This window comes from Pteropus medius, unplaced genomic scaffold (assembly GCF_902729225.1).
Source record: "Pteropus medius unplaced genomic scaffold, Ma_sr-lr_union100, whole genome shotgun sequence".
In the NCBI taxonomy this organism is placed as follows: domain Eukaryota; kingdom Metazoa; phylum Chordata; class Mammalia; order Chiroptera; family Pteropodidae; genus Pteropus; species Pteropus medius.
This window is the reverse complement of record NW_024356397.1, coordinates 396,788-468,218: the sequence shown is the minus strand read 5'-3', so window position 1 is coordinate 468,218 and position 71,431 is coordinate 396,788. Positions and strand designations below refer to the sequence as shown.

Sequence of the window (71,431 nt, the reverse complement as noted above, 5' to 3'; positions counted from 1 at the left end):
ACCCAATCAAATGAAATCAAAGGATTTTGTGTTTTCCAGTAATAAGAATATTTAAATAAACAAGTTTTTGTGAAGTGCTGATTGATACAAAAACATAAATGACCAAAATTAGGGGCATAAAGGGTGTTTTTTCCCCCTTCTCAATACAGTACCCATTTTCTCCAGAAGAAATGATCTAGTTAGTCACTTAAGATCACACAGCTAAGAAGCAGAAATACTTTTGTACTGGGGCTTATCTTCAACCTGTTTTAAGAGATTGGAACTAAACAAACAGATATCTCTGCTTCATCAGGGGAGAATCCTGTTTTGTGTAAAACTCTTGGAAAAAGGCCTTCCACGAAAGTTCACTCCTCCTTATCTGTTACTCTCAAACAATGCTCGAGAGATCATTTTTGCAACTGTCAGTATGCTTCACTTAAGTTTCTATCTATATCTGATCCCAAATCCCTCCCCAAGCCAGTTTTAAAACCAAACCAAACCAAACTTGAAAACAATCACACAAAAAATAATCCAAACAAAAAAAAAACTGTTTTGGGGAGATTATGAAGTCTCCTTGTAAGGGCCAAAAAGATGCTAGGATAGCAAGAGCTCTGAATGTTTCAAAATCTAACTTATTATACACATGTCTCACAGTAGTCAGCAGTGCTCTCACGCATTTAAGCTTTGAAACTTAAATCATATTTCACACACAGGTAGAAAACCTATCTCTTCTCCAAGTATATTGGTTCTTCCACTCCATGCCAATCTTCACTCCTATATAATCCACATATAGTTTGATAGCTAGTACAATTTCTGGCTGGAATGTAGGTGAGATAAAATAAATAAAAGAAACCTACCCTAGGTTGGAAATATTCAGGGAGCAAGATATCCTTAAGATTCTAAACAAGAATGGGGTATTTTGCTCTATAAAAGCTATCAATATCTTGGCAACTGGATAAATAGATGCACTATTCAGAAAAGGCCCATTCCTACTAATGGTAAAAAGAATTTGGTCCATGTGTGTTAGAGAACACAAATATACAGTTACTTTTTCTAACCCAAATTTCTTGCTTGCTTTAGCTGGATTCTTATTACTTTAAATAATTATGTTTCATTAATGTGGAATGGGATGTGATTTCTGATCTTGGGGCTGCAGGTACTTAACCAAACTATCAAGCTATCTACATCAATGGTTTATTTGAAACAGTTCTTGTAAGTATGAGGGTTCTTTCTTGCATCAAATGAGTGAGGGTTCAAAAGGGGGGAGGAAAAAAAGGTATTTGTCAGTTTGAAAGTCACAGTTTATCTTTCTATAATTAGATTAGGAGAAAAACGAAGAACCCACTAGTAGCAGGAAGAAGCAAGAGTCTTCTAAGGTCAGGCATCTGTAAGGAAATGAGAAAAAAAATTTTTAGTTTCTTTCAATGACAAAAGCACCAACTATGACAATGGCCCACACAACTATAACCCAATTAAAATCTCTTGGGCTGCAGGATTTGCTGCTGTTAATGGCAAAACATCAAGTACCTTCTGACCCTTAGCTCTTCAGTACCACTAAGCACACAGAAACCTGTTAAATGAATTAAAAGCATTCTATACAGAGATCAATGTACACTCCTTGTGTCAACAGTTTCATGAGTGAGGAGAAAATCAGAATTGACTATACAGGCAATTGACTTCTACAGACAATTCTGGATTAATTCCAATTAACTTATATTGATCTTTTTCTCTTCTTATACTCTCTACTACTTATTAATTCAACAATTTTTTTTGAGCTGTTACAGTGTATCTTAGGTGAACATAAAATAAGTATTACCTGCTTTTGAGGCACTTATCTAGTAAAGAGTGAAGGTACTGATAAACACAAATGGGACAAAGCATATTGAGCACAAGGTGAACAAACTCTTTTCACATATGTGCATTCAAAAAATTTTCCACCCACACTTATGTTCCTTAAGGGAATAAGTCATGTCTCATATTTCTTTTGTATCCTTCGAAAGAAGGTAGAGAATTCCCCAACAATAGGCATTAAAAAAATGATGCTTTATTTTTAAAGGTAAGAATCCTTAAACAGCCACAGACCTTCTTATCCTCGTGATAAGAAGGTCTGTGGCTGTTTAAGGATTCTTACCTAACCTAGGATAATTTTTTTTCCCTGATTCTTCAGGGGTTACACAGAAAAATAAATTTTCAGCATATAAGGAGTTTAATAGCAAAGAGTTAAGTTTCAAAAGAGAGGAGTGTCTTAACTGATAGAGTTTTCCTAGCCTTTCACCTTAGAGTAGCCATTTTTATTAGACAGCTATTCATACTGTATGAGCACCAAGTATTTTACATAGTGTGTCAGAGAAGGATTCAAAGTTTACCATTTATCCAGATTTGTGTGTGCTTTCCTGACACACCCCAGTGCTATAGTGTCTCTTTCTTTTCTTGGGGCCAAATGCAATTTTCTGGCTTCCAGATATATTTAACAATTTGACGTCAGAACCTACCAAGATAAATGGCTGGTATCTAGAAGCAATTGATAGATATTACTTTCCATAGCTAAGGGGTGTTTGCTTTTAGAATCTCTTTTCTACTTCTCACCAGAAGAAACATCAGTTTTTGTACAAATGTACCTTAACTCACAGAAGATCCATCACTGTCCAAAGGAAGTGAATGAACTGAAAGGCAAAGGCCAATTACTCATTCATTCAATATTCACTGAGGGCTGACTATCTGCAAGACAGTGGGGATATAATCCCATCCAAGCCTTTATAATATTCTTTTTGCTAGGAGCAGTGTGGCTGGGCAGCCTCAGCCAAGGCAACATTTGAAGCATCAAACCTGGCTCTGCTATGAGTACATAAGGTAACCTCAAGGAAAGGCTTCATCTATGAAGAGTAAAAGATTTTGGTCTCTTCATATAGATTTTGTGAGATTCTGTTAAATCAAATATTCAGATAAGATCAACAGTACAAGACTCCTAGAGACCCAAAACTTTTAAGTGCTCATTAAAAAGAATACGAATTTTTCGATGAGTGTTAAACTGTACTGCACAGGGAAAGAATTGCAGAGCAGTGAAGCACAGCTGTCTGATTAATCTCAGTCCATTAAAGAGGCGTGATAGATCTAGAATGTAACTTTGATAAAAAAAAAAGAAAAAGAAAAAGAAAAAAGGCAATGTGTACTAACATTTGACAAAGCAACTTGGCATGTTAACTGAATTCTAATTTAACCAGTAAATGCCTATTCATTAGTATGTAAAGCCATAATAGAAGCTATATACTTAAAAAACACAGACGCACACAAAGCTTTAATTTGGTACCATAATCTGAAAGGAAATTGGACCCAAACTGCTTTATGTCCAGTTAAATCTTGCTACCATCTGAAGAGATAGTGAAATAAAACTGAAACACTTACTTGATGAGATATTCAGTTACTGTGCATTTCCATCTACAGAGCAGAAATATTTCAAAATAAATACATCATGTCAATTGAAATTGACTCCATTCCCTATTCTTACTAAACACAAATGACTTATTCTGGGGTGTATTGAATTACGATATAAAAGTAGAAGAATTTAAAATTAGTAATTGGATTCCACTCAAGAGCATGAGAAAAGAAAACAGCCCTTTACTTATCAAGCCTTTTGGCATATAATTTGGTGATCTCATGTTTTGGAAAATACAAGTATCCAAAGGGAAATTTTTAAAAGGGAATCCTCTAGCCATTTGAAAATAAACTCTAACAGTAGCAAAGACTGAAACCAAGGGAATCTGAATTTGGGGCAACATTAGGAAAAGAAAGTTTATATTAAATAAAAATGACAATATCTTGGATGTTCCATATGCTGGAATTTCTTTACTAGGCTGGTATGATACAAATTTAGTATCTGTTTGCTCAGCATGGCCTCTGATGTCTAAGGAAGACATCCAAATACTCTTCTTATGCTGGTTCTTATGACTCATAACTTTCATTTCTCTCTTCGTTTTCTTTTAGATCCCTGCAATCTAATTTCTAATCATAATTCCCTACTGACATTATACCTTGAAAGTCAGGGATGACTTTTTCCTAGCTACAATCAATAGCTTTTTTATTGGTCCCCAAATTTACTCATGGTATTTGATGTCAGTTCACCCCATCTTGAAAATGTTCTTTTGGTTTCTGTGATCTTGTACCTTCCTGTTTATAATTTCCTGTTACCCACCAGAGCTGACACTAGGGTGAAGTGAATGAGGTGCTTAGGGTTCAAAACTTGAGGTACCCACTCTAAGGGTTATGGGAGTGGAAGGTATTCAGACTAATCATGTCTCTGAATAATCAAGACTAACTGTGTGTATTAGCACAAAGAAAAGAATAAAAGCATTTTGCCTCATCTCACTTACTGTTTTTCCATGGCAGAACATAAGGCAGAGACTTGGGAACACGCATGCCTGAAGCCAGGTTACTCTTATGTTCCATAACTATGTTGCTTGCAGGGCTGCAAAAAGAAAGATGAATTTGACTATGCCAGCATATCTGTATTCTCCAGGCAGGCACACACTAAACAATCAAAATGTGTGTGTGTGTGTGTGTGTGTGTGTGTGTGAACTTTGGAAGGAAAAAACCCTACATTCTGAAATGTAAACACATTTCCATCAAAACATTCTTGCAATTAGAATGATTATCATTTCTCTGGAAAGCTCACTGTTCTTTTCAGGCATTAAGATTGGTCTAAACATTTTCGTTTTCCAGAAATTGAGATAAACAGCAATGCCATCTACTATTCAGTTGCATGACAGGCTCATCAACTCACTCAATAAACATAAGAGATAAAATACCAAGGAAATCAAACCAAAGGCAACAAATCTCATAAAGCTAAGGGAAGATTAAAATTGTATCAATGGAATTCATCTTTAAGTTTTTCTATCTTAGTGCACGCATAAAATATGGTAAATCTACGATTACTGACCTCAGAAATTAAGAAATAAAAATTGATACGCATTCTATTTGGGGAAAAAAATGAAGTCTAGCATCTCATTCCTTCATTTTATAATCCAGAAATATTCTCATTTGGGTTTGAAACTTGATCTTCCAAAGTTTGAAAATCAAATAATAATGAGAAATCTTATAGATTTAAAAATCAGATACGAAACCAGTGGGAAGAAGAGATGCATTTTCTTCTCTACACATTGGCATTCTGGATTCCCCAATCTCAAATCAAAAACTTTTCAGATTACTTTTTGCCTTAGACACTAGTTACTGAGTAAACATTTTTACATCCATGTGGTGTATAGCTGGAGATTTTGTTCAAAGCGTTAAAATATGAACCTAGCAAAAAAACAACAAAGACATAAGAATGTCTAGCACCACTGCCTCCTTTGCTAGACTATAAGCCAGTATTTTTGTGTTCACACAGTAATTAACATAAAGCATGTGACCTTTTTATAAATCAAGGAAGAAATGATAAAAAAAAATCCGTCCAAACAGTATCTAGACTAAGTTACCACAAGTAACATCATCAAGGAAAGAGTCAATTATGCTTCGGTGGCTTCTTTTGGTAACAAAGCACTCTGATTTTAGGAGGCAGGGCTGAGAATAAGATATTTCATTTACCTGTTTTTGCCACAGTAGTTGGCAGTGCCCCAGACAAATGGAGTGCTGGTCTGTTCCCACAAATCTGCCAAAGGAAACGAAACATAGTTTGTGGTACAAAACACCAATTCATGCTAGTTGAATTTGTAAGATAGGAGATAATACACCTATGTTTAGAGAAGCAAGTAAAAATTGATCAAGTACCCTGCCTAAGTGACACAGTAGCAGGAATTTAATTGAAAGATATAAACACGAGCGACATAAATAATAATAAACGTGCCTAGTAACAGCCAAACACAGATGGTACAACACAATTTATGGAAAGAAACAGATGTAAAGAAGTGCTTTTTCCAATCAAGAGGGATAGGCTGTTCCACATGTCTGCACAGCGATACAAATGTGCTCATTTTGGGGCCCAATAAAAATAATAAAGCATTCTGAACAACATGGTATGTTCATAAAAAAGGAAAATCTTCCTTCTGTCTAAAGCAAATGACTTGAGATTTAGACATTGTAAAGAAAAAGATGTAGAGGCATTTCACCTTTATCCCAGTCTTCATCGCAAGGAGGGCACTGCCATGTGCTCTCAGCCAGAGTCTCTTGTCCAAGGTTCCTAGTTTGGTTGACTGCAAGACAACAGAGATTCTACCACTAGAACAGGACATTGCCATGTTATTAAGTTTAAAGGGATTAATGGCTAAGGGGGTTGCAGAGTAGCCTAATGGGTCTTTGTTTCGAAAAACAGAAGGTATAAAAGATAAGCAGAGTAGTTTTATCCCCTTGTTGACAGAGGACAAGAAAGAAAAGCAGAAACAAAGATGTTTACCATATTTATGGTAATAAAATAAATTTTATATTTAGATGATTAATAAAATAAGGTGGTTCAGAAGAGAAAGCAGTCTGACAAACACAACCGGACTACCCTTTGTTGCTGAAAAGTATTGTACTTCATAAATGATGAAAGCCAAAACTCAAAGTGACAATGTAGTATAATACAAATTTAAAGTGGTTAACGCTAGCTCTGAAACATTTCAGCTAGTCAGTCTTACCAACATCTTGCTCTATACAACTTTTGTCATCACAACTTGAGATATGATGACTGATTTCGGCCCGAGGAACCTGGTGGCGAGCATTGAAGGGACAAGTAGCCAATTTGTTTGCGACATCAGGATGATTCTGTTGAACAAAAGTTAAGGGGTCTATCAATTCTTTGGATCTCTTAAAAGTCCAAGGGTAGTGGCTCAGCTTCACTCTATAAATGGCTCCCCTAAAATCTCTCAATAAACCTGTGCCTTCGCTATGATAGGTGAACTCACAGTAGAAAATTAAGAGGGGATTATTTATCACTCATAAAGACCATGTAGTACCTAAAAATCATCAAAACATAAGCTTCTTTGTTATGATTAGAGACAGACAACACAGATATTGGGGTTAAAGCTGCATAAATTGAGGTAAACAGCAAATTTAGGATTGGGTATTTGAATCATATTTTCCCCCTTTGCTCTTCAGGGTCACAAGATTCAGGTGGCACAGCCTGTAATGGTAGAGCTCTCTGGATATCTTTGAAAGCTGATATTTAGGATGAACAGTAACACTAAAAGATACTCTTAGTCTGCACTGCAGTAGTGCCCCTGCTATTGCAATATAATAGGGTTGGAAAATAGCTGCTGGAAGGAAGCTGCAGAAGAGGCAAACTAGCGATTTTTCAGATTAACACAGGAACACTTATTTAAGTTAATGATGCCTGAAATGAGGCTCTGAACATTTTGACCTTTATTTCAGCTATTTCTCTAAGGAAAAGCCCAAATGATAGAGTCTACTCTGCTGACAAAGTTCCTTATTTTAAAACAAAACGAAGTGTTCAATACCACCCAAATCTTATGGTAAAATACCAGTAATTACGAAATTTAATAGGGGAAGCAAAAGATACATCACAAATGATACTCAAAAAAGTAAAAATAATGTGAAGTGGGGAGAAGGCTGGAAAAAATAGAGGATGGAGAAAATTGTGAGGGCATTTATCTCCACGATTTTCATAAGGGAAACAGACATTCCAATGCAAAAGGTATGTGACCAAAGATTAAGAGCACTAGAAAAGGGGAGCTATGACAATGTCTTTAATTCTGCTTGGCTCCCTCTCCCAACCTTTATCTTTGACATATTTGAGAGCCTAGGGGAGGAAGTTAAGGTGGTATCTTCTGATTCATATTGTGTAGGTTCAACCCTAAGAGATTTTTGCTAAAAAGATTATTAAAAAAAAAAAAAAACCCTGGAGAAATAATAAAAAAAATGGCATTATAATCATATCTCCAGGATTGCAAGAGAAATGCCCTTTAAAGGATGTTAATGCATAAACGAACTGTACACAGTTTGGATTAAATACCACAATTGTTTCCCAAGCATAGATCCTGGTAGAAGTTTGGCTTCTGTATTTGACATGTGCATTCTAACAATCTTTTCCAAGTGCCTCAGTTAATATACCAACATGAATGCAGTTTATATCAGCTAAGTCTATAAAAGACTGACCAGAGAAAAAAATTCTGATGTTATTTCTGCCCCTAATGATGCTTACTATTGAAATTTGGTGAAAATTATTTTTAGAAATAATCTTTTTTGGGGCTAAACTCTGGGTGTTCGACTTTTCTAAAATTTCTAAACAAACAAACAAACAAACAAACAAACAAACGAAAATCAGAAATCAATGCATTATAGCACTTAATCCTTATCAGGACAATGAACACATCAAGTTCACAAGGAAAGAGGGATTTCTCATTGCTAGCAAAAATTAATATTTCCTGTTTTACAAAGGGAAGAAGACTCCAGAGAAGTTGTTTATAAAGGGTGCTTTGTCACTAGTTGGGGTGGAAAAAATCAAAACAAAAAAACCTTATGTATCCTCAAAATAAGCAAACTCCTTTCTACAAACGTTGGTACAGTCAAAGGTACATACTCAAAACAATTCCAGCATTCAATTAAAACATTTATGCTAAAATCATTTGATATTTATAAAAATTGTTTAAGAGAACTCAGGAGGGCATTGTGTGGCAAATTATGAAAATCATATCCTACCTTTCTGCACTTGATAAGATGATAAGGAAACCTGCAGGCCCTGATCTGGTGGTTTTTATCATAGGGGCATTGTAATAGCTTTTCAGGGTCCAGGGAATCGACTGAAAGAGAGAGAAACAGGATTAGTATAAAACTTAATAGGTCCTTGTAAAACTATAGTGTTCCAAGCACACTGTGTTTTCCAACAGAATCTGTAAGAATAGAACAAGACAGTCTGACAACAACTTGAAATTAAAAAAAAAAAGGGTGACTAAACATTTGAAAATGAAAATGTAACCCCGAGAAGATAAAACTGTATTATCACTAAATCTTAATAAGTCCAGCAAAACTAGCAATCATGGGATGAGGTCTAAGTTCTTACTTGGTTGTACTTAAACACAGTTGTTTTTCATTGTCGGTTATCTTTACTATAAAACAAAAAGTTAAATAAAATGACATACTCTTTTCCCTTCCTAAAACTGCTAATTTAGGGTCATTCCTATTCTAGCTAACCCAACCAGAGCTTCCCAACAAGTATGTTGAAGACTGAAACGGGTGGTAGGCCAATATATTAATGCAGGGGTCCACTGCATGTGTGTCCGTATCCTCGATTAGTCCTAGGGCAAGTTGAGGGTAGTTAATCCCATTTCCAGCATTCCTAATTTACTAGTAGGCCATGACATGAAAAAGGTTGGTAAGCACTGCTCTGTATCAGTTACATGTTGTATGGAAGCTTGAGAAATATTAGTTGATAATCTCTTTTTCATCTGTTTGCTTTAACTTACTACTATAAGTAGTTACTGATTTTGGTTACTCTATTTACCTCTCAAATGAAATCAATACTTTTATCGGATAGGTAGTTTTACTTTTCATATTTTCACACAGATGAGAATTCTTTAATCTGGTGATTATCAAATTGGCCAGATTAAAAAATAAAATAATCTGCAAAAACAGAACCACTGCGGATATATAAAGCTTCTGTGTGAAAGAAAGCCTCTAACCTATATCGTACTATTTAAAACTACCCTTAGAAGACTATAGTTTCAGGGATCATTTCCATAGTTTGGAACTATGAAAATTTCTTTGAATATGTCTCTCAGAGAAGTTTCTCTGAATGTGTAAAACTACTCTTAGGCATTACAAGATGCTCAGGATGAACTCCAAATTTTAACAAGCCTGGTTAAAGAAAGGAAATTAAATGGTTAAGCACATTCGGAGTACATTATGGGGACAAGAGGCAACCTAATAAAATGCTGTTGCCCCACTGAAGGCAATGATAAAAGTGAAATAAGATAAACAATTCACACTCGATAAGAAGCTTATAAACCAGGAGACTGCTATGAAAATCAGAAGCCAGTGGGGAATTGAAACAGACAGTTTCACTGGAAGGGTGGTAAACATGGAATAAATTGCAAACCATGATCGCAATGCAAATGAGCCAGAAAGGTGACTTGAAGGAAGAAATGAATAGGGAGGAAAAGTCTTAGAGGACAGGCATGCTTATTATTCCAACCAGGCTCATCTTGACCAGCAATCTTTTCATATTTCTGAAGCTTCAGGACAACCAGGGAGAGTTTATAGATGAAATTCTTATTTCCTTTCATTTAATCCATTCCATCACTAGCAAAATGTTAGGCCATGTCAGCAGCTGACAGACTGGACATACCTTATGATTCATATACATTGTACTGCCCATACAGTGGCATACATCGGGGCTGATAATGATAGCTTCCTACCATAATGCTTTTCTTTTGGTCTCTGGTAACTTAGGTCAGCTCTAACCTGTTTTTTTAGATTTAAAAATTTATTAAATTTTTAATTAAGAAATTTAAATGGTGATAAAATATATACAACATAAAATTTACCATCTTAACCATTTTTAAGTATACAGTTCAGTAATGTTAAGAATATTCACAATGTTATACAGCCAATCTCCAGAACTTTTTCATCTTGAAAAAAATGAAACTCTATACCCAACAAACAATTCCCCATTTCCCTCTTCCACTCAACCATGGCAACCACTTTGTTTTTGAGTTTGACTAGTCTAGATACGACAGAGTGAAATCACACAGTATGTCTTTTTGTGACTGACTTATTTTACTTAGCATAATGTCCTCAAGATGCCTCCATACTGTACCATGCAATAGGATTTCCAGTACTTATTTTGTATGTTTTTTTTAAATTTTTTTACTTAATATATCCTAGAGCGCCTTCTATGTCAGTATGTATAAGAAATATTTCATTGCTGCAAATGGATGTACCATAGATTCTTAATCATTTACCTTACTGATGGACATTTAGGTTGTTTCTAGTTTTTTACTGTTATATACAATGTCATAACTAACAATCTAGTATATACTTCTTTGTGTATTATATGAGTACTTGTCTCTGGCAGATATCTAAGAGTGCTACACTGAAGTATCTCTGCACTTAAGGTTATAATTAATAATAAAACTGCTCGGCAAAAATTTTGTTTGGCTTTCAGGGAATATAACTTAATTTGGAAAACAAAGTAGGCCCTGTGGACAAGCTTTCTCCTAAAGCGCAGACTCAGATGTCCCTCACACTTGTGTAGGGCCTAGAACCCATGATGAGAAATGGAGGAAACTTCCTGAAAATAAGGAACTAGACAAAAGTACCATCAACTAAGAGGTACAGCCCAAAACAGAAGTTGGAGATCTTTAGGAATTTCCAGCTTAGAGTTTTAGGTGAAGTGGGAAAAAGATCAACTATATTCTAAAGCAGTGTTTCTTAAACTTTAACATAATTCCCAGGTGTTAAATCACTGGAGGATTGTGCTAAAATGCAGATTCTGATTCACTAGGTTCGGGATGGGGCCTGAGATTGTGCATTTCTAACATACTTCCAGGTGGTATTTTTCTAAGAAAAAAATTATGGCTGAAGAAAGTAACTAAGAATGACAGACAGAGGGGAGAAGTCGCTTTCTAATTTAATAGACAGTAGTAAGCTTCTACGAATGAATGAATAAAATAAATGAAATCTATCTCACATGGGAATTTCAAATTTTATTATTTATTTTATTATTTTTCAAAGGTTTATTGGGGTAACATTGGTTAATTATATAATTTTCAGCTGCACCTTATAATTTGACATCTATATATTCTATTGTGTGATTACCACCCAGAGTCCAGTTTCCTTCAGCAACCATATATTTAAAAATATGGAAAGCTTCATGAATTTGCGTGTCATCCTTGCGCAGGGGGCATGCTAATCTTCTCTGTATCGTTCCAATTTTAGTACATATGCTGCCAAAGCAAGCACGGGAATTTCAAATTTTAATTAAAATATTTTAATAAAAAATTAAAGGGGTGGAGAAAGATCTAAGGAAGCTGAAGGACCATCAACCTTCTACAGCAATGCTTCTCAAAATATGGTCCTCAGACCAGCAGCATTACCTGAAAACATGTTTGAAATCCCAATTTTTGGGTCCCAGACCTTCTGAATCAAAAATTTTCAGGGTAGGGTCCAGCAATCTGTGTTTTAAAAACCCCCTTAGGTGATTTTGCTGCATGCTAAAGTTTGAGAACCTTTGTAGTTTTTATATGTTGGTGATAAAAATTCTGTCAGACTCTTCTTTGAAGGTAGAATGGAACTAAAATATCCTTTAGTTGGAACTTATTAATTATAAAGAGATTCTGAACAAGACAGCAAAGTAGGAAACAAAGTAGGCCCTGTTGACAAGTTTTGTCCACTCACTGGCTCAGATGTTCCTCAAACTTGGGTCAGGGCCTAGAAATCATAGTGCTTTGTGGTATCAAGTACAGCATGGCATACAAACGACATGTAAGACTCTGGTTCTCACTCTGTCCCAACTATGGAACATTGGGCAAATCAATTAATCTAGGTTCTGTTTTCTCAGTTGTAAAATTTGAGTATTAAGTGAAATGATTTTTCAGGTTTCTTTTGGTTCTACACTTGTATAATGTTGGCTCCTTTTTGACTTCTTGGGCCATCTAAGGTTCCTGGATCACTTGAGAAATACCCTCCTTAGGATTTTTTTAATCGTAAAAACTCAATGTACATCAACAGTACTATATTATCCCTCAAAACAGCTTACTATACCTATGTCACTAACAGGAGAAACTGAAGTCCTGAGGAATTAAAATGCTTCATTTAATAAAAATATATTTTAACACAGGTGTCTCAACTACAGCCTTTTCAAAGCTCGACAACTTCTCATAACTCTTTAACTATTTAAATTTCAAGTGTCTTATTTCAAATTTGGGAACTTCTCTATATTACTACCACACAGACCTTTTCTCCTCAGCAGTTTAAGAGAAATGTGACTCTTTCCCACACATTAAAGTCCTGTCAGACATAAAACTATATATAAGTAATTTATTTTCTAAAAGCAGTAAGGAGTACATACTGTAAGTTTCTTCCATGTTGGAAATGAAGGAGCTGAATCCAAGTGCTGGGGGGGAAAAAAAAAGAGTGATTCAGGGAATTGGAAATGAAATGTATCAAAAGGTGGCCCTAAGAGGTAAAGTCAAATTGGAATTCAAACTACTTAAGTTCAATATAAGAAACCCTTAGTACCCCATCCCCCAAATATTTTCTCCTTTAAAGCATTCCTTACTACTTTGAAACATTTCAACATCATTGCCTAATTCACACACTTGGAATAAATTCTAGGGCTCATAAATAGTTAAGAAAAACTAAATATGACTACTAATTTAAACTGTATTGAGGTAATAAGATGTTAAGATGTTAGCCTACTTTAAATGCCATTACAATGGCTGGTCACTCTTTACCATATATTACGGTTTGATGCTATTTTAATATTAGAGAACGCAAGTTAAGACCAAAAGATACTGTTACTTAAACTTCAAAATAAACATAGAAATAGGGTACAATTTTAAAGCTCTCCTCCCAAGTTCTTAGAAATATAGCATGGACAGGCTGCCAGTCTTGCTCCTCCCTGGGACCTGGGAATGCTGGAAGCCTATGTCAGAAATTATATACACTAAATTCATCCAATATGCCCAGAGACAGCCTAGTTTACTATTTCTACAACTTTTCTTAAATATGATTAAGAAGTGCCACATTTTTTCCAGTGATGCCTCACCTCCCCTCTGACCCCCAATCTCCTATGCTAAAATGGATAGCATATAAATCTCTCTAGTTAATACTCATTCCCTCTATACACTGACGGAAAACTTCTAAATCTTAGGACTTAAGAACAGCTCATTTTATGGATAACACAATCATGAGAACAAGTCTGTTAACAGAAATGTGGATAAGACAAGAAATGGTTTTGTAGTCTGAATCCTGAGATCCCCACTATCGAGCACTATGATTAAATAAACTTATCGTTATAGGAAAAATCTAAATTTATATATAGCCATCTCCATTAGAAACTTCTGAAAAGTTTGGCCTGATTTACAGTTATTGTCTCTAGAGCAACCTCTCCTTTGGCCTCTCGTACAATTCCACACCCCTTCCCCCCATTCTATGACATAAGCAGCCTTGGAATCTATGATAGGAAATACAAGTTATCATCTGGAACTCTAGTTTAGTAATTTGCTGCAGAGCCCATTTGTTAATTACAGTCATTAGTGAAACTGTCGTAAAAAATATTTTTCATGTCTGGAGTAAGAAATTCTGATCTTCCTTTTGACATGTTTTACTTATACATCATTACTCTATACTTATTCAATAAAAGTAAAAGAAATTTAGAAGGAAGAACTAAGTATTATGTTCCTTGATTTTAAGGCATTTAAAGGACTGATCACTAAATTCAGCAACTTGTAAGATGTCACTCTATCCTCTAGGGGAAAAAGGACTAATTACAGTAAATAAAGGGCAATGAAATTGATAGCCTCATCATTCAGCCTTGTCTATTTAAATATCTTCCACATCAAACTGTTAACAGGTGATCTTTACCTTTTCCCTAGTACTAGACGTGGTGAAACGGGAAATTACAGTCTAGATTAGGGCCTGATGTAGCCTGAAGCAATTGGTTAAACTCTTAACAGAACTAGGGGCTCAGTAAAATAGTTTTTCTTCCTTTAAACGAAACATTCAGAGTAGATTTAAGCAATAAGACCAAATAGGAGAAGGCGGGAAGGTGGTTATCTCGAAAGGAGCTAGGGAGGCCCTCGAAGGGACGAAGCAGTGGCAAAACTGCCGGTAACCAAAACAGCTACGTTGAGAACCCACCACGCCAAAGGCTACAGGCAGAAAACGGAAGATATTAGATGGTGAAGGGATCCTACCACACAAAGCGGAGTTGTTTGCTGGCCTCAAGCCAGGGCTGGACGCCTTTCCTACCTCGGTCAAGACACGCTCTCCCCACAGTCGCCTCCGCCCCACATCCGCGCCAGAGCAACGCTCACTTCCGGCCCTTGACGTTAGGGGTGGGGCCCCGGGTGGGGCCCCCACTTCCTGTGACGGAGGTCTCAATTCTTACTTGCGCAGGGGGCTGAGCAGTGACCCTCCTTTGGCCCTTCCCATTCTTTAGGCCACACCCCGCCTCAGGCCCGTCCTCTTTTAGCGCATCCTCCTGGGGCCCCCAGAACGATAGTGGTCTTGCGTGGGTGGAACAGGCACTGCTTTCCCTGCGCTTTGTGGCGGCCATCTTAGAAAAGAGAACGGGTACTTAGAAATGGGCACCGGAGGAAGGAATGTGATGGGTTAGAAGTTGGGGGCAGGTTGGGAAGAAGCTTTATGAAAGTTGTCAATATACGAAAGTGGTTGAAATTTTGAGGGAGTGGAAGAGGAAAATTGTAAAGGAGATAAGCAGGTAGAACAGTCGAAAAAACAACAAAACAAAACAAAATCAACCCAGTTACCAGGAAAGGGAATCTAGTTGTTTTCGTTTAGCACGTGTTGTGGAATCTCAAAATTCAAAAGTCAATAATAGTATCTGAGAATGCTTGGTAGGACGGATACTGTAGTTGGATTAAAAGTGAGTTTTAGAGTTAAGGAGAGAGCTTACAGAAGAGAGTTGGCGAGGTAAAGAGGGCCAGAAAGTTATAACTTGATAGTGGAAACCCAAACTTGTATTATGAGAGCCTTTGTACTGGAAACTGATACACAGAACAAAACAAAATAAAACAAACGTTTAAGCAGTAGCTCCTGTCCCTAAGGTGGTTAGATAGGCCCCAAAGTGGATGAAAGGTTAAATGGCAGTATAACAGATGCCAAAGTGGTCGAGACTAAATTCATATTAGGAAGAAATCAGTGAGGCCCAAAGTGACCTGGGAAGACTTTGTGGAAAGAAGGGACTTGCAGCCTTTGAAGATTAGGGGGAAAAAAAAAGGAAGGTGTTGACATTCTAGGTAGATCCGGTGATGCTATTTTTCAAAACCAAGAGGTGAAAATGTGATATGACAAAATTTTTGTACTGTCCAAGGTTGAGGAGGCAGTCTGGGAGATCAGCCTGGCTATTGAAATATTTGGATTTTTGGAATGTTTCCATGATTTATAGAGCCTAGATGTGACTTAGGAGAATCTATCCTGACAGCAAGAACTGAATGTGGGTTTAGTGAGAAGGATCATAGGAGGAAGACATTTTATTTTTACATGAATAAATCGTAAACATAACTTTTTTTTTTTTTAATTATCAGCCCTTGGCCTGAAGAGAGTGTGCTTCTTAGCTTTTGGTCCATATTAGGATCCTAAAAAGAAATGTGTTGATGGAACCTGGGCCCAAGCCATTTTTGTAGGCTAATGGTTCTTAACCTGTTTGCACATTAGAGTCACCTGGGGAGCTTTTAAGATATACTATGCCAATTTCTCATCCTGGACCAATTAATCAGAAAGAGCTGGGCATAGCAATTTTTAAAAAGCTACCCAGATGATTCTAATGTGCAGTCAAGGTTGAGAACCACTGACCTAGGCACTGTTTTTAATTTACAAAAGCTATTCTTTTGCACAGGATGATTCCTGTGAAAAGGAGCAAGCTGTTAAAGTGTTTCTTGAAAGATAATTGCTAAGAATAAAAGCTTCATTGCAAACTAGGTGCAAAACATTTTAGAAAAGCTGATGTTTTGGCAAATCAGTTTCAAATTGTTATGAACATCTTAATCTTTATGAAATCCTAAACCTCTGAATTTATCACAACATCACTCATGCCAGTTGGTGGGGTCACTATGATTTGAAGCAAAATGTGTGTGTTTTTTAGGCTTTAAATTGCAGTAATCTGGTGAAATGATTGACACTTACTGTGACCCATATTTCTTTTTATTCAGATACCTGGAGATTGAAATTTCTGAAGAAGAAAGAGCCAAGGGCTTGAGAGGGTGGGGAGGGTGCCAAACTAGAATCCAAAGTCAGGTTTTACTGCATGCAGTAATGCCTTGTCAAGGTGACAGGATCCTCAACTGATAAAGCTGTTTCATTTAGCATCAGCAAACAAGCCCACCAGCTTTTAAATAAACAACAACAATAAGAAAACAAAAACTAAAAACCCAAACTGTCTTTCAGTGGAGTTTTAAAAATAAAAATGCACCACATATTTATTCTTTGTATTCTTAAATCCTTTGTTCATATCTTTCCAACCCAGAAATTTTCTGCTTTATCTGAGATCCCTGCTGAGCTTTCTTTTAGACTGGTTTTTCAGCCAGGCTGAATATATTTGAAAAGGAAAAAAAAAACAATAAGAAACCAAGGCATTTACACAGGGTTATTCTAGAAGCTGGCTGGGATCAATATCCTAAACTGAATCTAATCCTTGCTGGTTCTATTTGGTGATATGCTAGCATTTATCCCTAAATTATAGATTATATTTTGGAATAAATAATCGTTAGTTAAAAACAAAGACTGCCCTAATGAGTAAACAAACAGTTCTGTACTCTAGTGATTGTGAAAAATCTTTATTACAAAATCAGTTTCCTCAGCTTTTAGGATTGAAGGAATTTCAGTAGTCATTGAGATTCTTTAGAGATTTTCAATGTTTTGGAAAGCCCAGCCTATCAGAAGGTTAAATATTAAATTTGTTTCTGGTTTGAATCCTGTCAACTAAGGCCTGGTTTTCTCATCTAATTATGGTTTCTGATTTGGTAGTTGAGTGTATAATTAAACAGAAAAATTATTCAATAAATGCAGTTGCAAAATATTTCAAAATGAGAGATCTCTGGGGGAATATAGTAGATGTCCTGATTGATAAGGATAAATTGGGAAGTATTGCTTTAGAGTAGGGTGAAATGTTGAGTTGGTTACAAATTTTTAGGCAAAGTAGCAGGGAGAGGCACTCTCACTATAGAGCAAATGAAAATCAATTTATGTTTAAAAAAGAGTTGCTAATGAGAGTTTGCCAATAATAGCCAACATCCAGCTCTACAAATACAAGATGATACAGGATGAATGAAAAAACCAGTATTGATTTTTTTTTTTTGGTTTATACTTTAAATTCATTGTCTTAGTATGTAAATGTTCTATATCTTTGTGATTCACATTGCTTGTAATAGTTACTGGGGTACCTGAGAAATCAGTTTTCTATGTTTTTCTTTGACTTCTAGGGAGTTCCTTTCCCATGGACTCAGAAACAAGTAACTCTTCACACTATTTTTGGTGCTGGCATCTAATATGTAAATTCTAAGTCAAAATTTGTAAACCGTTGTTGGTTATCACTTTGGCAAGGCTTAATGAACAGATAAGTAAGGAAATGGGAACTTCTTAAAAATTAAGTGTTGAAAAGATGGTATAATGGCAGAATTGTGCTAAAGACATTTTACCTAACAAAAATTGTGTAAAGGACTAGTCTTACATTTTCTTGTGGCCTCTTCTTGCTCTCCTTCCTTCTCAGCTCTTAAACTTTGTGTCATACCAGTGGTTCTCAAAGTGTGGTCCCCAGACCAGCAGCATCTCCATTACTTGGGAACTTGAGAAAAAGCAAATTCCTGGACCTCACTACAGACCTTCTGAATCCAAAACTCAGGGGTGACATGCCATACGTTCGTGTTTTAACAAGCCATCTAAGTGATTTTGATACCTACTAAAGTTTGAGAACCATTACCTTATACGCTAGTTGTCAACATTGTTCCCTCATAATGAACCATGGCCACTGCACTTCTTAACCTAGTGCTGCAAACATAGTAGATATTTGATTATTTGACTTGAGAGCATAGGTATATAATGTCAGGAGCTGCAGCAACTGTAAGACAGTATCTGTCTTGTAAGAGAATATATGGGAAGAAGAGACTAAAATATTTGAATTTTCTCTTTCCTTGTTTTATACCATGGCTGCTTAGAATGCCTGCACAAAAAGGCCTATAAAATATGGACCAACAATAGGATAAAGATGTGGAACTGATGAGATATGTCTTGGTATCTATCAAGGACATGAGTAATGGGCCTTAACAAATTTTCCTCCCACAATTCATACTGTGAATATAAGGGCAGAAACTAAAATCTGATTTAGGGAAGAAACTTTATAGCTGGAGAGTCTTTTCTGCTACATAAATATAATTTAAATTGCCTTCATAGGACTTTTTGGTGAAGATGTGTGAACCTGGTTACTAAGGTTTTTTGAGAGGTTGATTTATTCAGTATAAATATTTATCCCAGAGCACTGAGTCTCTTTTTACCCCATCATCATGTCTATAAAGTATAGTTACTCCACATTCAGCAACTTTGATTTTTTTGTGTGTGTGTGTACATGGGTCTAGTGCTTAAGATCACTCCTTTCTTAAAGCACCTTATAGTTTAATAATAAAAATTAAGAATGAAAGGAGACTAAATGGAGACATAAGCCACCTGTTATGGGAGCATGGGGGGATAGTTAGGATTTGGAAAATCCAGGCAGGCTTTGAGATAATTATTTTTAAACTTTCTTTTCTTTTTTTAAAGTATTTCTCCATAAGTTTGTTTAGTCTTTTCTTTTCTCTTTCCTTTCCTTTCTTTTCCTTTCTTTTCCTCTCCTCTCCTCTCCTCTCCTCTCTCTTCTCTTCTCTTCTCTTCTCTTCTCTTCTCTTCTCTTCTCTTCTCTTCTCTTCTCTTCTCTTTCTTTTTTCTTTTCTTTCTTCTCTTTCTTCGAGGCAATCCTTGGTTGACCTCACAGATTGCAAGGACTTTGTCAGCTTACATTCCCTTATTTATTTATTTTTTTTATTTTTTACACTTACAGCACCTGGTCTTCCTAGGAGGTCTCCCATCCAAGAAATAACTAGGCCCGACCCTGTGTTTAGTCTTTCTTGAAGCTTTGACAAAATGTTATGTTAGAAACCAAAAAAACGATGTTTTAGTTTCTATTGTGTCTTCCTTGAAGGCCTCAAAAGTTCTTGAAGCAAGATTTGAGTAGATCTAGCTCCTGTGTTTTGAATGATGCAACTGCCTAATAAGGAATGTTTTATCCCTTGTGAGTAGGGTGGCTGACTTGGTTTGTCTGGTTATCCCAGGATAATTATTATTGCCTCTTTCATGCTCTGGAGTATTCTGGTTTGGAAGAAAACTTATGTAGTCTCCCAATTGAGGCTGCATGATGTTTTTTAGGAGAAGATTCCATATATCTAAAATATGATAAAGGAAGATATCTTTATATTTTTTAGGCCATTTTTTCATACATTCTTTTGTTTTCATATAGTCTGGTGTTAATATACCAAAGTATAATTTTAAAAAATTAAAAATATGTTTAAGGCCTTAGTCCAGAGATAAAAGTAAATCTTGTTTATATTATGTAAATTAAGGGAGAAAGTCAGTAGTCCTCCTTCGTACAAAGTATATTAGAATGTGCTAGATGCTATAAGTGTCTCGTTTTAATCCGTTCTATTTTCTGCTTTAACTGAAGAAAAAGATCATTTGAAAAGGATCTAGAAAATACTTAGGTAAAGATATGACTCCTAAGGGAAGAAAATATTCACTTGACTACAACTTTTGCTTTTAACTCTAAGTCTAAATATACCTGAACTAATCAGTAAACTAGTAAAAACTAAGTCATTATTTTAAAATTAGCTAGCTGCAATTAAAAAATTTACAGGTTAAGAGGAACTAATTTTTGTCCTGTTGTAAATTGTGTCTTGGTTCAGTTTAAGCATCAAGTATTTGAATATCTACCAGATGCACAGCACCAGGCTAGGGGTGTAGCAAATATACAGCAGCATATGATTCTGACTTCCCTCATGAAGGTTTATGCTATGGAATTTTTTGGAGAGATTGGAGACAGGAAAGGTTTAAATAAGATTGGAGACAGGAAAGGTTTAAATGAGGTGAGGATTAAGAACTGGCCTTTAAAAAAAGCTAGATTAGGAATTTGAGTGGTTGAAGGGCAAAGGGGTGACATTTTATAATGAACAGAGTGAGAAAGAATAAGGCATATTTAAGATGGAAGTAAACTGATTTCTACAGAGTTACGTAGATATGGAGCCATGTTCCAAACTCGGCTTGTTATAAAAACTATATCCTTTAAGTACAGAAGGTTTGTACAGATACTACACTTGATCTTAGCAAAAAGGCCAAGAAGCGATGGAAGGTTTGTGCAGAAAATTGATTGAAGAAGCTTGATCTCATGATCATATATATAGTAAATGAGTTGGAGGTAGGAGAAAATATTGGAGGATAAAGAACCTAATTAAGGAATAGCATTATAGCTCACACAGTGACTATATTTCTCTTACTAAGGGAAATAAGCAAATAAACTCTCTAGCCTTTTGGTTGACAAATGAGGGTATGAAAAACAGAATAAAAAACCAAATGAAGGTTGTCATAGGACAAATATTCTTTATTTAAATAAATAAAAACATGTTAAGATGGCAATAATGACAGTAGTTGTTACCTAAAACCTGAGTTAGGATTTTCCCAAAGTTTTAAAAAAGGTTTAATAGTACATCTTCTGTCTGCTGTCTTTTCATCCACAACCTCTCCATCAGTTTTTCTGACCTATGGGTAGAAAGAGAACATTGAGGTAGTACCATTTTGATAGCAAGTGTTTTTATGGAGGACCTAAGCTTGATATGTGTTAGTAGCATTTCAAATAGAGTTTTAGACAGCTCTTTCTCCAAATTCTGATTTAAAACTATCAGGACATTTCCTGAATTCTATTGTGGGGGGAAGAAGATTTTAGAATAGAATATATGATTTATTTTTTAAAGAAGAAAAATTGTCTAAGAATCTCTGAAGATTTAGAATACAGTATTTGTGTTATTGGTAAAAACTACATTAATATATTAAGTACTCTGTTAATATATGTTAAAACTAGGGTATTAGTTTTAATCTACCTTTTCTCCGGGACTTATAATTGTTAAGATGTTTAAAATCCATAGTCTCTTTTTTTATGTCTCTTGAGTCACTGTAAGGGATGACTGAAAGAAGAAAGTTGGTTGGAAACCAGAACTACAGAATTAGTCTAGTTAACCAGTTCCAGGAGATTAAAGTAACTATCAAAAATAGTTGACATTACTAAATATCAGAGTAGGACTTATTGATTTTGTGTTAGCTTCTGTTTTATATAGTTCCTCTGTACCTTCCCTTCTTCTTGTGTATGTCATGGGTAACTCCATTGTTGGCTCCTCTAACTGCTGGATGTTCCCTTCAGGCTTGTTTGGTGGGGATCCTGACCTGGTTCATGTTCAGTATACTAATTCTTTCCCTTTCATCATTTTAAGAATTGGTTTTTCATTCCTTAAAATTCTTACACAGAATCAAGAACCTAGTGTAATCAAGTCCTTGATGGATTAAAGTCCTAAGTGGAGTCTTAGAAGGAGAAATGGGAGTACTCAGAGCTCACGAATACAACTCTTTTAAAATTTATAATTGAAGCTTAGGTATCTGCTATGCCTATACTTAGTGGCCATCTCACTTTGAGTGTCCAACTTAAAGGTATTTTGTTCTCTCTTCTAATAACTTCTATAATATGATTTATCTTACCTTTCACAAACCAGCATTTTGGGAGCAAATGTCTTCAGAACAAATGAAGGAGAATGATGTGTGTTATCTAGAATGGAGGAAAGGAGGAAGAAGTAAAACATGTACTAAGCATTTTTATATTGTTGCAGAGGCTAGCTGGCAGCAGAGATTTGAGTCTCCTTTTCACAGTTGTTACTGGGAAGTAGCTGCTCTGCCCAGAGGCTACGTTCCCACATCCTTTACATTTAGGTATGGTCATGTGACTAGTTTTGTCAATGGAATGTGAGTCAAGTTTTCTCTTTTGGGCTGACAGGGTTAAGAGGCAACTACACCTTCTCCATTCTCTCTTTTTGACAGTTTGAGAAGCTAAGTGTGAAAGGTGACAGTTGCAAGATGAAAAGAGCCTGTGTTCTCAAATCACCACCCCCACCAAATACTTGCACTGGGATTGTATATGAGGAAATTTCTGTTGTATTAAACCATGATATTAATACAGTCTGGACTTTATCTGTTAAAGGAGCTTGCATTCCTCTAACATACAAAATCTTAATTTATTATTAATCTACATGATGAAGCAGATATTTTTCCTTTTATAGATGAGGAAGATGTGTTTGCGAAGTAACTTTCCTTTAGGCCAGAGCAGGTATTGAACCTAGATCTGATTGAAATCTCGTGAGTTCTCTATTATAACATGTTGCATCTTAGAGAAAGGGTATTACTTGAGATAGGATAAATCCCAGTCTTCCAGATTACAAGTTTCGGTTTAAAACCATTAATTTTGTTTATGAACAAGTGATCAGGTATAGGTAAGATAAGAAGACTCTTTTAATTGTCATAAGTGAATTTAGATTTTAATTAGATTCCTTTTTACTGGGTTGCCCCTCCAGAGACAGATGAATTCTCAGATTTACTATTTTGATTGTTTTGGTGAAAGATTTTGTGGGAGGAATAGCAAGATAATTATTCAGAGCTGCAGTACTTATTAGCTATGAAGGACTTAGGATCCAAGCCTTCATTTATGACTGTGTTCACCATTTCGCCCTTGCTCACCTATGTTCCAGATGTCAGAGTCAGGAATCTGATTGGGAATGCTAGGAAGTTTTTCATTTGGCTTCAAATTTGGAGAAATAACCTTTGGAAGATTAAATGGCTCTGAAATAAAGCAGACCAGAAGTTATAGAAGCAGAGTAGAAATGTGCTTTTGTTTTTCATTCCTCTCATTTGGGTAAGACTTCCATGACTATGAAATATGGAGATTATGGAGCAATAGATCTTGATGCCCCCCAAATAAAAAAAAAAAACAACTTACCTTCATTGATGGCAGGTCTACTGAGACAGTTAGCCTCATGTTCCTTGAGCTTTTTCATTGGGACTACATGACAAGCATTATATTTGCAGTTAGCCATCTTTTTAGCTATTTTTGGATTTTTCTAAAAGGAAAAGTTCTCATTAAATGGCTATTAAGTTTGCCTGTATTCCACCCTCCATTCCTTTCTAGAAATGCTGAAGACTTACCATGTTCCAACATTAAGAACTGCTAGGTGCTATGGTCAGAAACTTGTTCTTTTTTTTAAAAAAAGTCTTTAACTTTTTGTATTCTGAGCTAATTTTTCTCCCTCCAGTGACTTAATGGTTCTTATGAGGAAAACTTACCTTTCTACATGAGGCCAGGTGGTACTGTAACCTGCTAGCTGGCATCCTGTGGTTTGGGTCATAAGGACATATTTCTAAGGCTTCTTGCTCCATGAGGCCTAAACAGCAGAAACCATGGGTTGGCAGAGAAAATATTGCCATTTAAGATCAGATGGTCTTGACACAGACCTATTTTCTGTTCTCAAAAGAAGAGTGGTATGAAAGATATGATAACAAAAGCAATAGCTTAGCCAGTAGATAATAGAAGAAATTAACTGCTTATGTACCTTGGAAGACCGAAAACTAACATTTGTACATATTTTCAGTTTTATAGGTTGTTTTAAATAGAGTGTTTTACCCCCAAGCAGAGTAATAAACAGGGAGGACTCCTTAGTAAACTCACAGTACTGAGGTAAGATGAAATTTTAACACCATAAGCTTGAGTGCTGGAGAAAGCAGGGTTGGGGCAGCTGATTCTTTTACTGTTCAGCATTGCTCCCTTCCATCTCTTCTCCAAACCTGTCTAAATTAAGCTCTTTGCCAGACAAAGATGCTACTTGTCAGATAGATCAGCATAGCTACTTTTGGGGAGAGCAGATCAAAGAGTGAACAGTAAGTAGCATGTTCAAGTTCAGACTACTTTATAATTATCTGAGAATGCTAGTCTGAAGTCACTAAAGTTGTAGGTATTAACATATGAAGGCTCCCAGAAGTGAACTAAGAATATATCATATCAAATCTGCTGCATTTTACTGCCAATAGGAGGCCTACTTTCCCTTATGGCTAGCTGTCTTTAGATATCCTAGCAAACATTCACTTCGATGACTCCCAAGTTTCCAGGCAACAGCTACAGCTGAGATTTCTGCAAAGCAGGGGCAGCATAGTCTGATAAGGGTGAAAAAGAAGATCCAGGCAGACTGGCATAAGCAGCAAGGATAGAAAAGTGCATAGAACCGTTCATTTCAATTATGCTTTGCATCATGCCTAGGGCATGGAGGAAGGGCCCAGAACTAGACTGTTAAATGCCAGATTTTCCTGAGGGCATTTAGGTGATTAAGTCCAGGGATTTAGACTTAGGTACCTTTCAAGAACACAAGCCAGGGTGGTTCTTTAAAGCTTACACTGCATATTAATGATTATATTAGAGCCATGAACACTAAAAGCTGCCATATAATCCAATATTGTACGCAGTTATCTTTAGATTCTTCAACATAATGGGAAAAGAACTTTAATACCTAAATGTGGTCCTCAGATAACCCCAAACCCTTATTTTAGTCAGCAGCCTAGAAAAGTATCAAGTTTGACCAGGTTGGTAAGGGCTGGTCTTAATAAACAAAAATGTTTCAGAATAGATAGGGAGAATTGACAACTCTGGATTATTCACCTAACTATTGATAGCTGAATATCCAAGTAGGGAGGCCAAGACTATAATGAAGTCCATTTGGTTTAATACATGTTAGCTTTGGCGAGATCTTGATGCTACCTTGACACTAAGGGATCTTGAGACCTACCTTATTCTTGAAGCATTTCTCTCAAGAGTCCAAAGGAAAGTGTCACTTGAAGATGGAAACAATTCTTCTGTAAGGCAAATAGCTGAAATTTAAGGAGAGAGAAAGCACAATACCTTTCAGTCAAGTGATATGAATCAACTTTCTGCTCAGGCTACTCAATTCCTCTTCTCCCACCGTATGTTCTATGGTTTTTCAGAGGTTGGAAGTTTTTGATGTTACAGTTAAGTTTTGGAGAAGTGGTTCTCTTGTGTATGAGAAACAGTGAGTGCTTTTCAAGTGACAGATCCTTTGACCCCACTCCAGAACTACTGGGTTAGAATCTTCACGAATGGAGTCTGGCTAACTGTGGCTGTAAAAGAGTTCCACAGAGGACTCTGATTTGTAGCTAGGGTTACTAGGTCCTGTTCTGGGGTAATTAAACTACCTTTAGATGGGCTCCTTCTGTTTCCAGGAGGAACTGCCACGTGATCTCTTTGATGCATTTTCTCTAAAAACTACCAGTTGGCATGATTAATCGCATTTTTAAACCTGGCCTTTTTCTTTACGGAGTGCCAAATAGAATTCCACAGAAAGCAACAAGCTCATATACACTCGAAAAATAAAAAAAAGTACTTTATTGTTGGCATTCCTAATTCAATGCACAGGTCTTGAGCCAAATGTTCATGCATGCCACATAATTTAATCATTTCCATAGTTGTATGAGGAATGACCACCATTTCATAGATTAGGAAACCAACTCGGTGGTGATAGCCTAAAGTTACAAAGCTAGTACGTGTTTGAGTACCATTATTATTTGAAGTAATACATGTAAAACACCTATAAAAGTACCTGGTATATAGTAAATAGCTAGGTCATCACTTTATATGCAGTGACTTATTTAATACTTAAGATAGCCTTATGAGATAGGAATATTAACAATTTCATCTTCATTTTACAGACAGGGAAACTGGTTTGTAAAACTGAGCTGGTAAGTGATCAAGTTGGGATGTGAATTCAAGCTATCTGGCTCTAGAACCTGGGCTCTTAGAATTTAAATTATAAATTTAAATTATATTTTCAAACATACCTGAGTACAGTGGCTGTTTGAACCCAAAGTTCTGTCTGATGCCAAAATTTAGGCTTTTCTCATATACCAAGTACAGGTAAACAAGTGTTTTCAGGCTCCAGCAATCTTACAGTTCAGTGGGGGTGGCAGTATAATATGAAATGGGAAATTAAAGGTGGACCCTAATTTTGATGTAAAGTATTGGTATAGACAAGTGTGTAGGAGTTCAGCAAAGCCTGGACTTGGGACTACATTTGAGCTAGATCTAGAAGATTGACTAGATTTGAATCAGCAAGATGGAAAGCATGTATAGGTGAGAAAGGCAGAAATGAATATAGCATATATACAGAAGACTGAGAACATAGTCCCTACTGGGTAGGAAAGTACATATTGGGAGACAGTAGAAAATAAGATTGTCTTGGTATGGAGAGTCTTCAGCACAATTTTCAGGATGAGGATAAGAAATGCAAGTGAGGAAGATTCAATAGAACTATGCTAACCTGTAAGAAGGCTGCTCAGCTTCCTAGATGTTGGTATCTTACTGCCTACTCTTTATTTTCTCCCAACAAGATGAAAGACCAGTAGAAATCCCACAAATCTCTTTAGTAGAGCCTGGGTTTTTTTGATAACAGCAGGTGATTCAGATCTTCAGGACCAGTATCATCTAATGCCAGGCGCATAGCTTTCTAAGGACACAACACACAAAATAAACTGGAAGGCAGATTCTGTTTTCCAGAAATGCAAATTTTCCCTTAGGGATGTTTGAAATTTCATATGTTAAGCATTGACATCTTGTTTTGTTAAAAAAATACTTTATCTTGGGAGCAAACATATTAAGTTTCTTAAATAGTAATACTAGTCAGCTCCCTGCTCCCTATGTCCCAGGATATACTGGGACATTGTTAGAGCCCTGGAAATGGAAAGTGGCAATGTTTGAAAAGTGGGGAAAAAGCATTGGAAAGGAGGTAGCTATGAAGACAACTCTGTTTATTTTAGAATTTTTCTGAGGACTGTCTGCCTTGGAAGACAATTGAAAGTGAGTTGGTTTTCTCGAGTTAGGGAGTTACAGCTTGGTTGGAATGGCAAGAATATTTTAGTGCTAAAATTCACCCAGTCTTCTAAGATTAAAGTCTATTAATTTCCCTTTGTTAATTTTCAGTTAATTTTGTTCTCTTCATGGGGCCTATTTCCCAATTTAGTCTTAATGATTCAACAAATAAACTAGCATATTTATTGAGTGGCTACTGTGTCCAGGAAGTGGTGTTCTAGATCAGCATTTCTTAATACATGTCTGATGGAACACTTGCACCAAAACCCCCTAGGGTTCTTATAAATGCAGACTTCTAGAACCCAATGCAGACCTACCAACCCAAATCTCAGGAGATAGGGATTGATCTCAGTTTCATAAACACCTTATAGAATCAATTTACTAGAGCAGTGATTCTCAAACTTGAGAGTGCTTTGGAAACACTTCAAGACTTGTTAAAATGGAGTGCTGGATCCTACTCCAGAGTTTTGGATTCATTAGGTCTGCGGTGAGTCTGATAATTTGTATGTCTAAAAAGTTTCCAGGTAATGCTTGTGACTACACTTTGAGAATCACTGTACTAGAGCATTGAGAGGGATATAAAGAAGTAGTAGATACAATTCTTATCATTAAGGAGCTTATGATGTAGTTGGGGGAGATAAGACATATATTTAAAAATATGACAAGGAGTACATTGACATTGGATGGGGTAATTAGGAGGAGCTGGGACTTAATCTGGACCCTAAAAGATGGATGGGCCTAAGGTTCAGGAGACAATAACATAGGCATTCTTGATGGGGATATAAAAGAGAGATAGTATAAAGGTGTATGGGGGTGGGGTGGCCACTAGAACTTTATATAGGACACTAGCGGAGGGGTAAGGCCGAAAGGGTTGGTGCCAGACTGTGAAGAGCCTTGAAAGCCTATCTCTCTCACCTGCCTCCGCCCATTTCAGTTTTAGTCCACCCATTTTACAGTCTTAGCTGCACAGCTAGAAAGAGGAAGTCTCCCCTGCTGAGTGTGCAGCACAAGAGGAAGCACAAGAGGATTCTGAGGGCCTCAAAGCTGTAATGACTGCATTTACCCATGAGCCAATTGTAAAGGCAACAGGAAGACCAGCGCACCAACCAGGCTGAGTCCCTCCACCCAGAGGGTGTCACCACCCAAGCTGAAAGTGTTTGGGGAGATCAGGCATTGCTATCTGGATGCTCGGCTCTCTCGGTGGCCATCATGTCTTTGACCTCTGCCTACCAGCATAAATTAGCAGAAAAGCTCACTATCCTGAATGATCGAGGTCAGGGGGTTCTCATCCGTATGTATAACATCAAGAAGGTAAGCATGAGTAACTGGACTAGCACTAATTATTCTGGCAATACAGATAGGGAACCCTGAGGCTGGCAGGTCCAGCAGTTAGACTTTCTCCTCTTTCCTACTGGCTTAACTGGCCTTCAGTCACTTGGATTTCATAGGCAAAGCAAAAAACGAGGCTTTTTTTTAGGGCTTCCCCTTTCTATGTATGATTCTCACCCCAATGAGGAAATCTGCTTTCTGCTGGGATCGGGGTAAGGATGGGTGGTAAATAATTGTGTTCCGAGTCACTTGGATAGTGGTCTGGAGTCTAGAATTCTGGGTCTTACTGTTTATTGCTGACTGCCCACACTGTGAATCAGATATTCAAAACTGAGTCTCAGCAAAAACTTCCATACAAGTACTTCCCAAAAAAGGAAAAAATAGGTTTAATATTTACATTTAAAAAAAAGGGTAGATGCCTTGCGAAGTACTTAGAGTCTGAGACGGTTCATGTTGTATTTGTGTGTTTAGGATAGGAACTGTGGAATTGAGAGGAGCTGGTGGTAGGGGGAGTAAAGAGATAAAGACGGGTGCGAGTGGGGAGCTTCTGGAAGAGAAAATAGTGGACTTGGGGAGGGAATTTTGTGCATTTTTTAATAAAACAAATCACCAGGAACATGGTTTCTCTGTCCCCATGTCTCCTGTAAATGCTCTTTGGATTGATTTACTTATATAATGGACTTATTATGACACTGAGTCTCCCACAAAGTCTTACTGCTGAGCAGCTGCTTTTCTTACTCCTTCCGGCTTCAGCTGAGGGGTGGGGAAAGCTTCCTCTTTGTGCTGGGGCCAAGCAGACATTAAGCTTTACATGGCAAGACAAGATACCTGGGTTATTTAGCTGTTTCGATAGTTGGCTTAATGTCCTTGAACTTGTTCCTGGCCCACTCTTATACTTTTATGATGAATTCCCAGATTTCCTTTCCTTAAGAGAGATTGTGTGAGAATGAATGATGCAGGAAGAGGTATGTTTCTGAGGGGCAAGAGAAAAGATTGAAATATAGTGTGGTTTATCTGTGCAGACATGTTCAGACTCCAAAGCCAAGCCACCTTTTTTACTGGAAAAGTCCATGGAATCATCTCTCAAGTACATCAACAAGAAATTTCCTAACATAGATGTCCGGAACAGTACGGTGAGAATGAGGTCCCTTTTCTCTCCTTCTCTGAAATAACTCTATGCTTAAATGGCTCACACTCTCCTCTTTCGACTGCTTTTCTTTGAACTTGGCAGAGAATGAATGCCTTCTTTAGTTTTCCTAGGCTCGATCACAGGGCTTTAGGTTGTTGGAGGCTTGAAAATTCTGAGATAAAATGGGAAGCTGGAGCAAGCATTGCCCCTTTTTCCATTACAAGATTCATAAGCTGTCTTTGAAGAGAGAGAGCTCTATCAACCCAGCAGGGTGCATATAATTGTTGTTGTTCCTGCTTCCCACTCAGTGTTTTTCCTTGCTAATTGTCTTAGAATTATGTGTCTGATGGGATATCCCTTACTTCTCCCTTATGAAATGTTAGCACTAGATTTCTTACTATTTTACCTGTAACATCTCATTCTGCTTCTTTTGACTTTGGTAAACCTCTAAGGAACTTGAAATCCCCTCTCTTTTAGAATTCTGTATCTAGTCAGAATCACATGCAACAATCCTACCTCCTAGATAATTTCCTCTGTTTAAAGATCTTTAGAGCATTGAAGATTTTCCAGCTTCCTCTGTCAGTGTATTTCAATGGTCTTTAAGAATGTTTTAGGCATAACTCCTATTCTTCTTGGGTTATTTTGATGACTTGTCTTCTTATTTTTAAAAATTTGTTTTATGTTTCTCTCAGCAACAGTTAGGACCAGTACATCGGGAAAAAACTGAGATAATTAGATTCCTCACCAACTACTACCAGTCATTTGTGGATGTCATGGAATTTCGGGTAAGCTCTCTCTAGCCAATGTCCCCAGTGTAGGCATTGTCCTTCTGAGGCTATTCCATCTTTGATAAATGTTCGTTTATGTTGCTTAATATTGTTTCTTGAAAAAACAAATGTACTAATATAAGGATATCTAAGTTGTATTGTTAAATGAAAATAAGTTGTAGAATAGTATATGATACAATTATATATATATATTTTAAAAGATCCATAAACTTATATACTACACATAGTGTTAGTGTATACATAGGAAAGATTTGAAATATTATACATTAAACTGAAAAATAACTACCTTTAAGAATGTATTATGATTGGCTGTACTTTCTTAAACTATATATTTTTATATTATTTGAGTTAAAATTTTAAATATTATTCCCCAATACTTTATTACAAATTTACTGAAAACTTCCAAGAGTATTATATTGAATATTGTTCTACTCTTCTACTGGATTTTTTAATTGTTAGTATTTTGTCACATTTGTTTATCTTTATTTTTGTGCCTGAACCATTTGAGTTAGTTGCAGACATCATGATGTTTCCCTTCCTCAATACTTTAGCAACAATCTGCTAAGAACATTTTCTTACATAATCCTAATACAATTATCATATTCAGGAAATGTAAAATTGCTACAATATTATTAGTTAATATGTAGTCCATATTCATATTCCTCTAGTTGTCTCAAAGATCATACATTGAATTTGTCATGTCTCTTTAGTCTTTAGTCTAGAATAGTTTCCAGCCTTTTTTTGTTTTTCACAACACTGACCTTTTTGAAGAGTCCAGACTATTATTTTTTTTTCAGACTATTATTTTTGAGCATATCCCTCAATTTGGATTTGTCTGACTGTTAACTGTATTTGGTAGCAACACTACATGAATAATATTTTATTTCAGTTCTATTTTTTATTTTTATTTTTTTATTATTTATTATTATTTACGCCTACAGCACCTGGTCTTCCTAGGTGGTCTCCCATCCAAATGCTAACCAGGCCTGATCCTGCTTAGCTTCCGAGATCAGACATTGGGCTTGTTCAGGGTGTCATGGCCATAGACCATGGACCATGGCTCCACTGGGGTGCGAACCCAGGACCTTCTGCGTGTAAAGCAGATGTGCTAACCGCTACACTATGGAACCATGTCCATATTTGAGTTTTAAACAATGAGCATGTATTATTTTTGTAAATGTAAACAACCTAAAATTATTTAGTACAATATTTTTGCAGTGACAGACTGATAATGTGTTTCAAAAATCTTAAAAGTACATACTTTTTAATGTGCAATTTGACTTCTAGAAGTTTGTCTTAAGGAAACGATAAAATAAAAGCACAAAGGTATATGTATAAGAATATACTTTGTTGCATTATTTTTGATGTGACAACTTGATAATTGATATATCCAGTTTGGTTAAATGGTCAGTATATGTCTATAAATGAATCCAGCTGTTAAAACAGCTGTTAAAAATAATATATATCTATATTAATTGGCATGGAAAAATGTTCTTCACATGTTCTTTAGTGTAAAAGCAAATTACATACAGCTTAATTTAAGACATAAAATGTCCCTAAAATGTATATTTATATAGATAAACATGCATATACAGACGATTAGAACTTCTGGTTGGTGGGATTATAAGTGGTTTTAAAAACTAATTAAAATTATGCTGGTCTGTATTTTTTTTTTGGCAATGAACATGTATTATTAAAGCATTCATGAAATAACACAAATTTTAGCTATCTGAGCAATCCAAGTTTGTGTTGGTATTACAATATTTCTTCAGATGATGCAGGAGCATGGGATCCTGCCTTGGGTGCCCTGCATCTACCCTAGAGAGCTAATTCAGGCCATTCATCAGATCACACAATGAAGGGAGAAGTGGGAAAAGGAAGACTGTAAGGTCTGTAGAATGGTCAGGACAAAGGTTAATAATCTTGGAATTGAGAGTAGTGATTAGGAAGAAGGTAGGCAATAGCGGAGGTAGTAGAAAGAATGCTAAAAGCATATAAAAAAAGGCCTCTTACTAGGAAAGTTGGGGTCCAACAGAGATTTTAGGACACTTTCTGGTTGCTGCAGTGGTAAAGTCTGAGCCCAAGGTGTTTGGTGCAGCTCATTTAGGGCAGGAAGGGACATAGAGACACTGGAGGTGTATTGTGCGTTGTAAAGTAGGTAGGCTCTGAATCCAACAGACCTGGTTTCAGATCTCAGCTTTACCACTTACAAGATGTATGACTTTAGACAAGAAACTCTTAGAATCTCAGTTTCTTTATCTATAAAATGGGGAAATAAGATTTACTATATGGGATATTTGTGGGAATTAAATGAAATAATGCATGTAAAACATCTAGCTCAGTGTTTAGCATATAGTAAAGTAATAGGACATCAAATGTTAATTCCATTTCCTTCTGATTTTTGTCTTTAGAGTAAAAGACAAAAATAGTGATATTGGCTGTGTAAGTGGCTAAAAGTGAACCTCAGCTATATTTCATGAGAACTGGGTTGCATGAAGGAATTGTTGAAGGACCTTCTCAGCAAATGAGGCAGCACAGACCTAGACAGAGGACTAGAAGTCATGCAGTATAGAGGAAAGGTCATGGGCTCTGGGTTCTAATTCTGATACTATTTATGCCTTACCAGCTTTGTGATCTTGGTCAAGTTTCTTAACCGCTCTTAGCCTCAGTTTCCCTATATGTGTATTTAGATAAAGCCTTTTTGGGAAGATAATTTGGGAACATTTCTTCCCATACATTTTAAATAAGTTTGACAAATGCATACACCTGTATAACGACTACCACCGCATTCAAAGTATGGAAAATTTCCATCACCCCAAATGATCCCTGTACCTTTTTTTTTTCCTGTCAATCTCTACCTCCTCAACTCCTGGCCCCAGGCAACCTCTCATCTGCTTTCCAGATTAGATTTTTTTTTTTTCTTAGAGGTTCATATAATTAGAATTTATATAGCATGTATTCTTTTGTGTCTGGCTTCTTTCACTCAGCATAAAGATTTTGAAATTTATTTATGTGGTTTCATGTATCTGTGATTCATTTCCTATTTTTGCTGAGTACTATTCCATCGTATGGGTACAATTTGTTTATCTGTTTACCTGCTAATGGACATCTGGGTTCTATACAGTTTTTGGCCTTTACGTGAGTTGCTATAAACATTTGAGTATAAATCATTGTGGGGGCATATTTTTTATTTCACTTAGGTAAGTAATCTAGAAGTTGAATTATAAATCATATGGTATGTGTATGTTTAATTTTATAAGAAACCGCCAAACTTTTTCCCAATGTGATTGTTCCATTTTTCCCTCCCATCAGTAATATATTAGTGTTCCATTTGCTCTACATACCAGGTTGTTAAACTGGTTTACATGAAGGTTGGGGCAGGCTGGAGGGTGGCTGCTGATGGGAGAAGGAGGTGTCCACAATAAAACTGCATATTTATATAGGTAAAATTATGTGGAATGAGTGTTAAATAAAGTATGTGCAAGTTACTTAGTAAGAACTTAGCACATAACAGGTGGTCAGTAAATAGGAACACATAGAAAGTTGGGTTGTTTTCCCATTTGTAATTTCTGAGAACAGCACCTGGAATCCAAGAACAGACTGACTTTGGGACTCATCAATAAACATGGGTCAGATTTTTGTCATTTTAGAAACAGCCTATCAAATGACCTTTATTTTGTAGCTTTTTTTTTTTTGTGTGTGGAGAATGGGGGCACCAGCATGATAAGATCAGGGAGAGTGTGCGTAATATAGTAGTGACATGTACCTGTGGAAACAAGGGCATTTGGCAAGGTAAGCACATAGGGGCTTACTGATGGCTTATGGAGGAGGAAGGTCCTCTATTCAGCAATGCCTCCCTTACGTTACTCAGTGGCTTCATAGGACTGATAAGGGAGAAGACCATTCCCTTCAAATTCTGGTAGTACAAGTCATCTTCTCTTTATTCTTTATTCACTCTCATCTCCAATTCTGCCCCTAGGATCATGTATATGAACTTCTCAACACCATTGATGCCTGCCAGTGCCATTTTGATATTGTAAGATTCTTTGCGATTCTCTTCCATCCATAGAAAATGTCTCAGTTGGAACTGTGTGGGGTGGGGTGGGATTGGAGGAATAGCTATTCCTCCAGGACTATATAATATATAATAATATATGTAATATACTACAGAATAAATGAATGGCTATTCATTCAAGGACTATAATTCTTTTGTTAAAAAGTCCTAAAATTAAAGTGTGTTTACACATGAAGCAGATCAGTAATGTGATTTAATTAATACAAAAATTACATAAAAATGTTATTTTACTTCCTCCAACCCCTAAATGCTACCTTATTTTCCTGGCCTCCTTGTAACTTGAGCTCACTTTTGGCCCCTAATTTTTATTCCAATTTTCTCCTAAATTTGCAATCCTGTGAGTTCCTTCTTCTAAATAGATCCTTTTCAGAGTCTATTTAGCACTGCCTGGAATTGTTGGGATAGTAAAGCTTAATTTGGCCTCGTTGCTCTTGGGTTCCTATGTATTTTCCTTGTAGAGTCTCAACTTTGACTTCACTCGGAGTTACCTGGACTTGATTGTAACTTACACCTCAGTTATTTTACTTCTGTCACGGATTGAGGATCGACGGGTACTAATTGGCGTGTACAACTGTGCCCATGAGATGATGCACGGACATACGTGAGTTAAGGGGAATAAGAGATGAAGAATCTCATACATAGTGCTATGAGTAGGGGGTGGACACAAAGGAAATAGATACCATACTTTCTCATATGAGAACTTATAATCTACATGATGACCCAGGCAGGCAAAATAAAATGACTTAGAATATTTGTGAGGGCATACACAACAAGTGTATCTTTATATATAGTTAACTCTTAAATATCTGCTAGTGAGGTATCACCTAGTTTGCATTGTTTCTGATCAGTTTTTAATCTTAGATTGGCTTTCTCTCTGCCTTTCAGGTTATTGCAAAAGGCAAAAATTTTTTTTTTTTTTTTTTTTTTTTTTAGTATTGGTAGGAATGATGTTAGCAAGGTAAAACCATTAGAGGTAAGCAATGTATGATAATACATTTGAAGTCAAATATAAATGGATTTTGGATTATCTGCAATTCTGTGCTCTTCCATTAGTGAAAATAAAAGTAAGGGCTGAAAAAAATGAAGTCCAGAGGGATAAGAGTAGGCTGTGGCACATTGTTCTATGCATGATGTGTACTTCAGTGTGTCTACGTGAATGCCTAGGCACATACATATATATCCTTTTGGGTTGTATACCTTTTGGGTTGTATACAGATTTGGGTCCAGGCATATGACTTGATTTACCACTAATCAACATGAATTTATAGAATACCTATCATGTGTCCAATTCTATTTTGGGTGCTAATGAGGAAGAAACTTTCATGGACCTGCTCAAAATTATGTGGTTCTATCTAACCATAGCTTAATATACCTGGGCCTGGAATGCATTATCTATATATGTAATTCATAGTTTAGTATGTATACTTTTGTAGATGATAAAGAATGCCAGCCTATGCACACATCTTTATCCTATGTGCAAACAAGAGCATTTACATCATGATTAAAGGAAGCCTGTAATTCCTCTTTCCTATGCTTTCTTCCAGTGACTCCAGTTTTGCCCGTCTGGCTCAGATGATCTTGGAGTATGACCATCCTCTGAAGAAGCTGACAGAGGAATTTGGGCCTCACACTAAGGCAAGTTCCCTGACAGAGTAGGGAATTCATCAGGCCGAAGTATATTTTCATCATCATTGACATTAAGGATTCATTTGTTTTCCCCACAGGCTGTGAGTGGAGCCCTTCTCTCTTTGTATTTTCTCTTCCTCAGAAGGAACCACGGCGCTGATCAGTGGCGCAATGCCCAACTTCTAAGTCTCATCAGCACACCCCCTGCCATGATTAACCCTGTTAATTCAGACACAGTGAGTTCCCTTTTTCTACTTTCATTGGAGCCTTCTCTTTGTCAAGGTTATCTCTGGGAAGGATGCTTCTTTCAGGAAAAATCAATTCTAAGAATGTTTTAGCTCTCAGCCTCTAAATTGATCATCTCTTGTAGCTAAAAAAAAAAAAAAAAAAAATCCTGGTTGGGTTGGATCTATTTGGACCAGGTTTAGTGTGTGCCTGCCCATAGAAGGAATTTAGTAAATGGATGAAAGTGAGTTGTTAGGCACCTATTCAGCCCTGTGGGAACCTGAGCATAGGCATCGATTAATTCGTAAATGTTTTTATTTAACTACTGTGGGTCCAATGTCCTCCTTCAAAGAACTTACAGTTTAGTAGGGAAGATATGCCATGTAGTCATAAAAATACAGCTGGTGGTACAAGATGAATGAGGATTGCTAACCGAGTGATTAATCTTTTAAGCGGTAAAAGAATCTGAAGGAGAGAGAAATCATGAGAAGGTTTTGAATGTTGCTCTCCTGTTATTAAAAGTATCTGAACTGTTGAAGAGAAGTTAAATTAAACCTTTTGTTTGTCCTGACTTTCATGCCAAGCTCCTTTCCTTTTTCTCAGCTATATTCTTTTTCCTCAATTCACTTCCAATGCTTCACCTCCATAAATGGCAGGTTTCCCAGATGTTGGCTTATCAAAGAACTGTAATCCAGTCTGGTAAAATAAAAGTTGGTTTTGGTACTCACATGCTAACTTGACTACTGGTCTTTAGGGGAAGACCAGTTAAATAACCACTTCATCACCTCAGTCTCCCTTCCCACAGATGGCCTGTGAGTACCTGTCTGTGGAAGTGATGGAGCGCTGGATTATCAGTAAGTTTTGTGGGACAGGCGGAAAGAGACAGAGCAGCATGTTACATGGGTAGCAGGTTCTGAAATCTTCTTCTGTACTGTTTTGCCCACTTGCAGTTGGGTTTCTTCTTTGTCATGGATGCCTCAACTCCAATAACCAGTGCCAGAAGCTGTGGAAGCTGTGTCTGCAGGGTTCCCTGTACATCACCCTCATCCGGGAGGATGTGCTACAGGTGCACAAGGTCACCGAGGATCTGTTTAGCAGTTTGAAAGGGTGAGACGTGAGAGCAAATCTCATTTTCTTTTGAGATTTTTAGCTCCTCCTCACATCCTTTTTCAATCTCCATGAGTGTCCCAAGTATGAATAGTAAGGATTAATTCTAATTATTGAAAAAATATTTATTGAATACCTACTTTTACTAGGCACGTCACTGGATTTTGGGGAGGTAGCCAAAATCTGGAGCCAGACTACCTGGGTCTGAATTCTAGCCATACCACTTACCGGCTGTGATTTTCGGCAAAGTACTTCTTTATTCCATACCTTAATTTCCTTATCTATAAGATGGGGATAATAATAGTACTTCTCTGTGACCTAGGGTTGTTATGAAGAATGAAAGACTATTTATAAAGCACATAGAAAAGTGTGGTACCTTGTAAGTGCAATATATGTGCTTATTAAATAAGAAAAGACAATCTGCTTTCAAGGAGCTTACAAATTGGGGAAAATAGACAAACTGTTGTGATATAGGAAGAGATTATGATGTATAAACACAAAATGCTATGGAAGCATTTAGAAGGACACTTAAACTAGCCTTGGAGGATCCAGAAAAACTTGGAGACAGATCTGAAGAATTAAACAAATGAAGTGTGTGTGTGTGTGTGTGTGTGTGTGTAGTTGTGCGAAGGCAAAAATGTTGCTTAGGGCAGAGAAGGATATTCTGGGCAGAGAAACTATCAAGATTTTGAGGCAAGAGGGAGTATGTCAAGTTCTAAGAAATGTATGTAGTTCAGTGCATGGGCAGCTGGGTTATAAAAATGGGGTTGTTGAGACAGATTTAGAGAGGTAATTGGGGCCCTGTATGTCCTATCCTATGGAGTTTGAACCTGTCCTAAAAAGAGTAGAGGTCATTGAGTCATTTCAAACAGGGGAGTGACATGAACATATTTGCATTTTTAGAAAAAAAAATCACTCTGGCTGCAGGGAAGAAAAGAGATTAGATGCACAAAAACAGAAGCAGAGGTTAAATAAGTAAATTAGGAGGAACTGAGGATGAAGTCAAGGTTTCTGGTATGGATACTTGATATTCCTTAAGATAGAGAATAAAAGCAAATTTGTGGGGGAAAGATTGTAAATTAGTTTTGAGCAGGTTGAATTTGAAGTATCTGTAGGACACTGAAGATAGGTGCATGTTAGACCTTTTACTTTGTGGTTCTGGAATTTAGAAGTGAGATCTGGATTCAGATAAAGATTAGTGAAATGATAATCAAAGCCATAGGAGTAATGAGGTTGCTCAAGGAGAACATGTAGAGTGAGAAGAGACTTGGACAGAACCTCTGGGAATACTGATACTTAAGGGCCAGCAGAAGCAGAGAAATCAGTGAGGGATGTTGAGAAGAAGAGAGAAAGCAGAAGTGAGGAAGACAACACTCCAAGAAGGAAGGACTGTTTATCCATGTTCGATGATGTTGAGAGGTCAAATAAATGAGGACTGAAAAATGTTTATTGGATTCAATTATACAGATGGTCTTAGCACCCTTCTTCTGAACAACTTCAGAAGTTGAAAGCTTGGTTGCAGTGGGTTTAGGTGCAAATGGCAAATAAGAAATTTAATGGGTAATACTTTCAAGAAGTTTAACTGTGAAGGGAAGAATAGAGAGAGCACTACAAAGAGAAAGAGGTGTGGGATTAAGAAAAGGGTCAAATACCTTTATTATTTTTTATAGTTGCAAAACTAACATCCAGAAATGTCAAAAACACAAAGTGGAAGTTGACTGCAATCTCCTCTCCCAGAATAGTTTGTTGTATGCCTTCCAGATGCTTGTGTTTATATATAAACATGTAAAGGTGTGCATGTATTTTCAACCTTATATAGGCAATTTTTAAAAAGCAGTGGATCTACATTCTACATTATGTTCTGCAGTTTGCTTTTTTTTTTCCTTACTGTATTTTGGATAGATTTGTATATTAGCCAATAGAGACTTATTATTTTTAACAGTGAAATAGTCTTTCATTATGTGGTTGTAACATAATTTATTTACCCAATACCCTATTGATGGATATTTGACCTGTTTACACTCTTAAAAAACATAATTACAAATGCTGTAATGAACATCCTTAGACATATATCTTTGTGAACATTTCTATAGGGTAATCTCAGAAGTGGAATTGCTGAGGTAAAGGATATGCCTTATTTCTAATTTTAATAGCTTACCAAATTGCCCTCTAAACAACTATATTATCAACGGTTTATGGGAATATTTGTTCTTCATATTCTCAACATCTGGATATTATTATAAAAGAAATCATTGCCAGAATTAAGAGCGAGTAATCTAAGATTAATGAAATTTGAAGATATAGGATGTGGATTTGGAGCTATAGAATTCTATATCTATATATCTAGATAGATATATAGAAAAACTTTCTAATGATTATTCCTTTTAAGGAATGGAGGGGATGTTTGAAGAGTGTACAGTTCCCCGTCACTAAGAATGACTAACATCTAAGATTTATAGTTTAGGGAGTCTTTGACATAAATGATCTAATTTAATCTTCACAATACTTATAAGTAGATATAGGTATTAATATATATTTTTTTATAAATGAGAAAATGGAGGCTCAGTCTCGATGTCATCAGTTAAGAGGTGGAATTAGGAAATAATTCCAGATTCTTCAACTCTTCAATTCTCTTTCCATCATACCATGTAGAGGTTGAAATAATTATCTGCCAGTGGAGTTAAATCCTGATTTAATTAAGACACTTTCCAACTCTAAATTTCTTTGATTCTGTGCTAAGTTCAATATGGGAGTGGTTTGGTGAAGGGAAATGAAAGGTTATAAAGTTCAACTAATGTGATAGCAATAGTGATGCAGGACAAGAGGGGACAGATATAAGGAACATAGAAAGCAAAGAGCCTAAGAAAATATGGTACGAGTCACTCATAGAAAAAAAAGAGGTCTTGTGAGGAAAGTCAAATATTACAGACAAACCAGGAATAATGAAAAGACTATTTAATTTGGTGATTCGAAAGTTCACATTGGCCTTAGCAGGAGCAATTTGTTTAGTGTCAAAGGCCTTTGGGTTTCAAGGGTCTGTGAAAAGTGAAGTAAAAAGACCATAGGTGTCTCTTTGGAGGAGTTTCATGGTGTGGGAGAACAGGCAAAGTTTAATAGATTGTCATGGTCAAGTAAGGGTCTTTTTAGAATAAGGAAGGCTTTGAACTGCTTTGTTGGGAGAAGAGAATAAGCCAGTGGAGAGGGAGAGATTAAAGTGACAAAGGGATAACTGATAAATTAAATTCTAAGAGGTGAAGGGTGAGAATAGGACCCCAGGTAGAGCTGGAGTAACTATTTTACTTGAGAGCTGGGCCTGTGTCATATTTATGCACTGCTTCTTTTATTTCCCTCAAACCTGGAAGAGAACTTTGGCTTGAAGATGTCAAGGCAGGAGCACAGGATGAGAAGTCTAGTCCCTGCTTTGCCATTAAAATCCTATGTGACCTTAAGCAAGTCATCCCCCACCCCCCAGGTATTATTTCCTTCATCTGCAAAATAATGAAGAAAACTGAATGGTCTCTACGCTCTATGAATCTCTTATTAATAGGCCAGGCCAAAGTGAAAAGTAGGGTTTAGAAAGATCCTGAGGGCTTCCCATGCTCCCCCAGGCTGTAGTTTGTAATCTCTGAGAACTCAGAAGGTGGGACAAGACCTCTAACCAATGATTTGACCAACCCTGTTGTGTTTGTGTCAACCCTTAGGTATGGCAAACGAGTGGCAGACATAAAGGAAAGCAAGGAACATGTAATTGCGAACAGGTAAAGGTGGGGAACAGGTTCTCCGAGAGGGGATGGAATAGGAATCGCTCCTAACCTTTGTTCTCTCCTAAGCCACCTCTAGTTTCTGTACAGCCAGCCTTATTGCCTCAACCTAAGAACCTGCTGCTGCTCTGCAGATTCTTGTGTTTTCTCACAAAGTCTAAATGTAGAATTGAGCGTTTCTCTGCCTGACACCCCTTCTTAAATTCAGCTCTCTTCTGTGCTGCCTTTGGAAGACTTTTAAGGGTGAGAGAGGCCATGTTCTCTAGTTTCCATGTTCTTTTCTCAGTGGCCAGTTTCACTGTCAACGACGCCAATTTCTTCGGATGGCAGTGAAGGAGCTGGTAACCGTGTTAACAGATGAACCAGGACTACTGGGTCCCAAGGCAAGAGAATGAAATGTTGGGAGGGTGATGATGATAAAAGACTCTATGTGGGGGGTGACTTGGCATTCATGAATTTTTGCATTTCTGAGTCTTCCGATATCTGTTTGTATATGGATATGCTAATTCCCTTGAATCTTCTTGGAGTATCCCAAACTTTTTGTATCTCTTTTTTGAGCATTATCATAGCATATCATGTATTTTGGCTATTTGTATACTTGCTTTATGCCCTATTTGAGTGTGAACTAATGGAAGACAGAATTTGCTTTTTTTAAAATCACATAAATACCTAGTAAATATTTCTAAAATTTAATTTGATAGGGAGGAAAGATTATTGACTGTGAGCTAATGCCAATATATGTACATGTCTGATTCTGTCACATAGTTTTTTGTGGATCTCTGTTTATTGGACACTATTGTTGGTGTGGCTACAATTGTATATCTATATACATATTATCATGGTATAACAGTTTTCTGTGTGCTTTGAAATCTATTTTTTAAAATCTATTTTTAAAGTTGAAAATTCTCATAGTTCCTGTCCTCTCCCTAGGTCCTCTATGCTTTCATGGCCCTGTCTTTCATTCGTGATGAGGTCACCTGGCTGGTTCGCCACACAGAAAATGTCACCAAGACAAAGACACCTGAGGACTATGTTGACTCGTTAGTACCTGACATAGTTAAGAATCTTGACCTCACATGGGCTGGGAAAAGGGACAGGGAGGCATTACATGACCTCAGGAGGTTTCAGTTTCTGCCCTGTTATCATTCTCTTTGTCTCAGTTCATATTTCTAATCTCATACATCTCTCTCTTGTCATCCTTGACTTTGTAGGAGCATTGCAGAACTGCTTTTCTTGTTGGAAGAGATTAGGGCTCTTGTCCGAAGACATGTCAAAGTGATACAGCAATACCACATTCAGTACCTGGCCAGATTTGATGCTCTTGTGCTCAGTGACATCATTCAAGTATGTTTAATTAATCATGCTTTGGAAATTTCAGGGTGATCCCTGGTCATTTTACCCTGGAGAATACTCTGGCTGAATTTCAAAAAGTCCGATTTTCCCTGCTACATTTGTTAAAAGCAAAAAAAAAAGACTAATAATCTTGGCAATCTCCCCGCAACCCAGCCACCCACCCCAAAATGAAGCTACATAGAAATAGAAGAGAAAAATAAAGAGAAATTAAGTGTTAGCATGGCAGGGGACCCAGGAGGTTTCCTCCATCTCTGGCTTGGCTCTTTCTGTGACACTTAGCAGTTCTTTCTACCTTCATACACTGATTGCATGTTGCCCACTTGACAGTAATTCCAGCTTCTCTCTTAGAACCTGTCTGTGTGTCCTGAGGAGGAGTCCATCATCATGTCCTCATTCGTCAGTACTCTCTCCTCTCTGAATCTCAAACAAGGTAACTGGAGGAAGTAGAGGAGGCAGGGGATATGCGAGGATGAACATCATTTTTTTTTTTCCCAGAATTGTTGATTTCTTGAGCCAGGGAATGGGACAGATAACTTTGAAGAGATCCTACCATTCTATGCAGTTGGATATAGGGTGCTGCTTTATTGTTTCCTTTCAAACTCCTGTTTTTCTTGCAGTTGATAATGGAGACAAATTTGAATTCTCTGGATTGAGGCTGGACTGGTTCCGCCTACAGGTAGGTCTGTCCTGTTAATGGCCCCCCATTCTGAGGTTCTTCCTCCCCCACAATCCCTTCTCCTTTTATCTCCTAAGCTCTGCTGTATGGAGTGATTCAACATTGAAAACTGCTAAGTAGACAGGAAAAACTCCAGCCAAACTGTAGCCCCAAGACTGTTTTTTCCATTTATCTTGTTTTTCTCTACCCTTTTTCAAACTGCACCACAGGCATACACCAGTGTGGCTAAGGCTCCTCTGCACCTGCATGAGAACCCTGACTTAGCCAAGGTGATGAACCTCATTGTCTTTCATTCTCGAATGATGGACTCAGTAGAGAAAATGCTGGTGGAAACTTCTGACTTGTCTACTTTCTGGTATGTCCTGATAAGGTACTCTTTATCAATTCACCTGATCTCTTGCACAGCCTCTGTGGAGGATTGTAATTCCCCCAGATGAATGAAAAAGTCATGTGTTTTTTTGAGATCTCCTTAAAGGCAGACACTCGAACTTTATAGTTCACTCATTCCAGCTTCCGCCAAGTGGTAGGAATTTGAAGTTGATGCCCTTTTGTTCTGGCTTTCTTTAGGAAAGCCATTTGGACTTTACACAGCCTTCTCTTCTCTGGGATAATTCATCAATACATGTTTTCCTCACTGTTATCTTTGGGACTTCCTTTCATTCTTGAGACATTGTGATTTGGAAAAGACATGCAAAACTTGGGGGCTTAGTGGGGAGAACTGAAAATAATTGAGAGGACTGGAGAATAGGGCCTTCGTAGAATAAAAATCAGTTTGTCTTCCTTAGTATCATTCAGCATTTATTAAATGACCACCGTTGTACGTAACTCTACTCTTTGAGGGGTCAAAAAACTACATAGTATGTTGTTTCTGTTCTCTATATTGAATATAGGTGGGGATGTATAACATCCACATATGAAAGGGACATCAACATAATACTGGCAGATGTAAGAACGTGTAAAAAGAGTTTATGATATTGAAAGGATACAGGATTGAGGAAAGATCAGCCTCATGAAATTAATCTGAGAAAGTTTTCTGGAGCCTGAATGTTCAATTTTAGGAGTAATATGAGTTAGCAGTACTGAAGGACTTCTATATTAGGGGGAATGGCCCAAATCATGCAAAGGTTCTGAGGAAGGAATAGCAAATTTTGTGCAAGGAAAGGGAAGAAGATTATCACTAAACTTCCCTAGGGTCCAGTATAAAAGTCTTAAGGGTAACATTTCTTGAGTTCCTGTCTACCTTAAGAATAGGAAACTTAAGAAGGGAGTGGTGAATATCAACAAATATTTGTTGAAAGAATGAATATTCTCTCCATTTAAAAGGGACTAGCTCCTAAACCTTGGTTTTAAGTCTCTTTCCCTTTTATCTTCAGCTTTCATCTCCGTACCTTTGAGAAGATGTTTGCTATGACCCTGGAGGAACCTACCATGTTGCGTTATGCCATTGCCTTCCCCCTGATTTGTGCTCACTTTGTCCACTGCACTCATGAGATGTGCCCAGAGGAAGTGAGTACTCTGAGCTCCAAACTCTGTCATCTCTCTAATCACATCTCTTTTCTATTCCCTCAAAACACAATTCTAAGGGTTTACTTTGATCCTGAGAAGGGCATTAACATAGGTATATGATATGAGTCCCTAAATGTCTCAGTTTTGTGTAAACTGTGTCCTCCCTCTGGTTCTCAGATTCTTCTGTAGAAGGAGTGGGTAGCTCAGGCCAGGGGAGCAGAGCAGTATTATGAAGAAGTGGCTGTCTTGAGGGTGATAATTTTTTCTATGATTCCTCTTTTCCAAAGTACCCCCATCTGAAGAACCATGGCCTTCATCACTGCAACTCCTTCCTGGAAGAGCTGGCTAAGCAGACCAGTAACTGTGTCCTGGAGATCTGCGCTGAGCAGCGAAACTTGAGTGAGCAGGTAGGCTCAGTCCTCTGTTTGTTTTCTCTTTGCCATCCTTCAGTGCCTACCTGTTTATCTACCTTTGTCTTCCTCTCAAATGCCCAGTTCTCTAAACCCTTTCTCTTAAGTAGGGCTAGAGCTTTCGTGTACTTGAGTTTATGGCAGGATTCTTTTCTTAGTATGGTCCCTTAAGTCTTTACTCCTTTAGAACTAGATAGAGGTGTCTAAAAATACTTATTTGAACAGCTGCACTCTAACAAAATCTGTGCTCTCATTTGAAGAGTTCTGAGAGATGAGTTAACTTTCTAGTTTACTTCTCCTCTTCTCACTGCCCTGTGTACACAGTATTAGGACAGTGGCCCCCAGATCACCTGTCTTTTCTCACCTTTCTGTCTATCTGCATCTTAATCCGTGGCTGTCTGAACATTTTTAGGCACCTCCCCTGTGTTTATCCTCAAGCCTGCTTTCTTGTTTTTGTCTTCCACGCCCCTCCCCTTTTTTGACTGACTCACAGCACCTGGTCATGATTAGCTCAACCTAAATTTCAGAAAATTCGAAAATGAGGAAATTGTTCTGCTGTTGCCCTGGAGTCTTTTAGGTTACTCAGATTAACTCGCCCCTTCCTGGATTTGAGTCAGGCTTTGAAGCAACTTTGGTAGACAGGGAGCCTGGTTGTGTCTGTGTGCGTGTGTGTATACAAACGCATAGTTATATTATTACTTAACCTTTCCATTTCCTCATACGTGAAGTGGGGATAAAATAGTTTTTTTTTCATAGAGGTATCATAAAGATTAAATAAAATAAAGTACGTTATGTATTTGGTATATAACTCAATAGATGTTAGGTATTATATTACTTATTTGGTACTTACTGGGTGCTAAGCTGGGTTTTGGGATAGGATCCCAGAAAGAAGGTACACAGTCTCTGCCTTAAACTGGGAATGTCCCAGTTTAAGGGAAAAAAGAGTACAAACACATGTGTGGAAGACACTTAAATAATGTAAGGAAGATATGCAAATGAGTACAATTATGGGTATATTCATCACTCGGTTTGAATATCTACTACGTGCAAGGGACACAGTTAGAAATTTGCTCAGTGCTGAATCATGGATGACTAGAACATGATGTCCATAACTGTTTTCACACACACCAGAAGTTTTGCAAACAAATGAGTATTGGTCCCTCCAAAATTATCATTTTGAATAAATAATTAGTGATGTTGCCATTACTAATGGAGTTATACTTTTGGCACTACTTTCAGAATCTACCACAGACACTTTAGCATAATTTCAAGGGTGACACATCTCTGTCCATTAAGTTAGACTTGACTTTTTTGAAACAGTAAGAGTTTGTACTTAAAAAAACAAAGTGTGACTATAAAGTAACACCATCAGTTTTCTCGTGGCTCTTATGCTGCTCAAAGAGTAATTCCAAATGAGGAGTTTCCAGACATGCTCTGCACATACTCAGCAGCATTTGACTAAAAGGAGAGAATTCCAAGGTGATTACCTTAAAGGAGATAACCTGAATATATAAGTCTACTTTAGATTTTCTGTATGGCTAACTGGGGTATATCAATGAAGAGAAGAGATGCAGTATTGATGTTTAAAGTAACTAACAAGAAATATATCTTATCTAAGAAAGAGAGAGAGAGAGAGAGAGAGAGAGAGAGAGAAAAACAAAGAAGTAGAAAGAGAGTGCTGGCCACATTGTGAGCTCTTAGTCTTCGACAGGCTGTGGTAGTGTGGTTAACTGTCTCCACAGGACCAAATATTAAGGAATGCAGCAGATGAGATAGTTGTTCAATACCAGCAAAAAAAAATAACTGTCTTTCCAGGCTGGAAGACCCTAGAAAGTGCAGTGGGTTGGAGCTCTTAGATCTTACTCTTTTTACTTGATTTTTTCCATCAGGAAAGATTCTCTTTTAGGATGTGGGTGGGAGATTGATGATCTGATCCCTGAAAGACATTGCCACCTTGAGACTTTGAGCCTAAACATGGAGAGATATTTAATAAAAACTAAAAGAGGTGAGCACTTTGCAAATATACCCCCATTACAGAAGGAGATGCTGGAAGGGAGAAGAGAGAAAGGCAGAAAGAAAAAAGAACAGAAAATAATGAAGGAACGTTAGGTGGGCTACTCAGCAGTTTTAGGAACAATCTCATTTCTCCATTCACTTGTGTTTGTTTCTAAAGCTTCTACCTAAGCACTGTGCCACAACCATTAGCAAGGCCAAGAACAAGAAAATCATGAAGCAGAGGCAGACTCCCAGAAAAGGAGAGCCTGAGAGGGACAAGCCAGGAGCTGAGAGTCACAGGAAGAACCGCAGCATTGTCACCAAGTGAGGATCTGGGCCAACTGGGCACTGCATCAAAGAAGGGAGATCAGGGAAGACAGAAGGTGATACAGCAAAAGAATGCAGAATTGGTGGTGGGGAATGACAGATATGGAAAAGCACTTAAATGTGAATTTTCTACGTTACTTTTATAGTCAGTATCAACTTGTACCGTTTAGGCTGAGTGTTTCTGGAAGATAAAAGGGGTCCAAGGGTCATGGGCCTGACAAATCCTTTCCAGATAATAGCAGGCAGTGCCAGACCTATAATCAAGGCTCATTTTACTTTCTCAATTTTACCCAGCATGGACAAGCTACATGTAAACTTGACAGAACTGGCACTGACAATGAACCATGTACACAGCTTCTCTGTATTTGAACACACTATCTTCCCTTCCGAGTATCTCAGCAGCCATCTGGAGGCCAGACTCAACAGGTATCACTCTTTCTTTGTCTTCTACGTTTGTATAGTATGGTCAGTCTCAAATTTGGGTTCCATTAGATTCATCGTGGCAGTCATGCTACACCCTGGAGATTTTGATGCAGTCAATCTGGCATAGGTTCCCAAGCATGTTTATTAAAAACAAATAAATAAAGAACTCCAAACCTTTACAGGTGGTTTTGATGAATAACCAGAGTTGATCACCACTGGTTTAGTAGGATGAGCAGAGCCTTTGCAGTCAGCAGAACTGTGTTGAGATACTGGCCATTAGCTAAGACACTGGAGCAGGTTATTCGACTTGTTTAGGCTTTAGTTTCCTACCCTATGAAGTAAGGATAATGATAGATATATAAGGATATAGATAGATAATTGAGAATTACCTGTAAACAAGCATTGGTAGAAAATTAAAGATTCTAATGAGACAGTTCCTGGCAGAGATAGGCCTTGATAATATAGATTCACTTCCCTCCACTTTGTCCGTCATTCCATTGCCCCCAAAGTAGAAGAAACGTTCCTTATACTGGAGTTGGGTACTATAGGCAGCAATCAGGGGAATGAGGGGAAGAATTATAGTGAATAATCTTCTAGTCTTCTATGTTTTCTTTTGAAATATGTAGTATATTCACTACATATTTCATTCATTCAACAAATATTTATTGAACAGCTACTTTGTGTGTCAGCAGTGTTCTAGAAGCTGTTAATACAGCAGTATACAAAACAGATAAAAATCTCTACCCCCCCCCATTAAGCTTATCTTCTGAGAGAGATAGATGAACAAAATAAGGTAGAATAGATGATAGATTAGATAGTGATAAGTGCTAAGCAGAAAAATAAAGTAGAAAGGGAGATAGGAAGTGTGTGTGGTGTGTTGTCATTTTATATGGGTGGCCAAGGAAGGCTTGCTTGAGAAAGTGATGTTTGAGTAAGCTCCTGAAAGAAGTGAGGAAGCCAAGCATGTGACTGTCTGGGGAAAGAATATCTGAAGCAGAGGAAACAGCAAGTGCAAAGGCTCTGAGGTGGGAGCACGCCTGGTATGTTCAGGGGACATGGAGGGGACCATTGTGGATGGAACAGAATGAGCCATGGTAGGATGTGAGGTGAGAGAGGCTGGAGGAGTGGCATACTGTCCAGATGCTTCTCTGTCATTGTAGGGAATAGCTCTTATTCTGAGGGAATGGGGAACCTTGGTAGGGTTTGAGTGGAGCAGTACAAGATTTGACTCAGTATTTCAATAAGATCACTCTGGCTGCACTATAGGGGCAAGGACAGAAATAGGGAGAAGTTAAGAGTCTGTGTTTTGATTGTAGGAGATACAGATTTATTTTTCAATTAGGTTTTTGCTTTGGTGTCAGTAAAATTTGATTTTATTCTGTACACATTAGCTATATGGAAGGGAGTATCTCAGGTGCATACACAACATCAAGATGAGGACAAGTTGATAACTGTCCATGTATAAACCTTCAGAAGCTGGCAGTGGTTTCTAGGCCCTAGAGTAGCATGGGTGTGATATTATAGTTTTCCCTGCATATCCCTAATATTTTCTTCACTGACATCACTTTTCCTAATGCCCTCGGGTTGGCCTAGAGGTTTGGCCTCAGTGAAAATTCTAAAATAGATTAGGCCTGCCCCCAGTCTGTCCCTTTCATATTATTTTCCCTCAAGTGGTAGCTCCTCTCTTTTTTTTTTTCCTCTAGGGAGCAGGCCCGTTAGTTCTCTTCCTCTCCCCTGTCCCTAAGCATTTTGTCAAAAACAAACAAAAAACTCCCCAAACATCTGTGGCTTTAGGAAGACTCTCATGCATATTAAGATGCAAATGACTGACAAAAGCTTTGACAAAGCGGGATGTTCTTCTTTTCCTACTGTTTACCTTTTAATGAGGAAAAAAGCCTTAGGTCAAAGGGCTGACTGAATTCTCAGGTTCCTGGGGAAGGTATTTTGGAAGAAGATGGGAGTCCAGTGGGGAGAGGTGATCCTGTGTGTCCCTAAAATAATACAGTAAGTCCTCACTTAACATAGTTGATAGGTTCTGTGACTTTAAGTGAAACAAAATATAACAAAACCAATTTTACCATATAAACAAGAGTTAAGTTTCTGTGGCAGCTCATCAATGTTATAACAGGACAACATTATTTGAAGACCTTCTGTACAGTGTGAACAGTTATCCCACCTTCTCTAGGGTTGGCCATAGCTACATGCCAGCCAGCTGTGATCTCCATCAGCTCTGGTGTCTCATGGCTACTAGGGACTGAACTGCACTTCCAAGATTTCTAGGTGTGGTTTTCCATTTCTGACAGTGGTTGGAACTAATTTTTTCCAAGGAGAAAAGACAAATATCAGCCCTGAGAATGCAGGTGGTGTGACCCCTCAGGTAGAGTTAGATGGTATTTGGGAGCCCAGGTCTTTTAACACTTGAACTAATTTCTCCAGAGGAGGCAGAAGAGCATAGCGGTTAGGAATCAAATGTTATTGGACTCAAGTCCCAGCTCTGCCACTTGCCAGCTGTGTGGTCTTCACAGATAGCCAGTGACTTACTAGCTCTGTCTCAGTCTTTTCATCCATAAAATGTGGATAATAATTGTACCTACCTTATTGGATTGCTATGAGGTTTAAATGAGATAATGCATGTAGTAAATTCATCACGCAGCATCTGGAACACAGTGAAATGCAATAACTCTTACTATATTTCTCATTTATCGTTGTAATTATGATTTTTGTCACTTAGAGCCATTGTGTGGCTGGCTGGCTACAACGCCACGACCCAGGAAATTGCAAGACCTTCTGAGCTATTGGCAGGAGTCAAAGCGTACATCAGTTTCATACAGTCACTGGCCCAGTTTTTGGGTGCGGATGTTTCCCGAGTCATCCGCAATGCCCTCCTGCAGCAGACACAGCCGCTGGACTCGTGTGGGGAGCAGACTATCACCACTTTTTACACAAATTGGTCAGTGTTGCTTATCCTCACTCTGCCTTACCTCTTTGTTAGCACTTTTCCCTTTACACAGCAGGACTTCGGTTCAGGCATTTTAATTCCCAGGGTCACAGACCTCCAAAGGGAGGCTCTGAGGCTCTTTTCAGCTTGAGGATTGGAGCAATAAGCTGGGGCAAACCAGATCCCCTTCTGTCCTCCATGAGGTTTCTTTCTAATCTTCTATGTAACATCCACTGACCTACTCTGTAGCAATTTGACCTTTTTTCTCTTAATCTCCAGTTTTTAATCTTCCTTTTCTGGATTCTAACTGTTTTAATTTCAAAAGATCTCTTTCTGGTTTCCTTGTTTCTCTTTGTGCCCAGCGTCTTCCTTTGAAAACCATTCTAATACCATCTCTCTGGAATATTATCTCTTCATCCCCAGACAAGACCATGTCTCTAGTAGATTGTTCTTAATAGGGAAGGGGCCTCCCCCAAACCAGAGAAGGTAGCAATTAGCAATATTTCCTTTGAGATTTAAGAATGGAAAGGAGCCTGATTCCTACCTCTTCAAGCCACTGGGTGGCGCTCTTAATCCAATATCAGCTCAGCAGGAGACAGGCTGCAAAGAATCCCCTGAGTAGGGGGAAAGACAGACAAGGTTTGCAAATGCAGATGCCAACAGGGATCTGGAAGGTTAAGTAATGGGTGTTGTGGGCTAGGTGGGAACTTCAGGTAGTAAGAGAGGGCATGCCTCTTTGGAAGAGGCAGCTTAGCTCTACTTGATTGCTGACCCACTAAATCTTTATTTTTAATGTAAAATCTCAGTTTCAAAAATTTAACAACTAATTCAAATTTGAAAAATCACTGGGTTTGGCCCACCATGGTTAGCTTGTGACTTCTGTAAGACCTAAGCCCAGAGCTAGTGCCCAGGTGAGTGGCGTGGGTTGGCCAAGCCTTCCTCTGCTGACACTTGCTGGAGGCCTTCTCAACTTGTCCAGAGGTCCAGAGAGAATATTTGGAGACTGGATGACCAGTGTTCACGGGGCTTCTCTCTATCCAGGAGATTTGACTTGAGATTCACTTCCAGGATCCTAGGTCCTCAGTCTAACATCCTCATTGGAGAGGTTGAGGCTAAGTATATTTCACAGGAGCCCAATTAGTAGGAACTTTTTTCTTGTCATCTTGGGCTTGTCTAACATAATAGAGAAAGGACAAGGGTGAGGGAAGTCTAGTAGTAGGAGGAGAGTAGGGGCCGAAGGAAGGGAGTGCAGGCCATTACATGTGACAGCCCAGCGAAATACCCTGCAGATTAGAGTCAAAGTGGAATTACGTTCCTGCTAATTGTTTTTGAGGCAATGGTTGGGGTGTTAGAGTGTTGTACTGTCTTCTCCCCACGCCAGCCTTTGGTGGAGCCTCTGTTCCTGAGCCCAGTGGTAGTGGTAGGGAGAAGGGACTGAACGTTAATCTTTTGTGCTTTTTTGGCCAACTCTGTAGGTACCTAGAAAGTCTGCTTAGACAGGCGAGCAGTGGGACCATCATCCTCTCCCCAGCCATGCAGGCCTTCATCAGCCTTCCCAGAGAAGGGGAACAAAACTTCAGCGCAGAGGAGTTCTCTGACATCTCTGGTGAGCCCAGGGTCTGGTCTCCTTGTCAAGGAGCTGAGCCTTTCCCCTCAATACAACATTTCAGCCTATGGATTCCGTCTAAATTCTCCTAGTTTCTCAGAAGCTCATTCTACACTCTCCTCAGCATCTCTGCTAGATTCCACTTTAGGGGCAACAAAAAGAGATTTTGAGTGAGACCCAGAATTGAGGAGTGGCCTGGGGGTTGAAGGTGGAGAGGGAAAAAAAGGAGAGTTAGGAGTTAGGTAGGGGCACTCAAGTCACTGAAAGGATTTATTCTTCAAAGGATAGGAAATGATTATTTTCCATTTCCACAAAGAATAAGAGTGGGACATATAATGAAAGGTAAAGGATAAATGTAAAGAGGACATTCCCATTCTTGGAATTATTAAACAGTGGTCTGATATTGTGGCATCTTTTTTCTTAGGGATAAATTTTAGAGCCTTAGCTAGTGCTTAGATTACTGATATTTAATGATAATGAGATAATAGATGGCCTTTATTGTGGGCTAAGTTCTCAATGTCCTCATGTATTAACTCATTTAATCTTCAAAAGAGCTTTGAGGTAGATACTCTTATTATCCCCATTTTATAGATGAGAACGCTGAGACAGAGTTGCTAAGAAGTTTGTCTAAGGTTACACATTTATAAATGATAGAATTGGGATTTCAGCTCAGGGCAGTCAAATTCCAGAAGCTGGGTACTTTAATGTACTGCTGCTTCCCAGTGTATAGAAGTGCTTTTGTATCTCAAGAGGGCCAAGTAAGTACTGTGTAGTGAATGAGTTGGGAAGTCATTCTCTTTTTAAAGAGGACTTTGAGCCAAAACCCTTTTTTGTAGATTCGTTTTACTGACTGACTGGCTGATGGACTCTCCTACTACTTTCCCCTTCCTTTTGCTTCCATATTAATCATGGATGCTTCATGGTATCTAGGACAGGAAGGAGATGCTTCCCCTTCCTTGAGGGCGTTATGAAAATCAGAGTACACAGTTCTGTTTTCTAGCTCTGCCTTTTTCCTACCCTCATTCTGACTCTATCAGTAAGCTGACCCTACTCTTCATCTGCTAGAGGTTTCAGATGTCCCCTTCTCATCAACTCCACCCACAGACTGTAGGCAGCATCTAAAATCAGCTTTAGGTCTTGCTGACAACTGACAAGCAGCAGGAGGTAATGCTGATTCCCCCTTCTACCACCCTCCCCCCAATTTCTCTGGGTTACCATGGTGATGGGGCAATGCTACTACAAAAATAGATAGATGAAAAGAGGAGGATGCCCTAGGGTTACTAGCCTGGAGAAGAGAAGACTAGAGTGAGGAGGTTTGGCAGATCCAATTCTCTTCTCTGTTGGCTCCAGAAAATGCAATTCAGCCCCTTTTCCCCTTTATCAGTCATTTTAGCATTATCTAAGTTGACTATCTAGGAAATCCTTTTCTAGTTCTCAGCTTAATCTTCCTACTGTAAACAGGTGACCGTAAAAATGTATTACTCTGGACAAAGCTCTGTGTCAATTGCTGTGACCTGTTCTACATCTTCTGTCATTGGTGGAGGTCAACTGGTACTGCCCTCAAAAACTCGGACATGGAGCCTTGATTTTCTTTTTCTTCTGATCTCGTATTAGCTTTCTTTACTGGTCTCTTATTGCTTCTGGTCTTTTACGGTTTTCTCTGCTGGGAGGGACCATAATCAAAGATCAGAGCTAGAGCTCCTGTCTGTCTGAATTTGTCATTAGTGTTTCTAACATGGGATTTCCCCAGGCAGTTTTTTTTTTTGATTTGCAAAGGGCTGGAAGCAGTCTGGGTAGGGAGGGATAAGGCACTGGGGCAGACTGGAGGAAAGAGGATTTAGGGGAAAAAGCAATTGGGACTCTGGGGATATGTGTTGATTATGAATAAAGAAAAAAGTAGCTTATGGAGGCGAAAACTTGGACTGTGAGGCATTAAATAAGGGAAGTGGAGGGAGGAACATAGAAAAAGCCAGACCTTAGATAAGAAACTAGTTGTGGCATCTGCTGGGACACAGGAAGGGGCAATAAGGCATTGTGCTAGGTTTCTGGTACCAGCTTTTGACTTGGTTAAGTGACCTTGGATGAGCACTTAACACCCCCTTGTCTGTTAAACCACATACCTCAGAGGGCTGTTAAAACTATTATCATAAAAATCCTTTATTCATACATATATTTATAGTGTTCTATGTTTTTTATAATGTATCTTATTTATTCTTATATCAACTCTGTGAGATATTCAGGACAGATATTAATTTCTTCGTTTTACAGAGAAGTAAACTGAGGCTCAGAGAGGGTCTTATACCTAATAAAGCTACTACAGCTGGTCTAGCGAGAGTAAAACCCAGATACCACATAAAAGGACTTGAGAAAGTAGAGATTCTTATAAAAATGTAAAATAAATAGTTATCATTTGTGGTAAGTCTTGGTGTGAGTACCAGTGAGGGGAGAGAGTAAATCGTCCTACAGGTAGGCCATACCTATCACCTGAATGCAAGATATCAAGTCACTTTTGTTCTCCAACTTCCTACTTCCTTTCCTTGCTGAAAAAACATTTTAAATGTTCAAATTAATCCCCTTGCTGTTATGCAAATGCTCCAGTGCCCTTTGAGTCCCACCTGGGACATCTGTAACTCTATTCCAGAGATGCGGGCCTTGGCCGAACTCTTGGGGCCTTATGGCATGAAGTTCCTGAGTGAAAACCTAATGTGGCATGTGACCTCTCAGATTGTGGAACTGAAGGTACAGTGAAAGCAAGCCCCGGGCAAAAAGTTTAGCCTCAGGGGAAGAGGGTTAGGAGTATAGACTGGGGACAGATGTACCATGGGTCTCATCTCTTCCTTCTTAATGTCTCTATGTCCTGGCTGCAGAAGTTGGTGGTGGAAAACATGGACGTACTTGTTCAGATCCGATCAAATTTTGGCAAAGCGGACTTGATGGCGTCTCTGCTGCCCCAGCTGATGGGTAAGCACTTCCCCTAAACGGAGAAGGAACTGTGGGAAAAGCAATGTGGATGACAAGGGTTTTGAGGGACCTGGGGGCTGGGCTGGGTCTGAAGCAGCAAAGCCATCACTATCCTCATATGTTCTCTTCTCTAACACTTGTCTTTCTCCTCAGGGGCTGATAACGTGCTGAAGCGCATGACCATCATTGGAGTTATCCTCAGTTTTAGGGCCATGGCTCAAGAGGGACTTCGGGAGGTAACTTGGGGGAGAGGGGACTGTTACAGAATTAAAGATACCTCCGTGGGTAGGGAAATTATGAGAAGTTGTAGAAAGAGTTGGTGAGCATCGAGGAGAACGGAGCTTAATTGAAAGAAGTCCTGAAAGATCTCTGGGGATAAATTAGCCAAGGAAACCTAGAGGCATGAGAAGAGGGGTGGGAAGCTGGCTAGGTTCTTATTTAAGCTGAGGCCCCCTTTTCTGCTTTGTTTTCACCTATCTTTGAAGGCACTGGCCACTGTTCTGTGGATTCATTTATCTTCTCTTTCCTCCAGGTTTTCTCCTCCCACTGCCCATTTCTTATGGGTCCCATTGAGTGCCTGAAGGAGTTTGTCACTCCAGACACAGACATCAAGGTATGGGGGAGTGCAAAGTAGAATCCAATTAGGAGATTTGTTGGAAAAGGATGTAGGTAGCTAGGATCTTGCAAGGGAGAGAGGGCTCTGAAGAATACTGTAGGGAGAAGAGCCAGGAAAACACTGGAGGAGAGTTTGTGATGAGAGACAGAGGCATTGGTCAGACAAATATTCTTGGGGAGAGAGGGCAGAGTTGGGGCAACATGGGGGAATGAAGAGAAGTGGGAGCCTGGGAGACCCTGTTTGGGTCTGGGGAAACATAATTGGAGGGAGAGGGGTAAGCGTTAGGACAGTATTTGTAAGTTTTCTAAGTTTACCTAGATGCGCACACAAGTCCCCTCTTTAATAAGTTGCTTAGATACTTTTTGTAAAAAGATTTGTTCCTTTCATTTTCACCTACCCTGCCTGCCCTCAGAGTTTCCTTTCTTTCTCTGGCCTTTTCTTCCTCCCAGTTTTGAAACTTTCTGGTTCTTCTGTCTGTTTCACCTGCCACAGGCCCCATTTACTACAGAGATGGAGAAAGAGGGGCTTTTGTAGGCACCCCAAGTTAAACATCCATTCCTTCCCTCCCCTACTTTTCATTATCTTGTCTTTTGAATCACTTGGAACAAACAAGTATGTTATGCCGGAAATACATCTGAAGGCTGGGAACAAGGGCCTTCAAATGCACAGAACAGGCTACTTCTCTTATTGATTCTTTTAATAGAGGGAGATCTGTAATAAGAGGCGACTGACTAGCAGGAAAACTTAAAGTCAGATGTTAAGAAAAATGTTCTTACCTTGAGATCAAGAGTTGTGAAATATCCTCTTCTGTCTGTGTAAAATCAGCTGAGAGTCAAGTGGTCATGGGAGCCATGAGGGGGCGATGTTCCACTGAGATGGCTGCCCCTTTCAACTAGTCATCATTTTACAATGAGCCTAGGTTTCTGGCAGCTGCTGATGTTGGGGCTGAATGCTGTAGCATGTCAGGCGCTTGTCTAGCTGATATCCCCAAGTTTTAGGCTCTGCCTGACTGTTAAAATAAGCAGGTATAGGTGGAGGAGAGGTGGATGGCCTATCCATTGGAGATTCTGTTACTACCTCAGAGGCGTGAGAAGATTAGGATAAGAGAAAATAAGACCCCTTCAATAATCCCTTTCTTCCTCCAAAAACTACAGATCATGAGCCAGGGTCCCTGATCTCCCAGTTCATGCCCATGGTTGCCACAGGCAGGGTCATCTAGTTAGTAGGAAATTTAAATAAAGGGCAGAACAGAATGTGGTTAAGGTTTGCCTTCTGTGTGGAGTACCACATGCAAAGAGTGTACATATTGTTATGTTTGTGGGGTTCTTTGCATACAATACTCTACGTAGTTGTTTACTACTGAAACAGTTATCCTTATTCTGTCAGAATATTTTAAAGTCTTTTTTTTTTTTTAATCTCAAAAGGGGTCTAAGGACTTGGTGTGGGTGTGGGTGGGGCTTGGGGCTATATCCTAGGAACCTGATTCTAAGTACAATGAGGAATTCAGATATCAATCAATAAGTATTAATTGAGTGCTTCTATGTGCTTAGCATTGTGTTAAAAACTAGAGAAGATAAAAAGAAATGCAAAGTTCCTAGTTTTGAGATAAAGGAAAAGGAGGAAAAAGAGTAATGTTTATTGGTCTTTTAGTGACTCTGTTAGTCCCCAGGGTAGCTGCTTCACATGTGTAGTCTAATTCAATCTTCACTACAACTCTGTGAGGTAAGTACTGTTATCCTGGTTTTGTAGGTGAGAAAACTAAGGCTCAAATACTTTAAGTAACTTTATCCAAGGTCACACATTTAATAAGTGGTGGTGCTAGGATTTAAATCCAGAACTTCTCACTCCAAAGCCTTTTTCTCCCTTCTTCAGGCCATGAGGTTTAAAAAAATTATAATCTAGTTGGTGAGGTAAGCCATATGTCTCACCTCCTATCTGAAAAGATAACTGAAGTTACTAGATGCTGTGTGTGATCAGTGCTAAGTCAGTGGTACCAATTTAAGGAGGGAGTTATGAGTTTGGGCTGAAGTAATCAGGGAGGGCTTCACAGAGCATACAAGATTTGCATTAAGCCTCAAGGGATGGGTGTCACCTAGCTATAAGTAGAGGAGAAGAAAGGACACTTTGAAAGAGGGAAGCACATGACCAAAGTATGGAAGTATGGAAGTAAGTTATAGTTTGGAGAGTGCATAATTACCCTGGCTGCATTGACTTTCGGTGTGTTTTGGCAAATAAGGTTGAGAAAGTAAATTTGTAGTCCGGAGTATGTGAATGCCAAGCTAAAGCATTTGGTTTTTTTTCCTCTGAATGTTAGAGAGAGCTATGAAAGAAATACCTAGACAAGGTGATAGTACACCAAAGTTTAAAATCTGTGATCTAGGAATCCTGATTACCTGTAGCTTCTGCCATGCGCTTCTCTCCGGGGAATCGTCTCCAGGATATGTTCTTCTTTACCAGGTGACCCTGAGTGTCTTTGAGCTGGCATCTGCTGCAGGAGTGGGCTGTGACATTGACCCGACCTTGGTGGCTGCCATCGCTAATCTGAAAGCTGGTAAAATTGGAGAAAGGGCTCAAGGGATGGCTTGCGCCATATTTTTAGGTGGGAAAATATCAATGTCAAAGAAGCCTTTTGTTTGGGATTGTGAATTCAGGGGACATAAACTGGGAGCTAAGGAAAGACTTAAAGTGTGGTCCCTAACCCCCACAAAATACTTACACAGGTAATTTAGATTTCTAGTAAGATTCCAACCAGTTAACCTGTCAATCAACTGAAAAGTATTAAGTGAGAATCTGTTTGATGCTCAGCAAGTGCTCAAAAGAATTTACAATCTGATTGGGGAAATAAGATTAATGCAAATGAAACAATGAGAGAACAATACACTAGTAGTATATGATTTCATGCTGAGTTGTGTGGTGCAGCATTTGAGTTCCCCCAGAGCGATCTTGTGTTCTCTCCTCCCATATAATCACCTTGACACTATTCATTTCTTCCCCAGGTCTCAAACTTGTCTATCATATTTTCCATTACACATTTCCTCTGATTAGCACATTCATACTTATACACACACACAGAATAGGATAGAACCAAAGGGCTGGTATTAAGCTCTTTCAAAATTGCCAGATGGGCCCTCCCTCTTCTATCTTGGTTTTGGTGAGACTCCCTTCTCTCTTTCCTGCCTCTCCACCCCATCGCAGGTGACAGAGTGTCCTCAGACTGCTTGTCAGCACAGCCCTTCACTAAAAGCTCTGCTCGGTCACCAGAGGAGGCCTCCAGGACTCAGGTCCCTCACTATAAGTGGAGGCTAGTCCTGTCCCTGTCAGCAATAATGACTTCCCTGTGGTGCTTTATAAACTGTTTTTACAGATACTTTCTCAAGCAATCCTCACAGTAATTCTGTGAAGTAAGACTCCTATAGAAGATAACTCCTGTTTGCTGACCTTACTTTTCCTTTTTTCTTCTTATAGATACTTCATCCTCTGAGGAGGAATATAAGGTGGCCTGCCTGCTTTTGATCTTTCTTGCAGTTTCCCTCCCACTCCTTGCAACAGACCCTTCTTCCTTCTATTGCATTGAGAAGGATGGTAAGTAAGGAATAGGTTTGAGGAACAAGTGCTATTTAGGTTACTGTCCTGGTATAGGGAGATGGAACAGAGATATTTCTTTATCTGGAAAATACAGACTTCTGACTTAGGTGTAAAGTTCTGTTTCACTTGAGACACTTGAGAATGAATTACCCATACAATTCAATTCCAGTGAAATTTCATAGGAATATACTTCTCCTCATCCCCAAATGCCTCTAAGTCCTTTGGATATCAAATAGGGGTGGCCCAGCCTGAAAAAATAAGAACTTACCAGCTGGGGTCAGCCTGGAGTGACTCACTTTATTTTGTTTCTCTCCCTTCTATCAATAATAAACTAGGTTACAACAACAATATTCACTGCTTGACCAAAGCCATCATCCAGGTGTCTGCTGCTCTCTTTACACTCTACAACAAGAACATTGAAACTCACCTCAAGGAATTTCTGGTGGTGAGTAGGTCTAGGTGATAAGGAAGAAGGTCGCAAAGTCTGGTGAGAATTGGTTTGACTTAAATCCATAGACAGTTATTGTTGAGCAGCCCTTGGAGTCTAACCTCTCGCCTAATTCATTAAGTAGTGAGAGGCAGAAATTTCTTCTAAATTCCCTGACATCTGGTATTTCAGCCTCTGCCCAAAATACTTGGAAAGAGCATTGGACTAAGAGTCAGAAAATCAGAGTTCTAGTTCTGGATCTGCCACTAAGAAGTTGTGTGACATATGAAAAACCAAACTTTTGGGGACTCAGTCTTTCTATTTATTAAATAGGGTGATTAAACTGATTCACTACCCTGGTGTCATTAGAATGTCCAGAGGAGCTTGTTCAATACATATTCTTGATCCTTATACCAGATCTACTGAATATCCTAGGGTGAGTCCAGGCCTGTTTTTAATAAGGTCTCCATGGGATCTGATGCACAATAAAGTTGGAGAGACACTGAGTTTTACAATCTATAAGGCTCTTTCCAACTCTAAGACTGACAAAAAGTCAAACTTTTTTCAAATTCTCAAACTTTAGCATCAATCAGAATCACTTAGAGAATTTCTGAATCAGTGGATTAGAGGGAGGCTGGAAAATTTGCATTTCCAATAAGTTCCCCTGTGATGTTGATGTTGCTCATCCTAGGATCTCACTCTGAGACTCTCTGGGTCTAGATTTCTAGGGACTGGTGCTTATAACCAGGCGGCTGATTCTATTGTAGGTTATGTCCAATTTGTTTGAAAAAAAAAAAAAAGCATTTTAAAAAAATTTTAGCCCAAGTTTGACTGCATGTAACTATCAACATTGATTTTAGCTTTGCCTCTGGAAAAACATAGACTAAGTAATCTTTCTATTGTCAAAAGAGGCCCAGAATTTTCTATTCTAAATCCTCTGCAGAGGAATCCCCTCCATATACTTCTGAGACATGGTCCATTACCTGCTGCCTGCTTGAGCATTTTCAGCAATAGAGAGCTTATTCCTTTGCAAAGCATGATCCTGATTTAAGAAGTAGAGCCTCACCTGTCTCCTTTCAGTAAGAAACACAGTAGATTATATTCTCTTGGGAATCATACCATTGTCTTGAGAAGTACATATCAGGGACTTAGAAGCTTAGTGAGTGGGTTTCTATTTAAACTGGGACAGCCAGTCAGACAGAATGGGCTCTGAGCATCTTAGATATAAAGAAGACTCATACCAGATCTCTAAGATGGGGTGAGGGGAGAATTTTCTGCCCTTCTTTCCCTTTTTATCTTCTTTGTTTGCTAAATGGGCCTGGGATACAATTAATCACATTTCTTCCTCCCTCTTTGATTTGTTGGGGACCTGGAGGTGAATGGAGAGGACAGCTATTCGGGAGTGAACAGGAGGAGAATACCAAGAGCATTGTGTCTGAATCAGAGGCCTAGCTCTGTCTCTAGGCCGGTGGGGAGTCAGCAGTAAACTGCCTGATGATAGTGGTGTCTGGAGGCTGCCTAGGAAAAGATATTAATCTTCTGGCATACAGTATTGCCTGCCTTTGTTCTAGGTTCTTTCCTTGCCCCTGTAACCTCTCCCCCAGCACCCCTGGCAACCTCCTGTTGTCTGCACTGGCTGGTTTACAGGCAGTGTGCATCTCTGAAACCTAGAGGATTTGCCACTTTTTCACCCTAAGCATCCAGGAACATCCCAGCACTTCTTAACTTTCCTCCTTGATTTTTCCTTAACTGCATGTAGCCTGAGGCTGCCCAACTCTGACCTCCATAAAAATCTGCTTTCCTTACAAACTCTTCCATTACAGGTGGCCTCTGTTAGCCTCTTACAGCTGGGCCAGGAGACTGACAAGATTAAAACCAGAAATCGGGAATCCATTTCTCTGCTCATGCGCTTGGTATGTATCTCTTTTAAGTTGGTCTGGGGAATGAGAGAGGGAGGGCTAGAGGGAGACTCCTCTTTAGGGTCTTTGGGTCCCTGCCATTGTCATCACCCAAAAGCATTAACTAAGAACTTAATTCCTCCTGACCTCCTGAATCTAGTCCTCACATTCTGGTTAACATTTTAGACTTGCCCTGTAATCTCAAGGTAGAGTGTTCAAGGACTTCTCTGTAGGACAAGGCCTTCCTGGCCCCTTTTCCTGCGATGTTCTTGAGTCTGACCTGTTAGGGCAGCTGTGTCCCTTTTCCATAACTACCTGTCCAGTACATGTTTGGTTTTACTTGACTACTTCCTACTACTGTATTTCTTGTTCATAAGAGTACTATAAATAGGGTGCTGAATAGCACAGAGGAGGGAAGGATTTTAGATGGAAAGCTGTAAGGCAGAGAACCAGGCGGCCATGCTTCAGGAAGCTCCTGCTATCTCTTCTCTGCTCTTCCTAAGTTGTGGGCTTTTTCCTACTTGGGCAGAAAGTTCTGGGAACTGTAATTTCAGTTAATTAGAAAAAATCTTTTCCTCATGACCCTGTTTCCCTCCTTGACACACTTACTCTTTTGCTCTAAAAGTCTGATTCTCTCGGTTCGTACTGTATTTAGACATGGACCAAGGGGCTCCTGCCCTGGGCCCTGTGTTTAAGAGGCCCTCCTCTGGTCTGTGGGCGAGGAGATGCCCACCTACAGCTTGTGCCCCACCTCGAAGCCCAACTAAATATTTCTGGGACCTCAGAATTCTCTGCCAAGCAGCTCCAGCCCACTTGTAGGGCTTGTGTGGAACTTCTTTCCTAAGTCCATCCTACCAAGGCAGACTGCTGCTGGAGGATAAGCCTCTAGTTCCCAAGGAATGTATGGTTAGAGCTTAGCTGTGCAGCTAGGAAGTCTACATGTGTATACAAAACCCTTCAAACAGGGGCTGGTTCCCACTGCCCTGTTCTGGTGGAGAGCTCTGAGGAGTCTAAGAATTCTTAATTCAAACCTGGCTTTCCATAACATTATAAAGGTATATTGTGAAGGTTGAAAGATAGAACATAAGAATTTATTTGAGTTATTTAGTCATATGGAATGTGGGCCTCCATTTCGACTCTTGGCCCAGGATCACAAATATTAGGGGCAGGCATGCCTGGGACTTCCTCCTGGGTCTCCTTTAAATACATAGGCACTGAGTAGTATCTGTGTCTTAATTTCTCCTAGGTTGGGCTGATTTAGGATTATGACAGAGAAGAGGAGAGAACGGACATAAGGGTGTGTCGGGGTGTGGGTGTGATGAGGCGTGAGAGGGCAGAGGAGGCAAATGGCAAATGCCTGTAGAGTGCTGGACAGAGAGCACAGTCATTGGAGCAGCATGACCTTGGGCAAGTTAATTACCTTTGTGAAAAGCTGATTCTTTATCCATAAAAGTGGGCAATAATCCTTGTGATAACAGTGGTTAGGATTCATGAGATTGTATACGTGAAAGTGCCTAGTACATAATAGATGCTCAACAAATGTTAGTTCCCTCTCTCTGCTCTTCATTTTGTTTTCTGGGTGGTTAGGCATGCCTCTTCACTTCCGTAGGCAGCGTTCTCTTCTGTAAGGTTGGAGGTGATTCTGTATTGCCACACAGCCCTGCCACCTCCTTCTGCTTTGCTTCTCTGCCCCACAACAAAATGTGAGAAGGTGTCTGCTCCTTGTGGCATCGCAGCGAGGCCTGCAGAGTGGCTGGAACAGAGCTAGGATCAGGCGTTTTTTGTTGCAGAGAGAGACAGAGGGACTAGCTGCTGCAAAGTAATTTAAATGCAAATGTTTCCACAGAGAAATTGGAAATGACTGAAGGGGAAAGAGCTGTATTCTGAGTTAAGAGGCTACTCATGTAGCCCCAAATCCTGGCCAGGCACTTAACTTCCTGGGGTCTTTCTCTCTTGGCTATTAAGCCTGGGCAATGCCCACCCCCAGTGTTGCCAGCCTGTTCCTGGTGTGGGTTTCACAGGGGAAGGAGATGACTCATAGGATCGTGGAATCTTAGATGTCAGAATGAGGCCAGAACCTGGCAATTTGTCCAGTCCTTATAATTCATAGGTGAGGAAACCGAGGACAGGGAGGGAAAGATGATATTCAAGGTCTCCCCCAAAATACATGGGCAGATCTGAGACTAGAACCCAGGTTTCTTGGCCTTCACTCTAGGGCTGCTTCCACTACTATGAATCTTCTTCAGTTAGGATCCCTGTTATTTTCTGTGCTTAATGGAGCAAAGAATAGGAAGTCTTGGGCCAGTGGATTCTTCTTGAAGCTGTCACTCATTTTCCTATACCTGAGGGTTATATGTATCCTGGAGAAGAGATCTTATCTCTCTCCTGGCTTAAGGTTTGAAAGTCTTGCCTAGCAAAAAATTATTTCCGTTATCCGACCTGAGATCAGAGCTACGGTTTTACTGGCAGATTTCCTTGCCTTCGGCCTGTAGCATCTGCTCTTCTGAGGCTGCGTGTATTGTGTACATGTTTGAGAATAGCAGAATCTTACAAATTTTAAAACCTGAAAGGACTTCAGAGAGAGAAACATGTTAGAGTAGATAAGGTAAGTTTTCTTTTCTGAGTGAATTTTCAGGACTTGTAACACCAGCCATATTGGGGAGGGCCCATCTGTGTGAATTGCCAGAGGATATGGGACACTTCTCTCCAGAGTGTGTGTTTTGGTCCTAAACCTCTTGATGAAAAGAGTACCAAAGGAAATACACCCTGTTCCTTCCTCAGGGATGGGGACCTTCCAGCCCAATGCTATGTCGTGTTGTTCTTGGCTAACACGCCCCGCCTCAGTCTGATCCAGGCATCTTGATCTATCTTTCTGTTTGGCTGTAGGGGGCTGCTGGGATTACCACGACACATAGGCTTCTAATTAAACTAATTAATCATGCCTGCTCCTTTATGCAGCATCTTTACTGTTCCACAAGCACTGTACTGAGGGAGGGAGGACAAGAGGACCCATGTGGATTCCAGGCCCCTCTTTCTCGGCCTGAAGTGGTGATTGTTTGTTTCTCTGCCAAGCTTTGTCATTAGCACTTTTATTCATCCTTACCTGCATCTGTGCCGCCCACCCACATATGATTTAGCATCCAGAACAGGAGAGAATGGGATTTTTTTTCTGCTACAAGGGAAGTGATTCTTTCCTGCCTTTAGCTTCTGAGCCTCTCATAACTCTGAGGTGGGGGAAGGGGGCCATTATAATGGAGCCTGAGAGGCCACATTGCTTTCCTAGAGCTAAATCAAATGGGGAGGAAGGGGAGTGTGATTTGAAACCCTGTTCACTTGTAACTCTGAGGGCTTCAGAGGGCCGAGGGGACAGAATAAGGAGGAACAGGGTGTCACAGAGGTATGCCCTACTTGAAGTTCTCATCTCTTGGCCCCTTCTCTTCTAGGTGGTAGAGGAGTCCTCCTTCCTGACCCTAGACATGCTGGAGTCCTGTTTCCCTTATGTCCTGCTTCGAAATGCCTATCGGGAGGTATCCCGGGCCTTCCACCTGAACCGAGTGCCAGCCAGTACCCACTGAAGGACCCTTTGGACCTATCTAAACCCATGCCATCCTGGAAGCTGTGGCCATTTTCTGAAGGGGTGGGAATGGGGTGGGGGTCTGGAGCCAGAGCTGATGAACAGGCATATGGAGGAATAGTCCAGTGCTGAGAAATCACAGAAAAGTGGGGCAGGCTTGGAGGATGGAGGACAGTTTATGGAAAAAGGGGAATGGGGCCATGTGTGTGAATTTTTACAATAAAAAAATTGAGTGACATACAAATATGTTTTCTATGTTCTTGTGACTAGAGCTTGAGCTCTGACTGGCATGGGTTTCTCCGACCTTCATCACTATTCTAGGATAATGCTGGCGGACAGAGATGATCAATCATCATATTAAACCATAATGAGCTTATAATCCTCCCACTGGAGCTGCTATTGTCTCCTGCACATTCATTAGGACGATTACCTCCTCTCTTCCTTTTCCAGATGTGTTCAGCAAGCATTCCGCCTGCTCCTACTATAAAATTCTAGCAAAGGAACCCCTTTTATTCCATTGTGGGGGCTCTTTCAGGAGTCATGGGTCTCATTCTCTGCCTCCAGCTCTACTGCCTGCAGTGGCAATGAGGAAGTGCTCTTGAGAGATTTTCACTGCCCCAAACCACATCTCGGGGGTAACAAGTAAGTTCTCTCATCTCTTTAATCTTAACCTTCCCGCTTTTTCTCTGACATCACCACAACCTAGAGCAGAGGGTCAGTCTAGGTAATTCTAAGGCACAAGACAACTAATTGGACAAGAGTCGTACAGGTTTCTCTCCCGGATTATTTTGGGGTACTATTCCTCCTATCTGGAAGGACTACTTTAACCCAAATCCCCTTGTCATCCTGGGTACAGCCGTTGCTCCAGGCAGGGATTTCTCTTCTAGATCTGAAATTTCATAGATCTCATTAGGTTATAGGGCCCTGAGTGTGGGTATACTTGAGGGAGTACAAACTGTTTCAACTTAGCCCTTTTCTGTACTAATTAGAATTTCAAGTGTCACAAAGCCTGGGGCGTTCAAGATAGCACTAAACTAGGTTTAGTTAACTCCATGGCAGGAAACAGTGGCCTCCATCCATCACTTCTGTGCACCCACTGCCAGGAAGGTTGCAGCAACAGATCATATATGTCACAGGTTTAAAGTGGTTCGAATGGGCAAACATAATTAACTACGTGATTGATCAGGGTCATGTCCACACTTTCACCATAAAAGGGAAGCAATTGTTGGTTTTCAGCAAAACCGTTGGCCTTCATTAAAGCTATCTGATAGCTGTTCTTGGATTCTGTGTATGTGTGTTTGATCTTAATTTCTAGAGACGTAGGCTTAGTCAATACTTTTTAAACTTGGCACCCATACCCAGTACACAGTTTTTTCTTAGCAACAATTGTCTGCTCTTTGGGATAGAAGCAACAGAGAATCCTGCTTCATGCATCAGCAAGTTGTCCTTCCTTGCTATGAAAAGGAAATTATGTTCTAAGGAGTGATTCAGGGTCAGGTCTACTGCGGGCAAAGCCGATGAGGAACAGAGGTTCAGAAACACCTGAACAACTACTCTTAAACACTTATATCTCTGCTGGGATCATCATCTTGAGGAGATGGAGACCCCTTTTCCATCTATATGTGAAACTGCTTAAGAGGAGCCTCCTAGAGCACAGAAGACAAGTTGCATTAGGGGAATAGAGAGTAGACATAATACCTTCCATTTTTTTTAAATTAAAAATTTTGAGATAGTTAATCCAATAAACAAATGCAGAGAGATCTTGTTATCTTTACCAGTTTCTCTCAAAGGTAACATCTTGCAAAACGATAGTATACTATCATAACTAGGATATTGACATTGATACAATCTGATTTTATTTAGATTTCCCCAGTTTTACTATACTTATTTCTCTGCATGTATGTATTTAGTTCTGTACAGCTATCACATGTAGGTTCGTGTATCTGCCACCTCAGTCAAGATAGAGAACAGTTCCCTCGCCACAAGGATCCCTCATGCTACCTTTTTAATAACCACACCCATTTCCCTCCTACAACCTTCTATTCCTTCCCAAACCCTGGTAACACAAATCTGTTCTTCGTCTCTAAAATTTTGTATTATTTTTTATAAACATATAATTACACATATATTTCTCTACCACATACGCTCTTTCATAGTGTTCTTGCATCCTTATAACATTTCTGCAAGGTAGCCATGGAAGGCTTCCTTATTTCAGGCCGATAAACAGATTCAGAGATGTTAAATGACTTAATGAAGGTCACGTGTTTAGCAGTACATCTAGAACTGGGACCCAAGTCCTAGACCTTTTCTCCCTGACCAGACTACCTCTTCATCTGGGAAGACTTAGTTGTTAAAATCCAGAGACCCTAGAATGAGCAAAAATAGGAGGTAAGGACATGATGGCCTTTACCACCCGAAACAAAAGGTCAATATCTAGAGGCATCAGCATTTTAGGCAGTTTGCTTCTTGGGCCAGGAGGATCTCTGACTCCTTGCAGCCTAGGACACAATTGACTATCAACGGCTTTCTGCTCTCACATCCCCAGCTTGCTTTATTCAGGCCTAAGAGGAACTGAGGAATAAATATCTGGGAGAAATTCTGACCTTGATTGCTTTGTCTTGCAGGCAGAGTAGGTTCTAGCCTCAGCATTTTCATTAGTGCAGTGTTTTCATTAAAATCTCCATTAACTTGTTTGCAGCAATGAGATGGAATTATCACTCCTTCCAGGCCTGGGGCGAGGTGCCTGCAGAGGAGCTCCCATACCTTTGGGTGGTGAAGGCACTACCAGTATTCAGTCCAGTGGGCAATTGAGGGCAGTCTCTCAGAGCAGGGCTGCCAGGCCCTGGATGAGGGGGTCTTACTCTTCGGCACTTTGGGAAGAAGAGAACAACTGCGGTTTGAGCTTGCAACCCAGAAGGGAGGGAGGTCCCAGCTAGGGGCAAGACTTCCTTAACCTTAGGTCCTCATGCCTATTATCAGTTCTTCTCAAACAAAGTTTGACTCTGAGAGGTAGTTGAAATGTACTCACGTGGTTGGGGGGGAAGAATGTTCTTCTAGTCCTCCTCCCCACAGGGCCCCCTGCTCCTCCTAAGTACCTGTCATCAAAGGAGATGAAGATGAATTCCCCCTCAGCCCCCACACCTCAATGAGTTGTCAAGTACTCTCCCTCCCACCTGGATAGGAAGCAGGAGCAGCAGGCCATGTTGCAGGTTGAGGAAGTCAGAAGTTAACTTGAGCTGAGTTTGCAGCTCTGGAGAGATTGAGGAGCAGGCTTTTCTCTTGTCACTTTGGAAGGAGAGGATTGTGAGGCTGCCCCTTTAAATAGCATTCCCGTAGGAGGCAGATCACATCCATCCGTCACCACTGCCAAAATATCATTTTTGGTCTCTATCAAACTCCGAGCTTGTTGGAAGGGATTGTGGGGTTAGGGGAGTGAAGGAGGCACGGCTTGCAAGGGGCAGGAAGCAGTTTGGAAGCTGAAAAGGAGAGGAATGAGGTAGAGCAGAAGGAGCCTGGGAAAAGTGGGGGACAGAAGATGGTAAAGACAGGGAGAGAAGAATAGTGAGTCTTTTGAGCCTATGAATGGATCAGCTATGCCTTGTTCTCAACTCTCTAGAGAAAGAGTGAGACAGAAATTGTATTGGATTGTAACAAGAGGAATGAGGTTGAGGTTAAACACCAGGACTGGTGGCTAGAGAAAGAGAAAAAGAGCCTTAGAATGGAAAAAAACTAGAAAAAAATTGGGAGACTTGGCCCTGGCTTTGTTGCTTGCTCTCTGTGGGACCACATAATTTTCCTGGACTTAGTTTCCCCATTTGTTAAATGAAGAGGGTTAGACTAGATGGAGTCTAAAGTCTCTTTTTTTGAGGAGTGAATTTTTCTTAACATGGGTGAGAAGATGGGGCCTAGGAGAACAGGGATGGGATATATCACTGTGTTGACAAGAAATGTTGAGAGATCCCTCTGGAGGTAACATCTCCTCTTTCCCAGGTCTTCCAGTTAAAATACCTGACTAATTTGGGACTCACTTTAGATCTAATCTTAATTTGCAATTCTTTTGTAGTTTCCAGCCCATTCTTTTTCAATTGATAAGGAAGGCAATTGCTCTCAAGTTTTGAGACCTGGATTTCGTAGGAGTCTGACTAGGGAGAGTCTGAGATGCTACTGTGTCTTGGCTGGGACTGTTCCAGGCAAGGAGAGGAAAGGGGGATGTGTGCCGAAGTTAGACGGACAGAGAGGGGAAGTAACAGTAATCTTTCCTCTTTTTCTCCATCTCTGACTCTGCCATCTCTGCCTCAGTACTTCTGGGAGCTGATTCTGCTGATACTTCTCTATCTTGCCGGATCTGAAGGCCTGACCTAACCTAATTGCCTAAGAAGCAATTCTTTTATATTGGGAGTCTTCAACCTGCCACTTCACTTCTGTTTTTTTTTCTCCTCCAGTGCCTGGAAAGTGGGGAGACTCCATCTGAAATTTTGAATGGAGTAAATACTTTTTCCTGATCACTTCTCCTTCCAATCTCTAGAGTTCCTGAAAGAGAAAAAAAGCCTCAGAATGGAAAAGCACTAGAAAAAAGTTGGGAGACTTGGCCCTGACTTTATTGGGATCACATTCTGGGACCCTGGGTTAGTTAGTGAATACATCTCCACTTTCTGTTTACGTAGGATTTTCCCCAATGCCAAAGTAGGTGGTCATTAAGGACAATTCTAAGGAATGCTAACGTCTCTGCCAGAGTCCAAAGTAGGACTCAGTTTGATGGAAGAGGCTTTGCTGGGTTACAAGGTCTTGAGTTCAAATTCCAGGTCATTTATTCTACAAATGTTTTAAGCGGGTAGGCTGTTTTGTGCTGGGCCCTCAGCCATTGAATTTCTTTCACTGAAGAGAATAAGAGGAAATAACCTGAAAAGGCTACGAGACCGGTAGAGATGACATTAGGAATGATTTCCTGGCCCTTATGGAGTTACAGGTAATCAAAAGAAGACATGGTGCTGCCTCTCTGGAGAGCTTTAGACTTGGGAGAAACTTCCACAGCCTAGAGGGAAGTTAGAGACAATTGGAAAGCCACAGCAATGGAGATATGTCAGGAAAACCAATCTAAGGGAACTGAGAAAAGGAGTGAGACACAATCGCAACTCAGAGCAGACCTTGAACTTTTCCCTTCAAAGGCAGGAGTGCGAATGTGAGGGTCTGGTCTCGGGCTGTGTTCTGATGGTGGGTGGCTTCACTCAGCCAGAGTGTGTCAAGGCCCCGAGGCAGAGATGTGGACTCCTTCCCTACCCCTCTTTCACACATAGGACACTAGGCATTTGTGAATACATGAAACTACATGCACGTACACAAAAACTCAAAACGCACACGAAGGGAACCCACGCAGCGCCCACGCCGAAGTCCTGCCGCCGCCGCCTGCGCTGTACTCTGTAAACACGCACTCACATCCACCCGCGCAGGGCACGAGCAGCCACTCGTTCCGG

General features: G+C 39.3%; 2 protein-coding genes, 1 non-coding gene and 1 pseudogene across 5 annotated transcripts; 1 reads left to right on the top strand and 3 right to left on the bottom strand.

Annotated features, from left to right (window-relative positions):
• Nucleotides 1-1,158: 1,158 nt before the first annotated feature.
• Nucleotides 1,159-13,140, bottom strand: GTSF1 (gametocyte specific factor 1). The gene is made up of 8 exons (XM_039862113.1): nt 12,974-13,140; nt 8,605-8,705; nt 6,585-6,711; nt 6,078-6,161; nt 5,557-5,620; nt 4,347-4,441; nt 3,382-3,414; nt 1,159-1,364 (listed from the first exon to the last, which is right to left on the bottom strand). Exons 1-7 carry the CDS (start codon nt 12,987-12,989, stop codon nt 3,398-3,400), a joined length of 504 nt encoding a protein of 167 aa, XP_039718047.1. The 5' UTR covers nt 12,990-13,140; the 3' UTR covers nt 1,159-1,364; nt 3,382-3,397.
• LOC120602269 (U6 spliceosomal RNA) lies at nt 11,759-11,865 on the bottom strand. The gene has a single exon (XR_005652673.1). It is a non-coding gene; the product is annotated as a U6 spliceosomal RNA (small nuclear RNA).
• A 7,707-nt stretch (nt 13,141-20,847) lies between the features above and the next one.
• LOC120602268 (uncharacterized) lies at nt 20,848-21,011 on the bottom strand (annotated as a pseudogene).
• A 7,747-nt stretch (nt 21,012-28,758) lies between these two features.
• On the top strand, nt 28,759-66,200 carry NCKAP1L (NCK associated protein 1 like). 3 transcript variants are annotated; one of them, XM_039862117.1, is made up of 31 exons: nt 28,759-28,936; nt 29,977-30,087; nt 30,782-30,868; nt 34,851-34,907; nt 35,405-35,547; nt 36,491-36,581; nt 36,671-36,808; nt 37,603-37,651; nt 37,748-37,904; nt 41,606-41,662; nt 41,952-42,048; nt 42,596-42,705; nt 42,877-43,009; nt 43,367-43,448; nt 43,636-43,694; nt 43,904-44,049; nt 45,068-45,200; nt 45,488-45,607; nt 47,784-47,929; nt 48,227-48,358; nt 51,087-51,305; nt 52,769-52,899; nt 55,541-55,638; nt 55,767-55,860; nt 56,014-56,096; nt 56,393-56,473; nt 58,934-59,027; nt 59,942-60,058; nt 60,397-60,506; nt 62,312-62,401; nt 65,830-66,200. In XM_039862117.1, the coding sequence occupies exons 1-31, from the start codon at nt 28,835-28,837 to the stop codon at nt 65,959-65,961; spliced, it is 3,399 nt and encodes a 1,132-aa protein (XP_039718051.1). In that variant the 5' UTR covers nt 28,759-28,834; the 3' UTR covers nt 65,962-66,200. The 3 variants fall into 3 exon arrangements, with proteins under 3 accessions (XP_039718051.1, XP_039718050.1, XP_039718052.1); XM_039862116.1 differs by having other exon boundaries at nt 30,776-30,868; XM_039862118.1 differs by lacking the exon at nt 28,759-28,936 and adding an exon at nt 29,394-29,484 and having other exon boundaries at nt 30,776-30,868.
• Nucleotides 66,201-71,431: the final 5,231 nt, after the last annotated feature.

Coding starts and splice junctions, on each gene's coding strand:
- GTSF1 (XM_039862113.1), bottom strand. Junction 6,712..8,604: donor ATCTTATCAAGTGCAGAAAG/GTAGGATATGAT, acceptor TTTGTTCAACAG/AATCATCCTGATGTCGCAAA. Junction 6,162..6,584: donor TTGTATAGAGCAAGATGTTG/GTAAGACTGACT, acceptor GTTGTCTTGCAG/TCAACCAAACTAGGAACCTT.
- NCKAP1L (XM_039862116.1), top strand. CDS start 28,835: ATGTCTTTGACCTCTGCCTACCAGCATAAATTAGCAGAAAAGCTCACT. Junction 34,908..35,404: donor GCCAGTGCCATTTTGATATT/GTAAGATTCTTT, acceptor TTTTCCTTGTAG/AGTCTCAACTTTGACTTCAC. Junction 43,695..43,903: donor TGGACTGGTTCCGCCTACAG/GTAGGTCTGTCC, acceptor ACTGCACCACAG/GCATACACCAGTGTGGCTAA.